The 72,089-nt window shown below is 40.4% G+C and overlaps 2 protein-coding genes across 3 annotated transcripts; both read right to left on the minus strand.

The window, feature by feature from the left end:
• Window positions 1-14,270: 14,270 nt before the first annotated feature.
• Window positions 14,271-28,705, minus strand: LOC124256905 (peroxisomal sarcosine oxidase-like). Its single transcript, XM_046690879.1, has 9 exons — window positions 28,457-28,705; window positions 27,136-27,268; window positions 24,720-24,868; window positions 24,310-24,523; window positions 23,557-23,739; window positions 21,254-21,400; window positions 20,651-20,800; window positions 15,959-16,034; window positions 14,271-14,800 (listed from the first exon to the last, which is right to left on the minus strand). Exons 2-9 carry the CDS (start codon window positions 27,241-27,243, stop codon window positions 14,676-14,678), a joined length of 1,152 nt encoding a protein of 383 aa, XP_046546835.1. The 5' UTR covers window positions 27,244-27,268; window positions 28,457-28,705; the 3' UTR covers window positions 14,271-14,675.
• Window positions 28,706-32,865: 4,160 nt separating this feature from the next.
• Window positions 32,866-44,649, minus strand: LOC124256892 (peroxisomal sarcosine oxidase-like). Of its 2 annotated transcripts, XR_006893123.1 has the most exons (10): window positions 44,511-44,649; window positions 42,896-43,040; window positions 41,588-41,736; window positions 40,951-41,164; window positions 39,770-39,952; window positions 38,458-38,604; window positions 37,737-37,886; window positions 37,022-37,097; window positions 33,424-34,449; window positions 32,866-33,144 (listed from the first exon to the last, which is right to left on the minus strand). XR_006893123.1 is itself a non-coding variant. In XM_046690865.1 (9 exons), the coding sequence occupies exons 2-9, from the start codon at window positions 43,001-43,003 to the stop codon at window positions 34,325-34,327; spliced, it is 1,152 nt and encodes a 383-aa protein (XP_046546821.1). In that variant the 5' UTR covers window positions 43,004-43,040; window positions 44,511-44,649; the 3' UTR covers window positions 32,866-34,324. The 2 variants fall into 2 exon arrangements, 1 of the variants encoding a protein (XP_046546821.1); XM_046690865.1 differs by having other exon boundaries at window positions 32,866-34,449.
• Between the last annotated feature and the right edge of the window lie 27,440 nt (window positions 44,650-72,089).

The raw sequence follows: 72,089 nt of genomic DNA on the forward strand, positions 1-72,089 counted from the left end.
CTAATAAACACTGTAATACAAATATATTATCAATGGTACCACTCAAAACCGTTAGCCTAGGACAGATGTGTAATAAACACTGTAGTACCAATATATTTCAATGGTAATCGAACCAGCTCTGAAGCTATCCTTCGATTCTAGAATGTTATCAAATACAATCCAACAATGCGTTATTTTTCTATTAAATATATTAGTAGTAAATGCTTATTGCAGAACAATATTTAAAGCAATACATATCTAGGTATTGTAAGTTGCCTCTGCTTTCTTGCCGTTCAAGTCGATGGTTTAAAACATTATTTCGCCCATTCCACAGGAAAATGTAGACTACTAAAACATTAAATCATATGAATCTTGGCTTAGGTTTAGAATACTTTGCATAATCTCTGTCGTCCATCAGGTCCTGGGGTTTTCCCTCTTATATTATCAATAGCTTCTATAAGTTCACAATTGTAAACAGTGTAGACATCATCAATCGAAATGGACTCAAAATACAATTCGATGGCTAATATACATTTTGCCCACATGCTTTAAGATTTAGTGAGCTAATTTTAGTACAGAATAGTTTTGAATCACAGTACGATAATGTATTTACCAACTCTTTCTCATCTATTTCTTTCTTACTTACGATTTCACAAATAACGATAAGAATTTCTAAAATGTCGGAATTTAGTTAATAAATTAAAATAGGCAAGTAAATCTCAAACGGCCTAGATCTGAATACCAGTATTTCGGATGCTTAATTTGCGGATAATGGAATGAAACACTCCCTAAACATAACGTTAGTCTGTCAACTATAGCATCCACACTTCCAATAACGTGATCTAAAAGGTTTCTATACCCTGAAAGAGCTTGTAGCAGCAGTTTCAAAACTTCCTTGGACCATTTTCTATTTCCATACATTTTCTATTAGAGACGTCAGATGTTTGATAGGCATTTAGAAGTTGGTAGGGTAATACAACACACTTTATATGGATGTGCAACTTCTTTATTATTTACACACGACGTTTCTGAGCTAATACTTGCCCCTTCATCAGGTGAATGATGACACGACGTTTCTGGGCTAATACTTGCCCCTTCATTAGGTAGAGACGTACATCCATTTAATACACTTCTGGTAAAGGAACTAAAATTAACACACCGAGTTGATCCAATTTCACCTTACTTCATAAGATGGGCTTTTTTTCTGCTATTTGCTTATTTGTATGTACTCATTTGTCAGCTTTCTTTATTGTAACTGAAATATGAATAGCTGGATGTAATCACAAGGACGATAAAAATTAGAAAGAAGACAACCAGAATGTCTAAATCTCATCGCCAGAGATGAATCATTTGCAATAGGATGGAAAGGAGAATCAAGTGATGGTATCATATGAATGGATCACTTAAAGGATAAACAAGTGATGATATCATATGAATGGATCACTTAAAGGAGAAACAAGAGTTGATATCATTTGAATGGATCACTTAAAGGAGAAACAAGTGATGGTATCATATGAGTGGATAACTTAAAGGAGAAACAAGAGATGATATCATATGAATGGATCACTTCAAGGAGAAACAAGAGATGATATCATATGAATGGATCACTTACTGGAGAAACAAGAGATGATATCATACGAGTGGATCACTTAAAGGAGAAACAAGAGATGATATCATATGAATGGATCACTTAAAGGAGAAACAATAGATGATATCATATGAATGGATCACTTAAAGGAGAAACAAGAGATGATATATGAATTGAGATACATATCAGGTAAGAGGGGAAGTTAGGATCGATTATAGTGCCTGCTACTTGTTCTATAAGTGTTGAATGTTCTATGAGTGTTGATTATACAATGGTATTTAAATGATATTGAAGAAACTTTATGGATAACAACTTCTTTTATTTCATAAATGCGACCTTTCGATACAGGTTCTTGTACCTTTGTCAAGCAGGAATGGTACAACAGTAGAAGAATCTGTATCGAAACGTCACACTCACGAAATAAAAGAAGTTGTTACCATAAAGTTTCTTCATTATTGTTGTTCCAAACATTAAAATGTCACTCGAAGACGGTATTTAAATGATAATTGCCTGGTTATGATGAGTTCAAATTAAGCTTTTTCGAGATGCAATCAGATGCAATAGGATGCAAGGGAGACACAAGTGATGATATTATAGGTGACAAACGACATCACGGATGAATTAAGCAATACATACATGTCCATTGTGAACCGAGTCCAGAGTGTGTGTTGTCTTCGTTAGACCAAATGTGATGTTTCATATATAGAAGCAGCAGCTTGTCAGTGTTGTGTGATGACAAATCGTAAAGAGGTATTTTATTGCGGTGGTGACATATGGTCCACCATTGATCTCCTGTGCACGGGGGTTCAAAATCAAACAAATTTAATGGTAGACATAAATGATCACATTTCCCATGCTTTAGACGTTAGATCTTTCAGCACCACATGCCATAACTGTTTGGTTGTGATTCAGACAGCTGCTCACGATGAGGTCGAAATCGGGCAGTCGACTCCGGCAGGATTGTCTTCGAGTTGTAGAAATGGTTTTGTCGCTTATCATGAAACATGTTATCAGTTTATATCATGTAATATCATATGCATGCCATTATTTCATTGTATTATCGTGGTGCAACCATGTCCAATCAATCAAAGGACATAGTGTTGTATGGTGTTGTTGTGTTGTGTTGTGCGGTTAGTGTGGTGTGGTGCGGTGCGGTGTAGCGTAGTTAGTGTGGTGTGGTGTGGTGTGGTGTGGTGTGGTGTGGTGTGGTGTGGTGTGGTGTGGTGTAGTGTTGTTTGGGGTGCTTTAGTGCCATGCCGTGTCGTGTCATCTCGTGGCGTGTCGTGTCGTGGCGTGTCGTGCCGTGTCGTGTCGTGCAGTGTCGTGTCGTGTCGTGTCGTGTCGTGTCGTGTCGTGTCGTGCCGTGTCGTGCAGTGCAGTGTAGTGTCATATGATTATCCCCGGAGCGGTGTAACCCAGTTGTGGAAACGTCCGCTCGACACGCAGAACACCCGGGTTCTGTTCTTCACATGGACACTCAGAAGAATGGCATGTGGGTAGGTACAGATATTAGACACGTTAATGGTTTACGTATGACGTAATGACTATCGTACTCGCACCTGCCAGGGGCGTAGCTACCTTATTAAAACATGCCCGGGCTTACACATGATTGTTGCTAAAAGGTTTGGCAAGCCCTCAATACTATCAAAATATAAGGCTTTCCAACCTAACGGGCTTACACGAAAAAATTGGCTTGTCAATGCTGGACCATATGTCACCACGCAATATAAGACGTCTTTACGATTTGTCATCAAACGACACTGACAAGCTGCTGCTTCCATATATGAAACATCACATTTGGTGTAACGAAGACACCACACACTCTGGGCTCGGTTCACAATGTGTTGTTTAATTCGTCCACGATTTCGTTTGTTTCCCATCTCGAAAAGCTGAATTTGAGCTCACGATAATCAAGAAATTACCGTTTAATTACCAATGGATCACTTAAAGGAGAAAGAAGAGGTGGTGCTATATGAATGGCTCACTTAAAGGACAAAGAAAAGATGATATCATATGAGTGGATCACTTAAAGGAGAAACAAGAGATGATATCATATGAATGGATCACTTAAAGGAGAAACAAGAGATGATATCATATGAATGGATCACTTAAAGGAGAAACAAGAGATGATAGCATATGAATGGATCACTTAAAGGAGAAACAAGTGATGATATCATATAAATGGATCACTTAAAGGAGAAACAAGAGATGATAGCATATGAATGGATCACTTAAAGGAGAAACAAGTGATGTTATCATATGAATGGATCACTTAAAGGAGAAACAAGAGATGATAGCATATGAATGGATCACTTAAAGGAGAAAAAGGTGATATGTTATGTGAATGGATCACATAAACGAGGAACAAGTGATGATATCATGAGTGGATCACTTAAAGAATAAACAAGAGATGATATTATATGAATGGATCATTAAAGGAGAAACAAGTGATGATATCATATGAATGGATCACTTAAAGGAGAAACAAGAGATGAGAGCATATGAATGGATCACTTAAAGGAGAAACAAGTGATATGTTATATGAATGGATCACTTAAAGGAGAAACAAGTGATGATATCATATGAATGGATCACTTAAAGGAGAAACAAGTGATATGTTATATGAATGAATCACTTAAAGGAGAAACAAGAGATGATAGCATATGAATGGATCACTTAAAGGAGAAACAAGAGATGATAGCATATGAATGGATCACTTAAAGGAGAAACAAGTGATATGTTATATGAATGGATCACCTAAAGGAGAAACAAGTGATGATATCATATGAATGGATCACTTAAAGGATAAGAAAGAGCTGATGCTATATGAATTGCATATGTATTACTGAATTCATCCACGATTTCGTTTGTTTCCCATCTCGAAAAGCTTAATTTGAACCCACAATAATCAAGAAATTACCGTTTAATTACCAATGTATAATTAACACTTATAGAACATGCACCACTTATAGAAGCAGTAGCAGGCATCGCGTACAGACCGTGAGTGTTTTGTTTTTAATGTTTCGTTTTATTTTGCAAGCACATGTCGCATAAACATTTCTTGATTGCGTTCTTGACGCTTACCTCACTCATCATAGAAAATGTTTATGTCTTTCCCTCTTTTGCATTCAAAGTTTGTGTTGGAATAAGATCATGCTTTCCCATGTCTGCCAAAGGAACTGGGATAATGAGGAACCGAAGAGAACAACTTCGTTATTCTTTTGAAGAACTAATATTTCAAAACTACATGTCTTATTCCCCAAAATTGAATACCTCATTCTTCAGCAATTTACTCCGGCATCCAATGATCTGAGGGTTCCAATTACCCGTGTGTTGTTCCATATCTGCTGTAATACTGCATTATTAACAGTCGAGTCCCTCAGATACTACCGTATCTATGCGAAATTACTGTACACAATATGCGTTCAATAATTCAACCCTGTGTAGGAGATAGTGTTTGGAATTGGTTGAAATATCACAATTGATGATTGCTTCATTACCAACGAACAATCATCGAAAAAAATTGGTTCGCGTCATTTTTCAGATTTTCCTATCCAGGTCGTTAGTGCAGATATGTATAACATGTTGCAACTTGCTACTTTAAAGTGATGACTAATATATCATGAACATAAACTTCCCGGAGTCTTCCAAAATTATATTCAGTCATGGCTTTTCAGTTAGTGAAGTGAGTTTTCTAAGAATTAAACACGTTTTCAGGCCCTAACAACTTCTACGATATGTGCCATTGTCAAGTATTTCAAAGACTAAAACAGTAGTTCCAAAATCGTTTATTTCCGATTATGAGAAAATATGATCGATTGCGACCAATCTTCGATTATTCCAATTAATCGGAACACCACTAGTAGGAGATCAGTGATGTAACGCTGTCCATTCAGATCTTGTCTGATCGTCACAAGGTCAAGCTTACAGTCATGTGAGAGACAGCCCAACACCATCAATCAGCCCACACCAAAAGGTATGTGCTCTAATATAATCCGTTGTGCGTGTGCAGTGTTTCACGAGTTTGGCTATCAGTCAAGAACAAGGAAATCCACTTTCTTCTGGCCCGTCGACCTTTCCCTATGACGTCGTCTTCCAGTGACGTCGTCTTCCAGTGACGTCGACCTTGACATCCAACTAGTCGTGCTGCTTTGTGCTGTGGGGATATTAACGGCTTTGTTTGATATGTCGTCGGGTTGTATACTTAGCCAATTTCGGACCGTTCTGTTGACTAATAGTCGATAGATGACAACTAACAACATCTCTTTTGACAAATTTATGGATAACAACTTCTGATATTTTGTGAATGCGACGTTTCGAAGCAGGTTCTTGTACCTTTGTCAAGCAGGAATGGTACAACAGTAGAAGAATCTGTATCGAAACGTCGCACTCACGAAATTAAAGAAGTTGTTACCATAAAGTTTCTTCATTATTGTTGTTCCAAACTTTAAAATGTCACTCGAAGACGGTCTTTAAATGATAATTGCCTGGTTATGATGAGTTCAAATTAAGCTTTTGTCGAGATGCAATCAGATGCATCCGATGCAATAGGATGCAAGGGAGACACATGAAGAGATATACATGAAGGAGTGTATATATTCTGAGTGTAATAAAGAAAACAACATAATTAACATAATATTGGCTTGGCAGTAAGTTTATAAATCCAGTGAAATAACAAAGGGATTAACTTTGGAAGTCAGAGATGTTCAAATCAAAGGGATAGTTTAGATTTCTTCCACATTAGACAAGAGCTGTTATACTGACTAAAACAGGGTTAGCCATTTAGTCATGTTTTGCATTCTATATATGTAGCCTTTCTTCGGCCATCGGCGTCGGAAAGATTAAACCTCGACTTATCTGAGTACAAAATGTGGTAAAACTGGTGACGTGATCAGGAGGACGTTGTTGACGGTGCCGAGTCAAAACCATCCGAGCATGGGCCAAAACAGGTCCAACGTAAGGGTGACGGTCGTTCAAACCTGTTGTTCACATGCGACATCATCGGACGGTATCGGCTGATATTTGATGGCGCGGTCCTCGCAATGCAATGGCAGTTCTAGTTTCTGCAAGCTGTAGGTTTGGCAGCTAAGTCACCCGGATGTGATTGTCGTCTGCTGGCGCTGTGACCCTCAGTCACCCAGAACGAGGCAGAGAATTTTTCATATTGCGATATATTGCAATGCCGAAACATATATTGCGATATGTATTGCAATATATTGCAAGGATTATTTTTAACAAAACTACTTATAATCGAGTTAATGCTTGATTATAAAGCAAAAACACAACAAAACCACTATGATTGATTAACCTTTTATAAAACTTTTTAATAATGACATAATAAAATGTAAAGTAACATTTGGCACTAATGAAACAGCGAAAAGAACAATTAAAAACGGAAATATCCGAAGATTTCCGACTGTTACGAAGTTTTCCGAATGCCTGTCAAAATACCGGTTTTCGATCAGCGTATCGCAATACGTATCGTTTTTCATGTCTGAACCGGTAAATACCGGTAAACCGGTTATATTGCGCAGCCCTACTTGTGACAAGCCTGGTGATAGTGGAAATGCGGCAGCCATATTTCGCGACCGCATTTGCTTTGTTTGTTTGTTGTTTAAAGCCGCACTCAGCAATAATATAGCTATATGGTAAATAATCGAGTCTGGGACGGAGACAATCCAGTGTTCAACAGAGTATGACCACCGTTTACACAAATGGGATACGATGACATGTGTCAACCAAGTCAGCGAGCCTGACCACTCAATTCCGTTAGTCTTCTCTCACTACATGCATGGGTTCTAACCCAGGTACTCATGTGTAGCTATCAGAGTTGGTCTAGAGCCGCCAGTAACATGCTAGTAACTATATCTTGCTCCTCTTCCCCCTTGTCGAACGCACACTCTTTTAATTTGTTCTTTGTTTGGGCTTAAAAAGGATACAATACGACACAAAATGCATTTCACCATGGTCGCATGTGTAAAACCTGAGAAATGCAATTCGACCACTACGTTTGTGAAAAAAAATTCAGAGTGAATTATTCAAACACACTTTTTGCCATGCGCATATCTATTATTTCATCATGTAATACATATTATTGTACTTAATGCAGTTACTTAAAAAATCCATCTTCTTGCGTTTATTTTCCTTTGAGTACATAGCATGTCAATGCTAACAATCTCGATTTTCAGAAGGGCGTGTAAAGCAAAATTAGGGAACTACTGATTAATTGGATCATGACACCAGGTGTTTATAATGAGGTGCCACGTGTCTTGAAGGTCTTGAAAAGAAAAACAACTCTGCAGAAATCGTTACCCCTTAGAATTAATGTATGCAAGCCGGCGCCATGTCAATATCCCATGCGTCAAATGCTTAAAAAAGAGGATTGATATTTGGAGCGGTTCCTTTACTTGAAGTATACATTAGGCATTTCCATTACGAACACGAGGTTGTTTCATTTTTTTCAAGTTTGCCTGTGTTTGTTTGAAGTTAACAGGCACTTTTACCGACTCTGTTTAAGGAAACATGTGCACGCGGAAAAAAGGGCTATGTCATAAAATCATTTTCAAGTAGACATGTATGTAAATAAAATAATAGATAACTATTCAAAAGACCCACCAAATCAGTTGGAGGTGTTATTGGTTTATAACTTTATAAGAACTGTTTTAGTATAATCAGGCATTGCTCATGAATATGAGGGAAACCGAATAACTTTAAATAATATAAATAAATAAATAAATAACAATAAATAAATAAATAAATAAATAAATAAATAAATAAATAAATAAATAAATAAATAAATAAATAAATAAATAAATAAATAAATGAAACTACCAAATCAAAAATAATAAATATACAAGAAAAGCCAAGAAAAACGCAACGTTGGAAGCACCTGAGTAAATTCAGAAATTTAGTCAGAAGGACATGACATGAGTTTGGGGGTGAAGCTGATTTCAAGAGCATCACGATGACCATACCTCCGTCTATTTTAGAGACTTGCTTCTGTTAGAGATCGGTACTCGCAAATACAGTACTCTCACCTCCAGTATATGACATTTCATATCAAAGGTTATGTTATGTGACGGACGGAGGAGACTTTGTTTTATATATCCGATTTTATGGCGGATGGTAACGAGGAGGGGATGTATATATACTGAGTGTACCAAAGAAAACAACATATTTAACACAATCGGCATGGCAGTAAGTTAACAAGGCCAGTGAATTAACAAAGGAATTAGAGGTGGAAGTCAGATACAAATCAAAGGGATAGTTTAGACTTCTTCCACATTATACTACTGACTGACTGAGTTTGGTTTTTGCAATATTCCAGCAACATCACGGCGGGGGACACCAGAAATGGGATTCACACATTGTATCCATGTGGGATTCGAACCCGGGTCTTCGGCGTGACGAGTCAACCCTTTGAACCGTGTTTGCGGCTACGATGCCTACGCGCCCCGACTTGACTTGTAGCATGTGTGTCCGTGTATTTTACAGACCAACGGCTGACTTTCCTTTATGCATGTGACTGAGTGAGCTTTACGCCGCATTTAGCAATATCACAGCAATATCACGCAAGTCAAAAACATTGATTACACAACAGTCTCGTTTCCTGCTGACGGGTTCCGTCCTATTGCGCAACTCAGTACAATAACCAGTACCGAATTTTGAGACCAATTCATTCAACTGGATACATGAATATTAATCAGTATTATTTGATACATCTAATCCTTGTATATTGCAACACTACGGTCCTTCTAATCCTTGCAAACACGTCGTGCAGCGTGCTCTGTCGTATAGCGTGCTCTTACAAACGGAAATCTGGAAATCGAGGAAATCTCAAAACGAGGCTCTGCCGCGAGAAAGGTTTGGCAGTCTGGTACGGACTTGATATTATATCAATCACATTGTGCGTTACAAACTTACACTGAATAAGCGCAAAGAACACATATCAGGTCAGGTGTAACCAGTGAGCCAGATGACTTGTGAATCATTTTTCGACCTCATCAAACAGGGCAGTCTGTGACGTCTTAGTTAAGGTCATGCTGCCTACACCTCGCCATAAAATATAGAAATACGATGTTATTAAAGTTTAAATTTAAAATTAACTTGTAAATACCATTTTCTTATGAAACAAGGAATTGAAATTCAGTGTAACCATAGTTGTTCGTGGTGTCTCTTTTCATTTTCACACGGGAAAATTCGGATCTGCTGAAAAGTAGGTCATTGTCTGAATAGGTTAATGAGACTCATGTTTAGGTTTGAGGGCGACACCAGAAATGGGCTTCACACATGTAGGGAATCGAACCCTCTTTCAGCGTGACGAGCGGACGCTTTAACCATTAGGCTACCCACCGCCCCTCCGTTCCATGTGTTAGAAGTATTAATGGTCAGGTAAAATGCGCAGTTTAGGTAAATTAGCCTATTCTATGTCAACGACAAAAATATACATTTTAAGAAATGATATTTGAAACTTGAATTTTAGAGTATTTTTAAAGTTGAAAAAAATATCACATTATAACGTATTACTTCATACGGTTTGAAACATGTAAATGCACGTCCAGTGCTTTTATCAACCTTGCAGCCTCTGATCAACGGTATTTCAACAATGTCAAGTGGCAGTTTGCTACCTTGTCTACAGACTATTCCAGGTTGTGTTTTGTACAGCGTGACTGCTGTGTTTGTCTATCTTTGAAAGTTAATGGATTTTAAAACGTTGGAGACAGAAAGTCGCCAAGAAGAAAACACAGGCTAGCGAAGAGATCGATGTGACACCTTTCACTGATCGAATCAAATGGTTACACAAAAGTGCATGCTTTCTGAATCAGAGTTTAGTCGCTTCCATTATGTGGCGAGGCATGCCGGTGGTGGAGGTCCAGCTGATTTTCCGGCTTAAATGATCCAAAAGTGGCCTTGACCTAGGCTGAGATCACTTCTTTGAGTGACGTTTTAGAAGATGGGAAGTACAATATAGAACGAAATTCACGGATAACAACTTGTTTTATGTCGTGAGTGCGTAGTTTCGATACATGCTTGACAACAGTACTCGAATTTGTATCGAAACGTTGCACTCACGAAATAAAAGAAGTTGTTATCCATAAAGTTTGTTCTATATCAGGCTGAGATCACTTTAGAGAAAGAAAAGAAGAAGAAGAAGAAATATAATTTATTGCTGTGTCACATGCTGAATTACAATAAAATGCAGTTTATTGTTCCTGGGATTTAAAATCAGCATCCGGCCATAAAGGTCTATGATACGCAAATACCATAGTTATATAAAAACATTGATAATAAAGTGACTTAGAGTGACTTGGACCAAGGATGAGATCACCCGAGAGTGACATGGACCAAGACTGAGATCACTCTAGAGCGACTTGGGCCAAGGATGAGATCACTCTAGAGTGACTTGGGCCGAGGCGGAGATCACCCGAGAGCGACATGGGCCGAGGCGGAGATCACCCGAGAGCGACATGGGCCGAGGCGGAGATCACTCTACAGTGACTTGGGCCGAGGCGGAGATCACTCTACAGTGACTTGGACCGAGGCGGAGATCACTCTACAGTGACTTGGGCCAACCCTGAGATCTCTTAATGTCACTTGGACTTGGCTGAGATCACTCTAGAGTGACTTTGACCTAGGATAAGAACACGTCAGTGTGATTTGGACCTAGGCGGAGATCACTGTAGGATGACTTGGTCCTAGGATGAGATCGCACTTGAGTGACTTGGAGTAAGGCTGAGATCACTCCAGAGTGACTTTGACCTAGGATAAGAACACGTCAGTGTGATTTGGACCTAGGCGGAGATCACTGTAGGATGACTTGGTCCTAGGATGAGATCGCACTTGAGTGACTTGGAGTAAGGCTGAGATCACTCTAGAGTGACTTGTACCAAGGTTGGGATCACTAGAGGATGAGTTGAAGCTGTGCTGAATCGACCCCAGGTGACTTGGGCCAACTGTAAATCTGAGAGCACTTTTGAGACACTTTGGCCAAGGCGGATGCTCAAGCAACTCATTAAAGTGTGGTTGCACTCCGTATGACAAAACATTGCAGCACTGTCAGCAAAGTCAGTGTAATAATGTTTGATAACGCATTGAAAGTGGATCCCACAGTATATTGTCTCCAAATGGCACCGGTAAGAGGAATGGCGCAAACACGTACTGCCCGTGCAAGATGGAAGAAGTCGTTATTGACCAACGAGGTGACTGATCAGCGGATGTGAAACAGCAGAGTTTTAAAGTGTAGGATTTCTTTCAGTGTGAAGAGGAAAGAGCAAAAAATAGGTTATGCCATAAGGAAATGCTTGACACGTACTTCTAAAGCTCTCAATATATCTCCTAACAAGCTGACGGAACTCGATCGGGGAAAGCAGGTGGGGAATATGTCAACACCAGGAGGGGGCCATATCAAAATCATGTAGGGTTGATAAACTTTTCAAAAACATCAAGCCAATCGATAAACTGCAATGGTTTGTAAGAGGCGACTAACGGGCTCGCGTGGTCAGGCTCACTAACTTGGTTGACACGTCATTGTATCCCATTTGTGTAGATCGATGCTCGTGCTGTTGATCACTGGATTGTCTTGTCCAGACTCGATTATTTACAGACCATATAGTACAAACGTACGGTGAAATATAAAAATGAAGGCACAGAGAAACTCTGAGAGAAATAATAGGATAGTATACGTTTCTTCCCTTAGCCAGCATATTTGTTCTTGTAATATTGTATTTGGACTACATGGTTGTAAGTTTGAAAGCAGATTATAATGTATTTTTCCGTTTTAATCTCTTTGATCGAGAATATCAGTTGCATAATCTGTGGTGGTTATCAGCAAGAGCATGAAGTTTACCAATAATTGTGTCTGATTGTCCTTTTTGCCTTTGCTTCTTTAGGGTTGTACATTGGATGGTGGGTGTGGGGGTTCGTGTTGAGAGCAAATAACAACACCTTCACCCAAATTGTGACGTGGGAAGAAATGGGGTTTAAGGCCAGGAGAAGAGTACTGCACTTTTGTAGGGATGTGCTTGCAACTGTCAACCTCCTTTTGTCATTTCCGTCTGGGGCATACATACATCCATTCATTAACATTCGCGTGCAAGTTGCACCTCCAGTTTCAGATGCAAGGATGGCCTCTTTTCTTAGAAAATTGCCAATATAAATTTTGACATGGAGGAAACGGACAGTCTAACAAATATGTTATAACGGCATATGTCATTGAAAACTGGAAATATCACAGACTAGTGACCACGTACATTCCACTATCGTAAACCTTTCAAGACAGACAGACAGACAGAATTTATTCAGTAATATTGGCCAACTGGCCCATGTTACAATTGTTATTACAACACTTTTGTTGTCACGTGGTATGGAAATAGATAACTATACTTAAACACTGTTTCAAACATTTTTGGAGAATAAACGTTTCAGAAATGTTGCTATTGCCTTAACGTTATGTCTACTTTGTGAATTAAATAAATTTATCATTTGGGATTTACATACATATTTGCCATCAAGAAATCTTAAATATTTTATTCTCAAATCATTAAAATCTTGACATTGTAGTAAAATATGAAAGTCATATTTTACTTGTCCGCTGTTAGTTACTATGGTTACATAAAGTGTTCTGTCTTTCAGCATCCTTATTTCGTCTGGTTGCATTCACATTCAAATTATGTAGAGAAATTCGGAATTTAGAAAATGCCTTCAGTAACGTCTTGTCATGAAACAGGTATGTAATATACGCTTCAGGGTCAAATCCTCATTTTACAAGACTATAATTATTCAAATAATGTAAAGCTTGTACATTGCCTTGCCAATTTTGGACATAAATATCCACTAATCTTCGCTTGAACACATACAAGAACAATTTTGCATATCAAGTGTCACGCTGATAACCAGCATCGGACATAATCCGGGACCAGTATCGCTAAAGCTTACAAGGTGCAGTACGTTTATCTGCATTGAATGTTATATCACATGATCAAATTCCTCGCGTGCTACATATACTAAGGTGGCATACTCAAACTGGTCATACATTGGACAAACTAAATGATATAATCTCAAGTTCCCAATAACAACGTTGTCGTAAGTTTTATCTGTAAATAGTATAGCTATGTAATACTGACGACTGTTACAAATCATTCAGTGGCTGTCTAGTCAGGTGTTGTGTTGTGTGGGGGTTGGTATAGTGGAACCTCTTGCCAAGAGAGCTAATTCCCCAAACGACCGCGTTGTTAATATAAATATGGATTTTTTGCCAGATTCACCGTCCAACTACAAGATCTGGAAATTTGTTCTAAGATTGTACAAGTGCAGGGAAAAAGAGGGATAATTGACACATGTCACTGTATCCCAATTGCGTACAACAATGGTCATGATGTTGATCACTGGATTGTCTGGTCCAGACTCGATTATTTACAGACCACCGCCATACAGATGGAATACTGCTGAGTGCTGCCTCAAACAACCAACCAACCAGCCAGCCAACCCTTCTGTGTCGAGCTGAAACTCATAGTGTCTAAATTTCTCAGTTGTGCATATACTTTAAGCATTACATTTTATCAAGTTTCAAATATTTTATTTAACAACGCGTTTCTATCCAAATAAAAGGCCTGATCATTCGACACATAATATGGTTACAAATCATATGCCTTACATCATTAAATCTAGTTGTCTTCATGGATTTACAATCATGCATATTGTTTCATAACAAATTTATTTCTCTTGAGGTTTATATGATCACGCTCACAGGCACACACACTTGCACGCATGCACACACACAAAATAATACCTGTTCGTGCATTCTGCTATTGCTGTATGGACGATGGGGTAGCCTAGTTGTTAAAACGCTCGCTCGTCACGCCAAAGACCAGGGTTCGATTCCCCACAAGGGCACAATGTGTGAAGCCCATTTTTCTGGAGTCCCCTGCCGAGATATTGCTAGCTATAGACTATTGCTAAAAGAATGGCGTAAACTTAACTCACTCACTGACCTATTGCTGTATCTTAGCATCTACAAATGGACTGAACATTTCACATCGTGAGCCCAGAACGAACACATACAGTTAATTTATGATATCGCAGGACAATACTCCATCGAATGAGTCTTTGACTATTGGCTGGAAGCGTCTTGGAACCGAGCGATCTTGAAAGGCTTCATGTCATATTTTGGTACCTGGCCCATGGCCATGTCACTGAGAGCGTCTCCCACGACAAGTGCCAGTTTGAATCCATGGCCTGAAACACACCATATTACCATCATAATCAAAATGAGTGAGTAACAAAGATCTACTGCTTAAATTACAGTCCATATCCCAGACATAGTTCTCCAGTAATCTAAGGCAGAGTTGCCTCCCTTAGGCGTGCCAGACACAGGTGATCATGGGTTCCGAATCACAGTTTACCTGGTTGTATTGCTATGTTAGTGACCCATGAAGGGTTAGATCAATCTTCAGTAACCCATGCTTATCGTAGAGAGCATCAGGATCTGCGCTTGGTTTGTCATCGGTTCCCAGTTGTGCAGATCGATGCTTATGCTGTTGAACACTGGATTGTCTGGTCCAGACTCAATTATTTACAGACCGCCACCCCATTGCGGGAATATAGTTGTGTCCGGCGTTAAACAACAAACAAACAAAACATCTCTTGAGTCGGTAAACTGCATTTTGGGGGTAATCAAGCTACATGTATCTCCGTGGGTTAGCAATATGAAACCAGTGTTAGCCCAGACTAGTACGCACACGCACCCACGCACGTAAGCGCTCGTGGCCTTTGCTATATATTAGCGTAATAATCATAATCCTACCCATGTTTCTTGACGTTTTACCTGCATCACTCTGGGCTCCTTATTAAGACCGCCTGTAGTGGTTAGAGCGTCCGCTCGGGTTGCGGAAGGTAGCGGGTTCGATTCCCGACCGCGTCATACCAAAAGACGTTAAAATACGGTACTTGTTGGTCCCTGCCTGGCGCTCGGTATTAATGGGTACAACAAGGACTGGTCGGCTCGGAGTCAGTATAATGTGTCTGAGTGGGGTATTCATGCTTCACTGCGGCATGGTATCTCAGTGGGCTAGCACTATAAAACCAGCTTAAGTCTGGGCTAGTACAAGCAGCCGCACCTACACATACACACGCATGCACGTCGTCATATGAGCGAAATATTCTCCAGCGCGACGTTAAACCCAACTTCACCTCACCGCACCGCCATCATTAAGCTGACACACTGAAATTCGTCTACAGGGTCGTTAAACCAATCCTCTTTATCTCCATAATGGTAACCCAGCACTAACTCCGGATCCATTCCTGTAGTTCTCGCCATCTCATATAACCCACCTGGACTGCAATCGAGTCCTCGCAGCTAACAATATCTTTATAGCGAGACCCTGTTGAGACTACCTGAGAATCCGGCTGCAACGACGATGCTGTGATGCTGCGGGTGGTAGTCCATGATGAAGTCCTCATCAGGAGTCATCTGCCAGCGAAAGAGCTGATGTAATTGCATAAAAGAACACATTGGAGTCAAGTGATCGGTCTTGTCAAGACATTAAACACTGAACTGTTTGAGAGGCATTCCAGAAGTTGGTTAAGACATATTTTTTTTCATGAAACAATCTGGTTTAGTAAACAAGCGAAGCTTTGCTTTTGTGAATACCTCACCTGTACAAATACTAGTATAACACAAATAGAACACCCAAAAACTAGACAAAAGAGACAGTATGAAATAGACAAAATGAAATAAACTAAAATCATAACATTGTAAGTTTCATTAACAACATGCTTGCAATTACTTTTCAGTACTTTTCGTTAAGGTAATTGTTATTTATTATTTGGTTTAGACTGTTTTAACAATTCGTTAAGTCCAAATGAATTGGTGTTGGGACTCTATAATTTTCTTATTTTTCATTATTGGTATTTGGCGGTGTTCCGTATAACACAGTTTGGAGGCTGTGGCCATTCACATAACAGTATACATTATTTCTAACAGCAGTGTGTAATTACATGCAAAGAGATGATGAATAGCATTTTCATTGTGGTATCCACAAGCGCATTCAACATTAGTTGATATATATATATGTTGACTTTATCCTGGTTTAAATCACCGAAATCTAGAAGTTGTTAGTAATAGGAATGACAAGTGTTTATGGATGATCAATTCTTTATTGTACAATAGCGACATTTCGGTATAGATGCTTATACCGCTTACAAGCACGAAGAAACTGCTTGAAAACGGTATAAGTATCTATACCGAAACGTTTTTACAATAAAGACGTTGATCATCCATAAACACTTGTCATTCCTATGAATCACTGATACTGTGATCAGCTTGTTCTATTCATATTAGAAAGCTATAATATTTATTCAGACTTAAGATATGACCTGGTGAAAGAAGCAGCTCTATTTGAGCCATTATTTGTGAATATGGCCCTTACTGACCAGACTATATTCCTGGTGTGGAATGAGAAGTTTGTTTAACCCCTAACCGCACTGGTGTCACTAATGTTTAGGATCCGAAAAGAAAAAAAATAATTCTGTAATACTACGATATATGTTTACATGGTGTGGGTATGAATATGATCTTATCTTTTATCTTTGTATATGTGTTGTGTCATTTTACCTGTTTAAACGTTATACTTAGTCTTTTGTTGTCTCATAGACCTTTACACGTGAAGATCCGGGTTTGTAAAGTTAAAAAAGAACAATATCATGAACACAAACTTCGCTTATTAGAAGAGTCACTTGAAAATCCTAAACGTTTTTGGGAAGTAATAAAAAGTTTAAAATCCAACTTCACAGAAAATACTATTCCAAGTCATGAGTGGTACGACCACTTCAAAACCTTATTTAATGTTTCAGACCCTGAGAAAGAAGATAATGGTAACGTGTTCAGGCCTTTCTTTGATTTTATTATGAACAAAGATGTTGAAGATGAAATTACAACTGATATCCTAGATGCACCAATTTCAGAGTTTGAAATTAGAGAAAGTATACGACATCTGAAGAATGACAAATCCGCAGGAATAGACAATATTATACCAGAGTTTTTCAAGAACGCGGAAGATGTGCTTACGCCTTACCTACTAGTAATATTTAACATTATGCTCGAAAATGGAGCCTTCCCAGAAGCATGGGATACCGGTATTATAATTCCACTGTTTAAGGGTGGGGATCCAAAATTAGCAAATAATTACCGCGGTATCACATTACTCAGTATTTTTAGTAAAGTTTTCTTGTATATCATTAATAAAAGACTCGTTTTCTCGGCTGATTCGAAAGATAAAATTCACGAATCACAAGCGGGCTTTAGAGAGGGCTACTCCACCACTGACAATATGTTTATTCTTCAAAGCCTTGTACAGCGTTATATCTCACGTAAAGGTGGTACATTTTATGTTTTATTTGTAGATTTTGCTAAGGCATTCGACTCAGTTAATAGGAACAAATTATGGAAACTACTCACCCAGAACGGCTTGAGTAGCAAAATGGGAAAACTATTATGTAATATATATAACAATGTGAAAGCATGCGTGCGTAACAATGGTGTTATGTCATCAACATTTGATTGCAATATTGGTGTACGCCAAGGCTGTATACTAAGCCCATTTCTTTTCATTTTCTTTATATATGAATTAGCGTCAGTTGTGTATCAAAATTGTACAGATGGTATTCAGTTGCACCCGGACATTGTTAAGGTATTTTTGTTATTGTTTGCTGATGATGTCATCATGTTCTCAAGTACAGTGAAGGGTCTACAAAACAAATTACCTTGCTGGAAAGCCATTGCCTTGAATTTAAGCTTAATGTAAATGCAAATAAAACAAAGGTTGTTGTCTTTAAGAAAGGCGATCAATTGTCCAAATCAGAAAAATGGCTTTATAACGGAGACTACTTAGAAGTTGTTAAAGGATATAAATATCTAGGGTCCATTTTGCCAATACGTTATCATTGTATCATCATGGAAATAGTGCTGCTTTACAGGACGGAAGGTTTTTATGGGCATTTACAGTAATTTACAGAAATTGGGCAATGTAAATTTCAAAACATATTTCAAAATATTTGATACAAAAAGATAAACCAATTTTTTGCTATATGGGGCAGAGGTTTGGGGGTTTCTCGGTTGGAAGCATTGGAAAAGGTTCACTTGTACGCGTGTAAAAAGTCTTAGGAGTTAAATTAAATACCCCAAATGTGATGATCTATGGTGAATGCGGTCGCTTCCACTTTATCTAGAAGCACAGATAAAAGTGATCAAATACTGGGTAAAGCTCTTGAATATGCCTGCATCAAGATTTCCTAAGAAATGTTATAACATGATGTATTTGTTTGATACCAACGGAAAATCAAATTGGGTAACGAATGTTAGAAATTTACTAAATCATTGTGGTTTTAGTGATGTATTTTTGTCACAAAAGATTACCTGCCCAAAGTCATTTTATAATGCTTTATCGCAAAGATTAAAAGATATGTACATTCAGACCTGGAACTCATCTTTAATACAGTCGCCCAAATCCACTGTTTACAGTACTTTTAAATCTTTTTTCCACACAGAGCAATACCTACACGATATCAATCTTAGAAAATTCCACGTTTCATTATCCAGATTTATATGCTCTTCACATGATCTTATGATCGAGAAGGGCAGATATTATAATATTCCAAGAGATAACAGATTGTGCAAATTTTGTGCACTAAATGTAATTGAAGGTGAATTCCACTTTTTGCTGGTATGTCCTTACTATGCTGATTTAAGGACAAAATATCTACCACAATATTACTATTCACATCCTACCATGTTTAAATTTAATTTGATAATGAACTCTAATAATACAACTTATATTCGTAAACTTGTGATGTATATCAACCATGCTTTTGAACAAAGAAAATAACGTTTGCAAACATTGTGATTGTATGCCATTATTGTTTTTATATTTTGTACTGTAGGCCTGTGGCCTCTTCAGTAATGGAATAAAGAGATTTACAGGAATATGGCCCTTACTGACCAGACTATATTCCTGGTGTGGAATGAGAAGTTTGTTTAACCCCTAACCGCACTGGTGTCACTAATGTTTAGGATCCGAGAAGAAAAACAAATAATTCTGTAATAGTACGATATATGTTCACATGGTGTGGGTATGAATATGATCTTATCTTTTATCTTTGTATATGTGTTGTGTCATTTTACCTTTTTAAACGTTATACTTAGTCTTTTGTTGTCTCATAGACCTTTACACGTGAAGATCCGGGTTAGAATATCGATCTTCAGTAACCCATGCTTGTCGTAAGAGGTGACTAACAGGATCGGGTGGTCAGGCTCGCTGACTTGGTTGACACATGTCATCGGTTCCCAGTTGCGTAGATCGATGCTCATGCTGTTTATCACTGGATTGTCTGGTCCAGACTCGATTACTTACAGACCGCCGCCATATAGCTGGAATATTGCTGAGTGCGGCGTAAAACTAAACTCACTCACTCATAGACCTTTAGGATGGGTGCCTGTAGAATGTACACCAACTATGTTTCCATGAGCAGTATATAGGGCTCACATGACAGCCAAATAGAATAATCTTCTTCTTCATATCAATGACCATGTTCAGGGCCCTCTTCAAGGTTCGGTCTGAGGTCAATGAGCATTAGTAATTACACCTCAATAATAAGATTAAATTTGATATAGCTCCCTTGAATGCTTGGACGATTGAGCAATCCTCCAACAATTTTACACACAGAACCATCTTCTTGAGGCAAGGGAGATTACTGACTACTGGGTGGTTGGGGGTCATCTAAAAAAAGGACTGCATCTCAGACACTTCAGAGGTCTGCGTGAAAGCTGAACAACAGAACAAAAGAAATAAAAAAAACCCAAACAATGAAAATTAGTAAAATAATTTGGGCACGTTCATTGAAAACTCTGAACCATTCCAAAATATTTGTTTTAACGTGATTTACATCTGGAGTAAAGGCGATGGCCATGGCAGCAACCACACTCCAGAACACAGATCTTGATTTTGTAAAACGTTGAAGCTTTCAAAGAATTATTGGAAATGGTGGATGCAATAGAAACTCTAACCACGATACTCCAGTAGGTCTTCTTACCGTGTAGATACACTGTTCTGTGATAGATGGTGTCGGCTCCAGGCCAGGGAAATGTTCCTTTACATATGCCGTGACTCGATCGGTGACCCACTTCCCGTCTGGCTGGTCTCGTGTGTCGGGCGAGATCTCGGGGCCAGAGTGTAGTCCAAACTACATGGTTAAGAGAAGGTATTACTAGATGCCTATCTGTTTAATGAATTGGCGGATGGGATGGGATGGACCGTTGGATGAAGGGGATTGAAGGATTGGGATGGATGGATGATGGAAGGATGGGAATGCGATGGGATGTATTGATGGATGGACAGAGAGATGAAAGGATGGACGGATGAATGAATGGATGGAAGGATGGGAATGGGAAGGCATTGTGTGGGATTGATTGGATGGATGGATGGATGGGATGATGGACGAATGAAAGTACTGGGTGGGTCAAGACAAAAACAGTATTTTCTGTTACAAAACCAAAATATATTGAAGGTCTGCATCAAAGACAAAATGGATTTGTTAGAACACAAGGCCCTTGGAATAAAGACACATTACATTCTACTCCAGACTCAGGACAAACATATGCTCTAGTATTTGATTGCATATTGAAGAGTAGTCTACCTTGGCAAAACCAGGATATTCATAGCTAGGCAGCCCCCACATTTCATAAGGAGGACTGCCATAGAGTTCAGCGAAGCAGGGAAGATGGTCGGGGGAGTGGCTACCTGGATTTAGTTCCCTGCAGTAACACACTGTCACCCTCTGTATCTGAAACATATAATGCCCATATGCATCCTCTGTACTGAATATATATCCTGGGCCTACTAGCCATCACAGCTTTCATTTGAGTTGAGTTCCAATGACACGTTGTAAAGAAAGCCACACAATCAAATTAGACTGTTCCTTCCTGGAAAACAGGAATGTTACTAGTCAGTGTTACCTGTGAAGATCCGGGTCAGAATTGATCTTCGGGAACAGACAGGAGGTGATGCACAAGCCTTGAGCTATGCTGAACATATACTCAGCAGCAAAAAAACCCACGTCAGTACGAATTCAAAATTAGATAGGCACTGTAATCAAATCATTACAGAAATGGACTTAATAAGCGGATCAAAAACAATTTTTGTGTACAATATCCTGACACATCAATGAATAACTCCGCACAATTCCAAGACATTACGTGAACGTTGCAGATTACATTCAGACTCTTGACTTTAGTATCCCGTGTGACCACCACGAGCGGCAATAACTGCAGCACAACGTCTATGCATGGAGTGCACCAATCGATAAATGAAGGCCATTGACACCTGGAACCACACTCTGAGAAAGGCCTGGCGCAATAAATCGGCTGTGTTCGGCCTTGGTATGACATTATTCAGTCTCCTTTGAATTTCATCCCAAATGTGTTTAATTGGGTTTAAATGAGGACTAAGGGCTGGCCACTGCATAATGTTGACACCGTTCTGCTGTAGGAAGTCCCGCGAAGCTCTGGCAGTATGGCCCTGGGCGTTATCGTGCTGGAAAATATTGTTCCAGTGAGGTGCGAAATGTGGTATGACGTGGGATCTGAGAGCTTGGTCGATGTAGCGCACCGCTGTCTCCCTGGACCAAGGTTCTGGAACACCACAGGACCCACTCTCTGGTTCAGGCCTATTCCACCTCATACCATGATGCTTGCACCTCCTCATGAGTCTCTTTCCATAACGCATTGGTTTGAGTAACGCTGGCCAAGTCGTCGCCATATTCTTGTTCAGCCATCTGCAGTTGATATGCAGTACCGACTCTCATCTGTGAACAGAACAGTTCTCCATTGCCTATACAGCCAGTTTTGGTGTTGTAGGGCAAACCGTAAACATTCACGTCGATGACTGGGGGATGAGGAAAGGTCCGCGGTAAGGTCTTCGGCAATGGACGTTCCCGCTGTTAAGACGTCGGCGTACTGTATCAGTATTGATTGGTCTTCCGTGTGTTCCCACTGTCTGGCGTGCTGTTTCGGATGCCTGCATGAAGGGATTCTGTACATGCTGTCGCACAACATGGCGGTCCTGTCGTCTTGTGGTCACCCTCGGTCTGCCAGTACGGGGGCGGTCATTTGTGGTGTTGGGGCCCGGAAACGTTGCTGCAGCCTGTAGATGGTCCGAACGTTGACCTGGAAGTGATTTCTAGCGCCTGGTTCCTCTGAGCTGTCGTGAGTCGCGGCGTCCTGCTGACGTTGTGATGTGAATGTTTCAACCAGGTTTGGGGGTGCATTTTACAGGGCTGGTCCGTGTGAACAGCACGTGCAGCATGCGTTGCATGGAAAACATGGAGAACACCGAGTTAGGGAAGGCATGTCTTTGCTCAGATAGAGTTGGAGATGTTGTCAAAAAACATACAATCAAAACATTAAATGAGTTTACAGTTATGTGTCTCTGCGAAGGAAAATTCCAAACTGACATTTCTTTTACTGCTTAGTATATTTCCCTCTATATGGGTCCAAATAATAATGAACTCCATTCACTTGGTGAATGCTCATAGCGCTAACAAATATAACCTGATTATTATTACCCAGGATAACCCCAAGCTGTCCATGAGGCGTTTGAAGGTAATAGTCACATGACTTATCCAACCGGGTACCCATTTTCAGCTGGGTGAACAGACGCAATTTTGAGCAAACAGACTTGCCTAAGGTAAGACCACATTGTGTCATGTGTGCTTAGTTGCGGGGAAGGACTGATGTCTTAGAAACTTTAGGAGTCAAGCTGCCAACCATGGTCATCCATACAAGACTCTCCACACCCAACGTTGCTTAACTTTACCTGACTTGTGACCTGACCTCTATGCACAGGATCACGCACCACTACGTCCATGGCAATACTGTGTCCCCTTCTCATCCAATGAAAATACTGGTATAATATGTAAATGTAGTATTAACTATTACTGACTGTGAGAGGCAGACTGAGTCCAAGTGGGCCGAGAATCTTGTCTGCCCAGGAACCTGCAGCAATGACAACACTAGCAGCCTCGTACGTCCCCTTGGACGTCGTCACCGTCACTGTTGCCCCGGGGTGGATGGCCATCACAGGCTCACAGTCACGTATTTCACCGCCTCGCTGGCGGAACACCGTCTGAATACAAACAAAATGGAAGTTATTGCTAATCTTTAGATCTGTTGTGTCCAAGATTCGCTAGAGGAAGACAAGCATGTGCAGTGTGATCTTATGTATCTGATGACAGACAGGAAAACTAGTATAGAGTGAGGTACCAGGATCCAATCAATTTCAGTCATACCAATGGGTAGATTAAGTTGGTTTAGTTTGGTTTGTAATGCCCTAACAAAGTGACTCACTTGGTATGCCCTGACAAAGTGGCTCACTAGGTATGCCCTGACAGAGAGACTCACTAGGTATGCCCTGACAGAGAGACTCACTAGGTATGCCCTGACAGAGAGACTCACTAGGTATGCCCTGACAAAGTGACTCACTAGGTATGCCCTGACAGAGAGACTCACTAGGTATGCCCTGACAGAGAGACTCACTAGGTATGCCCTGACAGAGAGACTCACTAGGTATGCTCTGACAAAGTGACTCACTAGGTATTCCCTGACAGAGCGACTCACTAGGTATGCCCTGACAGAGACTCACTAGGTATGCCCTGACAGAGCGACTCACCAGTAATGCCCTGACAAACAGACTGACCTGCAAACCTCTCAGAATACAGTCGGCCTTGAGGAGTCCCCCTTTGTGATCTAACAACCCGACATGGTCTTGTGGGTAGGACAACATGGGGTACCTCTTCTTCAGCTCCTCATCGGCAAGGACATCCACAGCACCACCCACATTGGTCAGAGCCTTCTTGACATCACACAAGTAATCATCATTCTCAGGACCAATACCAAGAGCTCCACAGTTTCTGAAGAATTGGCAGTGCCAAGGTTATCGTACATTCCCATTTTCTGTCACAAGTTACTCATTTTGTACTCTCATTAAGTGAACTTATGTCAATGAAAGTGAAACATATTTTCACTATGTCGAAATTTACATGTTTCTTGCCCCATTTCCATTGGACACACCCCTCTCCCTATCCAACCCCCTTTCCCCTCTCTTACATCCACAATTCTGTTCCCGTCTCTCTCTCCAGCTCGGCCAACATCTTGAAGGAGTTAACCATCATGTGGGTGTAGTACTGTTCCCTGTAGCCGAGTTTGGTCATCCGACTGAGGCCATGGGAACTCCCTCTGGAGTGTAGGATGGGGAACTGCAGCAGAGACACAACATGGTGCAGACTCTCCTCTCACTTGTATACTGGACATGTTCTTGGTGGATGAGGGGCGGTGGGGTAGCCTAATGGTTAAAGCGTCCGCTCGTCACGCCTAAGGCCCGGGTTCGAATCCCCACATGGACACAATTTGTGAAGCCCCTTTCTGGTGTCCCCCGCCGTGATGTTGCGGGAATATTGCTAAAAGCGGCGTAAAACCAAACTCAGTCAGTCAGTCAGTCTTGGTGGATGCATGTATGGTTATCTGATGAACATATGTTATCGTGAAACGTTCTGAAAAAATATACCACTCAAAGCTGGCCAAGGATAAAATTTGGATGTTATCTTACTTTCATGTAAAATACCTAAATTTCATTGGTCAAGGACGCTTTTACAAGTTTCTGTGTCACCCCTCCTGGGAGGGTGACAAATGGAAAAAGAAAATTACCTGCTGCCACGGTAACCGCCAAACTCTCAGCCGCAAAGCGGTATCGCTAACAATCGTATGACGTCATAATATGACGAATGCAGTGCATGGAGTTCGAAACCTGTTCGATTAGCTGTTTTTGAGTTCACTATGTACACATATATTTTACCGACTTTCACTGCTTTATTTTAACTATTTTATACATTTGCACACTCAGTTTAAACATAATTAACCATTTTATAACAGTCCTAAGCTTGTCAGAATATGTTTCACTGATTTTAAAAATCCAGTCGAGAAACAGACGCCATTTTGTTTACATGTCATATAGACGGTAGCAGTGTTCATAATAAAATAAAATGATACTTTGTACATTTATCATGGCGGTAAGACAATACGTTGCATGCTTCTCCCTCGGGTAATACGGTTTGATGTACGCCTTTTTGTAGCAGTGTCATCCCTTGCCTACAAGCTCTGGTGGCACTGCTACCAGGAGGCGTACATCAGACCGTATTACCGGCTCGGGTAACACTGCTACCAAAGAGGGGTACATCCGAACGTATTACCCTCAACGGAAGCATACAAATTATAATATCATTTAACTCTGAGATTGAATATCTCTGTTACAGTGTTGAGGTAGAATCATTAAAGGTCACATGCAACCAAAAAATCAAACACAATTATCACTTATTCATGACACATAATATACATTGCTGGTTATGAAAAAACACATAAACAAAATTATAAGCGTACGATCGCAAATCAAAAGTGTAATATAGTGTACTTGGGTTTACTTCCCAAGAAACGAAGCAGCCGGGATACCGAACCCAGTCAGAGCGGGTGGGTGTGCACTCAAGTTTAACGGCTGGTTCATTTGCAGATGCCCTCACGGCTCATTGTGTGTGTATATATAGAGATGTTGGGTTTTGTAAATACATGCTCATTTTTGTGTATAACATTTTGCAATCAACAGACATCATAACATGTCATGTGTTCAAGTATCACACCTGCCTGTCTGTGTAATCACATAATGTGACAGAGACCGAACTCGGGCCATAAATCAAAGAGTTTTGTTTATGGTGTATAGCCTGATTGGTGTTAAGTTCAAATTGCATGTGGTCAGTGATCGCAGTTGTGTATTGAATATTGTCATTAGCAGACAGGCAGGCAGACACACAGGTGTCAATAAAACAAGACATTGAGTTTTGTCTGTGACAACGACATATCTATATCACAGTTAGAAATTCTGTCAACGCTAAATAATGACATTGCTTTTAAGTATCGAACTGAGAAAGTGACTCTGTAAGAAGAACGTGTGGTGAAATAGACAAATGAAATTATATACAGCTTATTTACTGTCATAACATATAAAAAGCTCGCGCCTGTGAGATATCAACAAAACATTAGGAAAATAGCTAACACCAAAGCCTTCACCGAGTATTCACCGGACAGCCCGCTTCCAAGTTGCGCGAACCTATTTCACTGCGCACGTTCTATGAGCGCAGCCCAGCTGTTGAAACCAGTTTTCCCCCGAAAAGTCGGGGGAAAATTAGTGAATCGTTTGAACTCCGATTTCGCGCGGTTTTTTTCATCGCGTTATTTTTCAACTTTATAAGTTGAATTTGCAGTTTTGATGATTTGTTTCGGTAAGTCCATACCGAAAGGTATCAGAATCTGCAAAGTTGTGTTTTACGTTGCATGTGACCTTTAAGAAACTTGATTGGTATACACATAATAAATATAGTTGTGATTAGGCTGTACAGGAGTCAAAATGGACAAAATGGAGGACACTGTACAAACAATGTAGGACTCCTGTACAGGATTAACACTGATACTGACATACCTGCTCCAGGATAAGGGTCTTCCTTCCCTTCTTCGCGAGACTGTAAGCCGTGGAAGACCCCATCACTCCCGAACCTATCACGATGACGTCATACACTTGCTCGGCCATTTTGGATGCACAGACTTCTAAGTTTCTTAAAGACAGATATTTTAATTTTCAGGAAGTATGAATGTCAACACAAAGAATTTGTCATAACAGTCGAAATGACACTATACTATATTGAAATCCCTGATTCATAAATGAATAACTGACACAACTTAAGAAATTCAGTTTTTTAATTCAAATAATAATATTACAGTTTTAGGGCAGAGAAGGGTGAACATTATAAACAGTTGGGGGTTGTATCTTCAGCTGGTTTTGACCTTGATCTTGACCTACAAAGGACCCTCATTACCAAAATATAAGGTCCTCATTGGAAGGATGAAGGTACACTATCCATGATTATCAGACATCGGGTTAGAATTGGTTTTCAGCAACCCATCAATGTAAGATGCAACTCACTGAATGGGTGGTCAGACTAGCAGAGCTGGTTGACACATGTCATCGTATCCCACTTGCACAGATTGATGTTCATGCTGTCACAAGTCTTTCACAAGTCTGACAGATGCCATATATAATTTGTTCTGCACCCATTCTGTATATATTTCTGCTTCACGTCAATAATACAGTCTGGACTAAACAATCCAGTGATTGACATCATGAGCACTGATCGACGCAATTGGGATACATGAACCAAGTCAGCGAACATGACCACACGATTCTGGGTTGGAACTCTGCTGTTGTTGATGTCTACGTATCCTGAATATGTGCACATATATATACGTTTTGAAAACATCAGATGTCATTGCGCAGAACGATGCTCATGCTGTTGATCACTGGAATGGTCTGGCACAGGCTTGATTATTTATAGACCGCCGCCATGTTGTTGTAATACTGCTGCGTGCAGTGTTAATCAACAAACAAACAAACATAATCCAAAACAACATAAATGTATTTTCCCGAACAAGTCAAAATGTCAGATTTTACTGCACCTTCAACCGGTCCATGATTACATGGATGGGCTGCTTGCTGCCTTATCTTTTAAAAACCAATATTCCCTTGCTAAAGACTTACAAGAGGAAACATATGTCGAGTAACCTCGAACTAAAATAGTATACTTGACATAAAGTGCCACATACGAGAAGGTCCACGAAATGCTACAATGTCATGATGACATGTGGGGTTGATGCACATTGAAAGTGGCCTGTCTGGTCTGACAATAGACTGGGAACGAGACACGATCACAGCCCACTTGAAAAGCATCTTAAAACTATGCCCCTACCTTCAACGACAGGGATCAACCCAGCTGTGGTCTCCTCCGTCTGCCACACAGTGAGAAGCACTGTTTACAGGCCGATCGACTGAAAGGTCAAGGCTCTTCTCTCGATGACATACCGATGGCAAATTAAACGGGATTTTGATATGTAGGTCAGCTGTTGTTATGACGGGATGACAAAAACAGCGATTTTGTTTCAAACTGTTTGCATTTCTCGCAAAGTCGGTCATCGCTAGTCTTGTCATCCCTGCTGTTTTCTCGGTGGAACACATGACGACAGAGTTACTTCCCTTAGAGCTGTCCGGTTGTCTTGAACATCGTTCCGCGGCGCTTCAGAACTTAAGTAAATCATGGGCTTCACCAAATAACAAACACAACCTGAATCGTATATGCTGTCGCAGCCCTAAATGTGGCAAACTGCTTGTCAGTCAAAACACTCGAACATAATTAGACACAATTAATCACTGATTGGTATTCGCTCCGTTTGATATGCAAAATTCCGAGTGATATTTCCAAACGTCGTCGGGTGATATTCCGAATGTCTTGGGGCAGTGGGCTACGCTGGATTCCAAGGAATCAACATCTGGTATGTAGGTACCAGTACTTCAGCGTTGAAACTTATTTACCGTCTTTTTATCATAAGGTGAGGTGAAGTGAGGCGAGGTGAGTTTAACGTCGCACTTAAGAATATTTCGCTCATATGACGACGTGCAAGCGTGTACATTGTGGCTGCTTATACTAGCCCATACTTAGGGACCGTTCATAATTTATGGCCCGTATGTGTGTGTGCGTGTGCCTGATGATGATGATTTTAAGGGGGTTCCCCATTTTGTTCTGGGGAGGTAAGGGGGGTTCAGTAATTTTGTGCATAAAAATATTAAAATATTATGCTTAAAAATTATGGGAAGGAGGAGGGGGGCATTGATTTTGTACATGATATGCAAGGGGGTTCACTTACTTTGTACGTAAATTTTAGGGTGGTGGTGGTGTCATTCGCATTGTAAATGCTTCTGCCGGCTGACTGAGATACCATGACGCAGTGAAGCATGAATACCTCACTCAGACACATTATACTGCCTCCGAGCCGACCATTCCTTGTTGTACCCATTAATGCCGAGCGCCAGGTGGAGACCAACAAGTACCATATTTTAACGTTTTTGGGTGTGACGCAGCCGCGGATCGAACCCGCGACCTTCCGCTCTCCTAGCGGACGCTCTACCCACTACACTACACTAACCGTCTGTGCCTTATAAGGACTTACATATCAAATCAATGAAATAGTTAGTCCTTGATAAAAGGTTGCGTACCCCCCTAGAGTTGTAGAGTATGACTCGAGTATTCTTTTCTATTTTAACAAACCCATGAAGAACCCGATTAGAATTGGTCTTCTGTAACCCATGCGTGTCGTAAGAGGCGACTTACGGGCGGGAGGTCAGGTTCGCTGACTTGATTGACACATGTCATCGTAACCCAGTTGCGTACATCCATGCTCATGTTTTTGATCACTGGATTGCCTAGTCCATACTCGACTTTTTAGACTGCCGCCAGGTAGAATATTGCTGAGTTCGGCGTAAAACTAAGCTCACCCAATTCTATTTTAATAAACATTTGTTCTTAAGGCTTATACACGATACGTAAAATTAATAATCATTCTTAAAAGCACGTGAGGGTCACCAACTGATCTGACATATACTGAGTCAAAAAAGAAACTTCACATTCTTTCTTCAGGGCACTATAAAAGAACAAGAGATGGTAAGATGGTTAAATTGTTATTATTTCATTGCTGAGATCTGTGTGATGTACTCGATACACTGACAGTGCCATAATCAGTTCCATTAGGCTACAGCGCCGTTCCAAAACATGGGTATGCAGAATGTCAAGTCACAAGAATAAAAATGCGAAATTTCTCAGTTCAATATCGTGTATGGCCGCCCCGCGCATTCACCACTGCCAAACACCGTCTCCTCATCGACTGCCTGATCCTTGTGAACACGTGGTTGGGGATTCTGCGCCATTGCTCTTGCAAGGCAGCGCCAAGTTCCTGCAAATTCTGAGGTTGGTTCCTAAGACCACGAAGCCTTCTCCCGAGTGCATCCCAAACGTGCTCTATTGGATTAAGGTCAGGGGACCTCGATGGCCAGTCCATGACGTTGATTCCAGCGTTTTGAAGGAAATTTCGTGTCAACATCGCGGTATGCGGCCGAGCATTATCATGCTGGAACTGTAGACCTGGGCCATGAGCTGCCATGAAAGGAGCGAGTTCAGGGGTGAGCACCTGGTCGCGGTAAGCAGCAGCTGTGAGGTTTCCACGGATGACCAGAAAGTCGGGAACGGTTGTTCCCACAGAAAGCACCCCACACCATGCAACTTCCGCCCCCGAATCTGTCGACTTCCTGTACACAACATTAGGGCATACCGTTCACGACGTCGTCTCCAGACTCTATGCCTGCCGTCCGCGAATCTGAGGGTAAACCTGGATTCATCGCTAAAGACGACTCGATTCCAGTCTCTCTGGGTCCATCGGAGGTGACGTTGGGCCCACAGCAGACGTTGACGTTGATGAAACGGCGTCAATATTGGCCCACGATATGGACGTCGAGAATGGAGATTGGCAGCCCGCAACCGATTTCGAATGGTCTGTGAGGACAGTCGACCTCTAAACATCTCAGCCCTGGTTCGTGTAGCTGGCAGAAATCTGTCACGTAGGTGACGTAGGACGATTTGACGGTCTTCTGCTCGTGACGTCACACGTGGACGACCCGGCCTTGGGCGATCAGAAGTGGTGCCAGTTTGTTGTAGACGACCTCACAAGTCATACACAGTACGACGGTTGCATCCCATTGCTCTTGCGACGTCAATAACTGATCTTCCCGCTTGCAACATGCCAACGGCACGTTCACGTTGCACATTTGACAATCGTGGCATTTCAAGTACCGTTAGAACTGTGGTTTAAAAGTGTTTTTTCAATTCTTGAGGCTAATGCAAACACGTGCATATGAAGAAAACATCGATGCGAAGATCACGTGATCGACTGCACGTGCAAAACCTGATTTGGCACTAACGTCATCTGCACGCCGAATGGATGGGTTTGAGTGGGTTTTGCTAACGTTTTTCTAGAGTCGAAAGATAGGGATCCCATTTCGGAGACATAGATGTATCATCAGAGAAAATTATTCATTATTTTTCAAATTACATTTTGTGAAGTTTCTTTTTTGACTCAGTATGCAAGGAAGTACACATCGGGTGCTTTGGTGTAATTGATATTTTTAAAAAATATGACCAAAAACGATGTTAGTTTTTTTATTGTCACGTATAAGTTATAAACATTGTGTACGTGTTGCCAAACAACATATATATGAGATATAGTATTGAAAAATGTATTTTCTTTAACAAAAGCTGTATCGCCGAATTTTATTCGAAATGGCTCTTATATCATGGCTTATTCAAAGACGACTGAATTAATTATATTATTAATGTTTGATAATTTAAAATAATCTTGTACTTGTGTGAATGGTGAGTGAATGGATTGTCTTGTTTCGAAAAATATTCCACCTGTATCCCATCACATTACTGTATATCTTCAGACTGAGCTGTCCCCTGGCTGCTTAGTTTTGACTGTAACAGGGATTCAGAAATAAAATTTAAATTACAAAAAATAAATAATATATATATATAATATATTCGTCCTATTTGAACGTTTCGCAGCAATGATCCTGGGTTCGAATCTGGTTGGTCCTGAATGGGGTTTGTCAGCACCATGCCTTAACCTCCTAATAGAACGCTATTCGGCTTGTCCCGAAATAGCACGAGTGCTTCACAAATGAGCCGTTGTGGTTCGTGAAAGTGGTAAACGTCTCCATTTCTGGAGTTCCTATCCCATCAGACAAGCTCTGAAATAATGTTCCAGGTTGCCTTGAACCGAATTCACTCACTCACTCACTTTCATGAAAGAGTGGTTAAGGTTTAATGTATAACTTGATCTATGTCCTGATGGTTCGGTGTAATGTTTAATATTTATGATATTATAATTACCATCAATGGTATAACTATAATTATTATAGGCAGGATTAATATTTCCGTTGATATCATAGAGGCCGTTTTATGGCACCCAGTAACATTTTTGAATATGAACAGTGTCACACTAGTCCGCGTACACTAGTGCCTTTAAAGGTTACTAAAGCTTACAGAGCTATCAGATGTACTCTCAACCCGTCAACATCCGGGTTACTATTGGTCTTCAGCAACTCATGCGTGTGCATGAAGCGTTTGTTTGCTTGCTTGTTTTGTTGTTTAACCCGACACTGAATATCTCGAATATCCGTACATTATCTAGTCTGGACCAAACAATCATCGTTTCCCGGTTGCATAGATCTTCAGTGCTCATGATGTCAATCATACGATCAAAATCAAACAAATTTAGTAGAGATTATTTAATATCCATCGCTAGTAGCTGTGATGGCAAAGTGAAGACATTGTTCTCCCTCCAGCTGTCATTGAACATAAACAAGGTCAAGTTCTTAATTCCTCCTTTAGGTCATAAAAATGTTGACAGCTTGAATTATAATGTATCTGAATAAGCGTATTTGTGCCTTAATCAACGTAGAAGACACTTTCATCTACGTAGATTATACTTACATCGACGTAGCTGATACTAATATCTACTTGAAAGATACATACATCTACAAAGGCGATACCTTCATCTACGAAGGCGATACCTTCATCTACGTAGCTGATACTTACATCTACGTAGCTGATACTAATATTTACTTGAAGTGAGTGATTCATGTTTTACGCCGCATTTAGCAATATTCCAGCTGTATCACGGCGGGGGACATCAGAAATGGGCTTCATACATTGCACCCATGTGGGGAATCGAACCCGTTTCTTCGGTGCGACGAGCGAACGCTTTAACCAATGGGCTACCCAACCGCCCATATCTATTTGAAAGATATTTACATCTACGAAGGCGATACCTTCATCTACGAAGATTATACGTACATCAACGTAGCTGATACTAATATTTAGTAACTAATACGCGTCCATGCATGTATGTATCAACCGAGAAATTTAAAACTTAAACTTAAATTTAAAATTTAAAGTCATCTATGATTCCAAAGGGTTCTCATAATACTCTGAAATAATGAAAGCATGGCGGCCGTCTTAGAATGGTTAAGCTGTAACCGTTGATGCGATGGACAGAATGAAAGTTTGAGTCAGTGGTACAATACATGGAAAATCTTTGTTAATCAGTTGAAATAATCTACCATCCCCCAAGGCCTAATGGTGCCACTTTGGTAGCATAAATTATATTTTTACTTTGGTGGTATAAACTATATTTTTTATCCCACAATTTCTCGTTATTTCAATTACATGTACTTGAATTTCAAAAACAATATTACAGGACTATGTTTTTCGTAATTCCGATAATTTATTGACATAGACCTGAATATGTGTGAAAGTAATCGAAAAAACGAGAAAGTAATTAAGGAAACGCAAAAAAACCCGGCATTTCGAAATAACAATTAAAATGACGAGACAAAAGTGAAAGCAATAAGAAAAACATTGAAATCCTAAGTTCTTGTAATAAACTTGAAATAACAAAAAAAAAATCGATTTTCGAAAATGTAATCAAAGTAACGAGATTAAACTCGAAAGATCGAAACAAATAAACAAAATATTGAAATGAGAAATTTGGTTTGAAATAAAATAATTTAAACTGCCAATGGTTAAGCTTTCGCACCCATTGTGGTGTCATTGCATCTACTCATGTACTGAATATTGTAACGCTATGCATATGTATTGCATAACGCGACTCGATGAAATACGATATAGCGGTCTACAGTTGGTCGGTACTTAATGCATACACGCATAGTGCTATAGTCTCGCAGCCGTCTTGAACCGGGCTATCTTGAATGGCTTCATGTCGTATTTCGGAACCCGGCCGACAGCCATGTCGCTGAGAGCGTCTCCTACGACTGGCGCCAGTTTGAAGCCATGGCCTGTAATGAAACACATCATAATTACAAATCACAAGATGATATGACCCTTAATGATCCGAGTTGGAATTGGTCTTCAGTAACACATGCTTGTCGTAAGAGGCGACTAACGGGGTCGGGTGGTCAGGCTGCTGACTGGGTTGATGCATGTCATCGTATACCAACTCCGTAGATCGATGCTCATGCCATTGATCACTGGATTGTCTGGTCCAGACTCGATTATTTACAGAACACAGTCATACTTTAAGTTGCTGTTTAACGCCGCACTCAGCAATATGACAGCTATATGACGGCAGTCTAAATATTCGAGTCTGGACCAGGCAATCCCGTGATTGACTCATCATGAGCCTCTATCCATTTAACTGGCCATGGAACTCAACCAGATCAGCGAGCCAAAACACCTCATATCTTTAGTCGCATGTAGTGCATAGTGCCTCTCACAGTGCCTCTGTAAAATATGTTTATTTCAGAGACTTAATGTTAGTCTAGGTTTTCTATATATTTAATGCTATAAATAAGTTGGTCAGTTCATGCAGCTGCTAGTTCCAACGATGTGGAAAGAAAAAGATAGTAGTATTTGGTGCGTTCAGTTTTAATAATTTCCTAGGACAACAAGCTTCTTTGTCATTTAGCACATCGGGGCTCAATTCGTGTACAGCTTGTCAAACTTTCCAGTCTACATCGGTATCACAGCTTCAATGGCCGCCGCACCTGTGTACAGTCTGTCCAAGTTTATAACCTGGCTAAGGCCGCTTCATCATCGGCTTCTAGTCCGCCGTAAGTCGGAGCGACGGTAGTGCACATGCTTGGCGAAATTCGCCTGGTTGAAACTGACACAACACATTGCGAGACACGAAAGGACCACAGACGTTTGCTCAATCTCACGAAGTGTCTTCATATTACAACCAGCCAGTGAAATGGATAAAAGTACGTTCTGTTGATCTTAACTGTTCAGTAAAATAAATAATTCACACTGGGGCCAAATATATGTCAAACTTGTAATACCTACAAATCACCGAGTTTTTAGATTTCATTGTATGTTCAAAATACCTTATCAATTTATAGAATTTTCTAATTTACATACAAAATCAATCGCACTTGCCCAAACTTGAAACAAAATTAGTCATCCCTCATCAATATTCCAAAAGTACGGAAGCCTATTATGGCCATCTGTTTTATTATTATTAACTTGAAATTTCAAGATTGTAAGTTGGAATTTCAAGATGTCGATCTTGAAATTTCAAGTTAATAAGTTGAAATTTCAAGATATTTTATTTGAAATTTCAACTAAATGATAGCGTAAAAAATCTTGAAAATGCTATGTTGAATTTTCAAGTTAATAAGTTGAAATTTTAACATACCACTCACGTAAGATATTGAATTTCACGATTTTTACACGATCATTAAGTTGAAATTTCAAGTAAAATATCTTGAAATTTCAAGTTATTAACTTTTTACAATAGAAAACCCAAAACAGATGGCCCAATTATGCCACCGTACAAAAGTCCATAAAAAATAAAATAAAATAAAATCACTCCAGGACCAGACAATCCAGTGATTGATAGTACGAGTAACCACCCACGCCATGAGCGGAAAACGTTTAACATATTTTTCGTATTTTTTTTCACCTGGCCCGCTCTCTTGCTGGTTGAGGTTAGAGATGAGAAACACACAAAAAATACGGCTGGCCTTATCATCGTTCTTTTTATCAGCGTGGGCGATGATAGGTAACTGTTTATCACTAATGGTGGATAGCGTCACGGTAAACCGATCCGACATATGCAAATGAGCTATAAAGCAGGCACTACTTTTCGGTCCTCTTTATAAATATCATGTATTCTTAATCAATAGATATGCAAATGAGGTAATCGAGCAGGGACTTTTAGGTCCCATACATCGATAGCCTGGTTGATTAATCAACAATCAATAAATTATTGACTAACGTTCCAATACGTTCAATAAAGGTTTACTGATGGTGGCGTTTCTGCACACAACCATGGGTGCTAATAGTTTGGTACCATATGATCAATCGGTTCACACCAACATTGTATTCATACACGCCTTCTAACGCTACTTTGATTGAAAATACATCTAAAATACCATGTATTATCATAATGACGTGATATCATAAAGACATTGTTACCCTCCTGAGTTACCATATAATTAATACGTCGTCTTATGGGATCGCATTAAAAAAATTTCTTACCTCACACATAAATGTCGCTTTCTGATTGGCTGAGCGCTCTTCTATTATTTTCAATGTACCCCGCTTACAAGCAGTAACATTTCAATTTAACCCGCTGTCCAGTGAACAACTTATAGTGTATCCCTGACAGATGATATTCACGGTATGGAAACACATTCGGGAAATAGTGAGTATTGTTTTACGCGCCTTAAGTAATATTCCAGCAATATCACGGCGGAGACACCAGAAATGGGCTTCACACATTGTACCTATGTGGGGAATCGAATCCATGTCTTCGGCGTGACGAGCGAACGCTTTAACCACCAGGCTACCCCATCGCCCCAATTCGGGAAATGATATCTTTATAATGATAATTATTGCTTTGACTACCTGAGAATCCGGCTGCAACGATGATGTTGTGGTGCTGGGGGTGTTGGTCAATGATGAAGTCTTCATCAGGAGTCACCTGCCAGAGAAATGGTACTACTGGACGAAATGCTGCGATCCCCACATTGAATCACGTGGTCAGCCATAATTATTACGCTTGTTTGTTTGCAGTTTAACGACGCACTAAGGCGATGGTCCAGGAATATTCCAGCTATACGACAATCCAGTGATCACCACCACGAGCAATATTCAAGCTATACGACAATCCAGTGATCACAGCCACGGGCAATATTCAAGCTATGGCGGAGGTCTGTAAATAGTCGACTCTTGACCAGACAATTCAGTGATCAAATCAACATCATGAGCATTGATCTACGCAATTGGGATACGATGGCATGTGTCAACCAAGTCAGCGATCCTGACCACTCGATCCGCTGACGTGCTTGACACATGTTATCGTACCTCAATTGCGTAGTTCGATCCTCATGCTGTTGATCACTGGATTGTCTGGTCCAAAACTCGACTATTTACAGACCGCCGTTAAATAGCTGGAATAGTGCTGAGAGAGTTAAACAGCAACGGTGCGGTTCTTTGTTCATTATATCGATCACTAGATTGTCTGGTACACACTTAATCCTTCATCAGACAATCAATATTAGAAATGGTGGACGCTTGGCCAGGATAACTCCAGCAAAGATATTACAGTAGGGCTTCTCACCGTGTATATACACTGTTCTGTGATAGATGGCGTGGGCTCCAGGCCTGGGAAATGTTCCTTTACATATGCCGTGACTCGATCGGTGACCCACTTCCCGTCTGGCTGGTCTCGTGTTTCGGGCGAGATCTCGGGGCCCGTGTGCAATGCTATCTAGATCCCGGGGCAAAGGTATTATTTTGGTTACAAGTTATTGTTTAATGCGATATTGGTACCAATTTATTGTTTAATGCGATATTGTATTAAAATTTGCATATGTGTACCAATGATTAGGGAGGCGTGTATTTGATATTGTAGGGGACATGGTGAGAGTGTTGCTGGCATAGAACATACTTGAGTGAGTGAGTGGTTTAGTTCGTGAGTGAGTGAATGAGAGTGGGTAAGTGAATGAGAGTGAGTGAGTGGGCGGTTGCGTCAGTGACTGAGTGAACGAAAAAGTGAGTGGGTGATAATTAATTAGTTGGTGGGTGGTTACGTGAGTGAGTGAATGAATGAGTAGGTGGGTAAGTTAGTTAGTGAGTGAGTGAGTGAGTGAATGTGTTAATATGCGGGTGCGTAAATTGATAAATATATTTCGTAGTAAGGATTTGTGGGTCGTTGCGTCAAATTTTATATATGATACCACCCGCAAGAACATCGGAGGGTAAACATGTCAGAATAGGCACTTACTTCACTAACTATTTTCCTGTGATGAGTAAACTCATATTAAAGAAGAGTGGTGTACCTTTGCATAACCAGGATATTCGTAGCTTGGCAGCCCCCACATGTCGTAAGGGGGACTCCCGTTGTGCTCAATGTAGCAGGGAAGATGCTGGGCGGAGTGGCTATCTGGATGCAGTTCCTTGCAGTAACACACTGTCACTCTCTGTATCTGAAACATCAAACATCACGTACATCCTCAGTTCCACAGTAAAGTGCGTTTATAAGGAACACGCGCATAACGAACTGACGGATATATCGAACTGTATTTCTGCCCTGACCACTTGCTGTTACATTATTGTTACATTATACTTTAATGGGAGTGTATCAAGAACCATGGTTATAACGAACTAGCGGATATATCGAACTGTATTTCTGTCCTGAGCACTTTCTGTTACATTATACTTTAATGGGAGTGTATCAAGAACCATGGTTAAAGTTAGGGGTTCCTCTGAGTCCGAAGTTAACTGTATTCTGATAAATACCCTCGTCACCATAGCTTAGATTCCATCAGTACACGCGTAGTATCCTGAAGTCTCAAATATCGCCATGGACAGCAGATGAGGGCGCGTGACACGTGAAGACCTATCTAGCCATCTTTAAACTAAAGAATACACGGTTTCCAGATAAAATTTGATAAAAAGTAGTGTTCTGATGGGATTCAACGTGTCCAGGGTTCTTTCGTCAGACGGCCCAGTTCTGGTAATAGAGCCATGGTTCGGGAATGATTTTGATTGGTTGTCGTATTTTAAGGCCATTAGGTGCTAAGTTGCCGATAAGAGACAGTGTGGGTGGGTAGGGTGCAGCGCCGCATTTAACAGCGTTCAAGGTTTATCAGGGCGTGTCGGCTTAATGCTGGAGGTGATGCAGAAAATGATGCAGCCCTTAAACTTTTAGCACTTTGGTGAAACCCACAAGCATGGGTTGGTGCTGGCAAACCAAGAAACATATTCGGTGCAAACAGGGATTCGAACCAACAGGTTTATTGCTGACCCAAGGGATATTGTATTCGGACTTGTGCACTGTGACAACTTGAAATTGATGAGCAGCATCAGACTCACACCTGACCTTCGCATGGCCCACATCCGACTCATACATGACCTACATGTGACCCGCATCCGACTCAGACACTACATGTGACCCACATCCGACCACACCTGACCCACATCCGACTCACACCTGACCCACACCTAACCTACATCTGACTCGCATCCGACTCACACTGACCTACATGTGACCCTCATCCGACCAACACTTGACACACATCAGACACACACAAACACACAGGCACACCCTCACACACGCACTAGCTCAACATGACGTCTAAACGCTAATACCGTGACGGGCAGATTGAGTCCAAGTGGGCGGAGAATCTTGTCTGCCCAGGAACCTGCAGCAACGACAACACTAGCAGCCCGGTACGTCCCTTTGGACGTCGTCACCGTCACTGTTGCCCCGGGGTGGATGGCCATCACAGGCTCACAGTCACGTATTTCACCGCCTCGCTGGCGGAACACCGTCTGAATGCAAAAAACATAGATATTTGGTGTAATGAAATACCGACCCAGAGACAAGCATAAGGTACTGGGGACAGTGTTTGCCCTTAACCCTGAAAAGCTGCGCGCCCTGAGGACCCAGAACCATAAACAGAATGATCAGAATGTGTAGGCACTGTATTTTAGCTACAAAATAAGTAATTCCCAGCAAACACAAAATGTGACAAAATTAACAAACTGTGTGACTGACTAGTCTTCATTTAGAACAAAATCAACATCCATGTCAAGATCCAAGTCTTCTGAAAGGTCTGAATCAGAATGTTCAGACAGGGATATTTCAGAGCAGTCACAGTGAGTGTCATTGGGTATGAATGAGCTGTCGGCCATAAGGACCTGCAAAAAACAAAAGCTGTGGGTCCCAGTGGTGTTAAGTCGGCTTTGGGCTAAAGGACCGACGTTAATTTCGAACGCTGACTGGGGACCAACTGTTCCCGGAGATATGAATGTGAGACAATGTATGAGGTATCGGGGACCTACTGTATCCTGGGATAGAAATTGGTGACAATACATGAAGTACTCAGGGGTGGAAATAACCCATTGCCCGACGTCCGAGTCCAGTGTTTTTTTCTGTCGGGCAAGCAAATTTGTATATCACACTGTACCGGTGTCCAGTTGACTTTCCAATGTTTATTATGTTGTTTATTTAAAAAATCAGCAAGAAAACGGTTGGTATAGTGGGACAATAATCAGGGCAAGTGACTTTACATGTGCCACTGTACCGGAGTACACTAGCAATTTTAAACTTATTTCCACCCCTGAGTACTGGGGACCAGCAGATATTATTTGAGATCATTTAAGAAAAAAAGAAGGAGACAGGTTTTCACCCTGTCGTACACCATCTTGAGAGATGATATCATCAGAGAACTGATTATTTCTTAATAGTAATGTTGGACCATGTTTGAAAGAGTTCTTAAATATGGGACAAATGTATTGATAAAATGACTCATAACACTCAGACTGACCTGCAAAGCCCTCAGTATGCAGTCCGCCTTCAGAAGTCCCCCTTTCCGATCCAACAACCCGACATAGTTCTGTGGGTACGACAACATGGGGTACCTCTTCCTCATCTGATCGTTGGTGAGGGCATCGACCGCAGCACCCACCCTGTTCAGAGCCTTCTCGACGTCACGTAGGTAATCATCGTTCTCAGGACCAATACTTAGAGTACCACAGTTTCTGAAGAATTGTGAATGAAGGTTATTGTATGGCGATTCTCATTTTACCCATATCTGTTCAGTAAATTGAATAACAAATATGTAAGTATAATGTGACTAAAACTATTTCCATGATCATAATCCATTTTTATTTATTTTTTGTATGTCAGCATAATAATTATGCATCTGACTATGAATCAGTATCTGACTATGAATTTCTATGAATTCATTAGGTTTCTATGAATTCATTAGGTTTCTATGAATTCATTAGGTTTCTATGAATTCATTAGGTTTCTATGAATTCATTAAGTTTCTATGAATTCATTAGGTTTCTATGAATTCATTAGGTTTCTATGAATTCATTAGGTTTACTGTGCTACCGCTACTGTATTGACAACCGTCACTGACACATGCAAATTCGAACACGCCTCTCTCTCCTTCTTACATCAACAGTTCTGTTCCTGTCTCTCTCTCCAGCTCCGCCACCATCTTAAAGGCGTCCACCATCATGTCGGTGTAGTACTGTTCCCTGTAGGCGAGTCTGGTGATGCGACTGAGGCCATGGGAACTACCACGGGAGTGGAGGACGGGGAACTGCAACAAATCGGATGTGATTAGAATGTATGGACGTGATGAGAATGTACGGGCGTGATGAGAATGTACGGACGTGATGAGAATGTACGAAAGTGATGAGAATGTACGGAAGTGATGAGGATGTACGCACGTGATGAGAATGTACGGACGTGATGAGAATGTACGGGCGTGATGAGAATGTACGGGCGTGATGAGAATGTACGGAAGTGATGAGGATGTACGCACGTGATGAGAATGTACGGACGTGATGAGAATGTACGGGCGTGATGAGAATGTACGCACGTGATGAGAATGTACGGAAGTGATGAGAATGTACGGAAGTGATGAGGATGTACGCACGTGATGAGAATGTACGGAAGTGATGAGAATGTACGGAAATGATGAGAATGTACGGAAGTGATGAGGATGTACGCACGTGATGAGAATGTACTGACGTGATGAGAATGTACGGAAGTGATGAGAATGTACGGAAGTAATGAGAATGTACGGACACAATGAGCATGTACACAAGTGATGAGAATGTACGGACACGATGATAATGTACGGACGTGACGAGAATGTACGGACGTGATGAGAAGGTACGGAAGTGATGAGAATGTACGGACGTGAACATAATGTACGGAAGTGATGAGAATGTACGGACGTGAACATAATGTACGGAAGTGATGAGAATGTACGGACGTGAACATAATGTACGGAAGTGATGAGAATGTACGGACGTGAAGAGAATGTACGTAAGTGATGAGAATGTACTGACGTGAAGAGAATGTACGGTCTGATTAGAATGTCCGGACGTGTAAAGAGAGTACACACGTGGCCACATGGCGATGTGATGAGAATGCACGGCGTGATCACAATGCATGGACGTGGTGAGAAGGCACAGCGTGATTAGAATGTACGGGTAAAGACAGTACGGATGTGATGAGAGTGCAAGTACGTGATGAGAATGCATGGGCGTGATGAGAGTGTACGGACGTACTGAGAGCGGTCACATGCTATGAGATGCGTGGATGTGATAGAGTACAAGTCACGATAATACAGTACAGACGGTGGTAGGCTGTGCGGGGATCAAGGGTGCATGGGTGATATGAATGCGACAACAGGAGACGAGACAACAGCTGTGGTTAGCTGTACAGAATCAACAGTGATACAGACATACCTGCTCCAGGATGAGGGTCTTCTTTCCCTTCTTGGCGAGACTGTAAGCCGTGGAAGACCCCATCACTCCCGAACCTATCACAATGACGTCATACGCTTGCTCGGCCATTTTGGATTTGGAGTGTACACAGCCTTTTCTTTTTTCTCTAGAAAACAGTTGTTATAAGATTTCAGAAATCACATACATAACCGCAAAGCATTTGTTATACTAGCCTAAGTGAGTCTAGTACTGTATAAACATCCTGATTAATTAATAATAGGTTAAGCATTTGAGGTATTGGAGAAACAACTGATCGATTAATCAGTCAGTTGATCGATCACGCTTGCGTCAGCGATTATCGATGAGCTCGTGAAACTAATGGATATTCATAAGAAATGGACCATTAAATTCAACTTTAGAAAGTATGTTTCTTTTTGTTGTTTTTTAAATTAAGACATAAACAACTGATGCCGTTTTCCGACTCGTAAAACTGTAATGTAAACATCATATTCAAAGGCGTGTGTCGCGACTCTCAACAGTAAGTCTCCTAGTATGTCTCACAGTCCCTGAACCACATTACTTTCCCTACTGCCTAGCCCACCTTGCAATGCTAAAGCCCTAAATTAAGCAAGTCTAGATTTCCCCAGGTTATCTCTGGTCTCCCTGGGGCTCCTTTTCAATTTAAATGGGTTTATTTTTACAATCAAAATTATGTATATTCAGAGACTAAGCGTTAGTCTATAAGTCTATATCCTCAATCGTCATGATCTCGGCGTCTGTTTTGTTTGTACAGTGTTATGATTGTGTTCCGCCATTGCCTTCATGAGTTTTGTGGTAGGGTTTACAATTACAGTCAATTATTGTTCTTCTAATGAGTTCCGATTATCGATCTGCATATTCTGAGCGATAACCATCACTATGAGCGGGTAATGAAGGTTACGTATGTTGATTGTGTCCACTGATATTTAAATATACGTGACATCTGGTGCTGTGTGGTTAGCTTCCAGTTGGGTAAACCATTCTCTTCACAATTTGCGATTTTATCACGTTTTAATCAGGCTATAACTAAACGTCCATGGATTGTCGGTTGACTGACTGACTGACTGACTGAGTTCGGTTTTACGCCGCTTTTAGCAATATTCCAGCAACATCACGGCGAGGGACACCAGAAATGGGCTTCACACATTGTACCCATGTGGGGATTCGAACCCGGGTCTTCGGCGTGACGAGCCAACGCTTTAACCACTAGGCTACCCCACCGCCCCGATTGTCGGTTGAATGCATTGTGATTTAAAAACAAATGTACAGGCTACAATAGAAGTCTGTGTTCGGAATCGATTTGTTTACAAACAACATCATACAGCTGTAATACTGCTGAAACAAATATCTGCTCATGATATAGTCACGACTGTACAATCGACTCTGCTTTTGGCAGAGATTTCTTATGAATGTGGAAAGGGTTTTGTCGCTTCTATCTATTGACACATTCGGTAGTGAGCACCCTCAATCTGGACTTTGGGTGCAGTAAAGATTTTGGTGTCTATGCACTGGACAGCAGGCGGACGGTCCGCGATCGATCTTATTGCCGACACATTCAAACAAAACGTTTGATATACATCATGGCTGTGACCCCTACCTTTCGCAGCAGGATTTGACCAGCTGTGTAGTCTCGGATGTCCACGAGCCCTGCGAGAAGTGTCATGCAGTGTCGCTGTGGAAACTGCCCCGATCGTCTGACGCCGGGTCAAGGCTGTTTTCTCAATGACATACTTATGACATTTACAAGCGGACCTTCATAACTAGGTCAGCTGGTGGGGTGATTGTAAGCTACAGACATGAGGACAAATAAAGTTTTCTTTCATTTCGCGGCATTAACAAATGTCGGCCAGTGACCCAAATTGGATGAAATAGTAATGCTACTGACGGCAGCTAGTTGAACAGAGTTACGCCCCTTAGTTTCCAGGTGTGTCTGAACAACAATGCTTGGTCCGCCTCACGACAACAGGTGATATCTTTAGACTCTTATCACTAACGTCTGCTGAAGTGCTCTGGTACTACAGATGTGTACCCCGGGTACGTTTCTGTATACAGAAATGTACCATAAACAAAACAGGGGCGTAGCTACCATTATGAAAAAAGCCTGGGCTTACACATGATTTTGCTATGAAAGTTGGACAAGCCCTCAATGCTATCAAAATAAATATAAAGCTTTGCAAGCCATCGGGCTTACACGAAAAAACATGGCCTGCAAAATCAAAATATACAAACGTAACCGGTGCGCTAAACGGGAGGCGAGTCCATACTCTGCAATCCAAAATCGGAACCGTATGTAGTTGTTCCCGGTTTAACATAGACTAACATCTAGTCTCTGAAATGAACATATTTTACAGAGAAAAAGTTCATAGTAAAAAATATAAAATGTAATGAAAAGGAGCCCTGAGACTTTCTTCATTTTCAGACTTGCTTCATTTTCTAAACTTGTGTGGGCATTCTTGGATATATTTGCTTCAGGGTCTGTATCACAGACTAGTTTAACATACTGCAAGTGGTATTATGCTTCGCGAACTATTTGTTACCGTGTATGCTTGTTTTCTGTACAACGCAATTAAATGCATCTAGTATAACAGTATGACGGTTCCGATCAATAAAAGGACACAGTATGGACTGTACTCGTCCTAGGGTACGCTTCTGTGAGTGAGTGAGTTTATTTTACGTCGCACTCAGCAATATTCCAACTATATGGTGGCGGTCTGTAAATAATCGAGTCTGGACCAGACAATCCAGTGATCAACAGCATGAGCATCGATCGGCGCAATTGGGAAGCGATGGCATGTGTTAACCAAGCCAGCGAGCCTGACCACCCGATCCCGTTAGTCGCCATTTACAACAAGCATGGGTTACTGCACATTCTAACCCGGACCTTCACGGGTTGGTACGCTTCTGTATTCAGGTGAGGTGAGGTGAAATGGGGTTTAACGTCGTATTTAAGAATATTTTCGCTTATATGACAACGTGCATGCGAGTGTATGCGTGGCTGCTTGTACCAGCCCAGACATAAGTTGTTTTATAGTGCTAGCTCACTGAGATACCATGCCGCAGTTAAGCATGAATACACCACTCAGACTCCGAGCTGACCAGTCCTTGTTGTACCCATTTATGCCGAGCGCCAGACAGGGACCTACAAGACCATATTTTAACGTCTTTTCGTATGACACGGCCGGGGATCGAACCCGCGACCTTCTGCTGTCCGGACGGACGCTCTAACCACTACACCACGAAGGCGGTCTCCGTATTCATAGTGTTGCTCGGGTCTGATTATCAGGCCCAGACAAGTTTATTTACAGACCACCGTTATAATAGCTGGAAAATTGATAAATTGCAAACAAACAAACCGTTGCCAACGACTAGGACTATTTTCTCTCAAATAAAGCAGTGATGTAACGGAAATCAACGCAGAGAAAGGTTACAGTCTAAAAAAAATAAAATAAAATAAAATGAACGTTAAGAATTTATGAAAATGAAAACTAAATATCAAAATATGTAACCATTATTCGTGCCAAACCCATGTATCCAATATTATCTTTATCTGTAATTATGCTTTTGATATCAATAACAGTGTAACTGTCATTATTATCATCAGGAGCAATATTATCGTCCTTATCATAATGAACTCTTTTCAGTGCTGTTTCCTTGTGACACAGTCATTTGTGAATAAATGATAATCTCGTACTCTGGTACGAGTACACTCAACGTTCTTTTAACGCTACGCTTACGATAATCTATCAGTAAGGACAGCGAATTTCAGTGTTGCTTCAGAATGAGAAATACTTGCGACATGCGTGAGTTCTACCGCCATGCGTCGTGAGTTCTCTCCCCTGCATTGCAAAGGTAAAACACAGTGATCAGGTGTCACTATTCAGTCCTAAACACATTCCAGGAAATGTACATGGCACTATTCAGTCCTAAATACATTTTAGAAAATGTACATATGTCACTATTCAGTCCTAAATACTTTCCAGGAAATGTACATGACACTATTCAGTCCTAAATACATTTTAGAAAATGTACATATGTCACCATTTAGTCATAAAGACTTTCCAGAAAATGTACATATGTCACTATTCAGTCCTAAATACATTCCAGAAAATGTACATATGTCACTATTCAGTCATAAACACATTCCAGAAAATGTACATATGTCACTATTCAGTCCTAAATACATTCCAGGAAATGTACATGGCACTATTCAGTCCTAAATACATTCCAGGAAATGTACATGGCACTATTCAGTCCTAAATACATTCCAGGAAATGTACATATGTCTTTATTCAGTCCTAAAACCAATCCAGGAAATGTACAGGGCACTATTCAGTCCTAAATACATTCCAGAAAATGTACATATGTCATTATTCAGTCATAAATATATTTCAGAAAATGTACATGTACACCGGTCAATTCCTGAGTGGAGCGGTGAGGTAGCCTAGTGGCTAAAGCGTTCGCTCGTCACGCCGAAGACCCGGGTTCGATTCCCTACATGGGTACAATGTGTGAAGCCTTTATCTGGTTCCCCCACCCTCCGTAATTTTGCTGGAATATTGCTAAAAGAGGGATAAAACTAAACTCACTCACTTCATTTCATGGGTTACCACACCTTCAAGGTACTGGTGATTCTGGCGTCCTGGCATTCGAGATTTGAGCCCAACAGTCTATTCCCGAAAACTGCACTGTGCACTGCTAAGTCAGGGGCGAGGATATCTTTCACGCTCCACAAAGCAATATGTTTTTAATGTATTATTCCCCATCTCCCATCCGCCCTGAATTTTCATTCCGACGCAAAATTATCAAAAAAGTTGTCTTATCTCAGTTTTCCCAGGCGTTGTGACCGTTTATGCCCTGATCCCATAGAAATAGTCAGGCAGGTCAGCTTGATCTTTCTTCATTTGCATCCCTCTAAAATCTTTCCGAAGCAAAGCGACTCGATCTACATAGTACATAAATTAACAGAGTACTAAGATATCTAAATTTTAGTGAAAAGTAATTGCTGAAAAAAGCCATTAATTAATTTTCATATTTATATCTATATGTTTCGCCCGCCCAATCTTTTGTCGGTTGTTTAGGGGCGAAGAGTAGCTTGTTGGTTGAAGCGTTGTTACCTCAAACCGAAGGGTTCGATTCCCAACACTCTCACATACCCCACATACACCCCACCCCCACACGCCAGCACACACTACATACCAAAGCAGATACACATATCACCACCACCCCCACACACACACACACATATTTACACACACTATATACACATCAACAAACACACATCAACATGCACCAGGACACACATCAAAACACACTCACACACGCACGCACGCACGCACGCACGCACACACACACACACCAATATTTTACATCAACCTGCATACACGAACACACACCTCTTAAATTACCGCTCACTGTGAAATTATGTTTTGCGCATCGTTTTGGCAAGTTTTGGCTTGGCCGATAGGCAGGCCTATATGCCAGTATCAGAGTGACAGCTGCTGTTGGACCGTAACTACCGCAGCGCTCCAAGCGGGCAAGGGGACACAACTCCAGGAATGTTCCCCATTGTGTTTGTTCTTATCTTCATCAGCAACGTTTGCTGCGATATTTATTATCAAACCGTAACACGCACTTGCTCGTTCCATCGAGAGACAGCTCGCGATGCTTCACCCATCGATTGCATTTACATATCCGTCATTATTGATTTAATCCTACAACATGGACTCTGTGCTAAGACATCATTATATCATATATTGTATGTCTGATACTTCAAATACTACATCAGATTATGATATATGATGTATCCGTTACGTCAAGAACGACTGAGTCAGTGCATTTCGGTCAAAGCAAACAGACACGATGTACATGTATATGGTCTCTGACGTAACATATCAACTATATTAAGGATCAACTAATCAATGGTATGACAAAGTCAGGCCACATATTTGATCAGAAGGTGAGACAGAATGAAGCAGTGGCGAACACATGGGATCAAACATCATGGCTTAAGTGGAGAACACGTGGGATAAAGCTAGGATGACAACATGAAGCAGTGGAGAACACGTGGGATAAAACTAGGATGACAACATAAGGCAGTGGAGAACACGTGGGATAAAACTAGGATGACAACATGAGGCAGTGGCGAACACGTGTGATCAATCATCATGAAGCAGCGGAGAACTCATAGGATCAACCATCATGAAGCAGTAAGGAATACATGGTATCAAACAACACGTAACAGTGGGGAACACGTGGGATGAAACTATGACGGCAACATGAGGAAGTGGGGAACACTTGTAATCAACCATCATGAAACATCGGGGAACGCGTGGGATCAACCATCGTGAAAAGTTGGGAACACGTGGGGTCACACAAAATGAAATAGTGGGGAACACGTGGGATCAACCATCATGAAGCAGTTGGGAACACGTGGGATCAACAAAATGAAATAGTGGGGAACACGTGGGATCAATCAACATGAAATCTTGGGGAACACGTGGGATCAATCAAAATGAAATCTTGGGAACACGTGGGATCAATCAAAATGAAATCTTGAGGGAACACGTGGGATCAATCAACATGTGAAATCAATCAAAATGAAATCGTGGGGAACATGGATCAATCAACATGAAATCATGGGGAACACATGGGATCAATCAAAATGAAATCATGGGGAACACGTGGGATCAATCAACATGAAATCATGGGGAACACGTGGGATCAATCAAAATGAAATCATGGGGAACACGTGGGATCAATCAAAATGAAATAGTGGGGAACACGTGGGATCAATTAAAAAGAAATCGTGGGGAACACGTGGGATCAATAAACATGAAGAAGTGGGGAACACGTGGGATCAATCAAAATGAAATCATGGGGAACACGTGGGATCAACCGTTATGAAATTATAGGGTTGGGAACACGTGGGATCAACCATCATGAAATAGTGGGGAACATGGGATCAAGCATTATGAAACACGTGGGGAACACGTGGGATCAACCATCATGAAATAGTGGGGAACACGTGGGATCACAGCATTATGAAATTGTGGGAACACATGGGATCAATCAACATGAAGTCATGGGGAACACGTGGGGAACACGTGGGATCAAACTAGGATGACAATTTGAAGGAGTTGAGAACACGATCAATCATCATGAAACAGTGGGGAACACGTGGTATCAATCAACATGAAACAGTGGGGAACACGTGGTATCAATCAACATGAAACAGTGGGGAACACGTGGTATCAATCAACATGAAACAGTGGGAACTCGTGGGATCAAACTAGGATGACAATTTGAAGGAGTTGATAACACGTGGGATCAACCGTCATGAAACAGTGGGGAACGCGTAGGACCAAACAACATGAAATCATGGGGAACACGTGGGATCAAACAATATGAAGCAGTGGGGAACGTGTGGGGTCGGACTAGACTGCCCATGCCCACGGACAAGAATATGAACTTTGCCACTTTATGAGAAGTATATCGACCATGACCAAACAAGCCATTTAACGGCCATGAGCGATTTCCATGCTGTTACCAACCCTTTGTGATGAATCTAAAACTTCCTGTCTTGTGCAAGGACATATTACCCAATCCGGTATGTTAATGGCATAGAATTAATACAGCAACCATTTAGAATACACTTATGTAGACAGGCTAATGCATTTTGGATGCGTAACTCGTGCGTGTGACCGGTGGTGTCAATATCAGTGTTAAAGGGCAGCAGAGTTCTAGACCATACCTTCATTGTTCTGTTTAATTCAATCCCTATTCCACAATAGAACATTATGATCGTAGCTCCAGGCCATACCTTCATTGTTCTGTTTAATTCAGTACCTATTAAATAAGAGAAAACACTATAATCGTCACCGACCATAAAATGTTTCCCGAGGCAGGTTAAATAAATGTCCATTTACATGGCCTTGAAAGATTGCCCGTGTTTTTATGATGGTTTTTATACAGTAATGAAATTATGCCACTACATTAGCGAGCTTCTGTCAGCTGTTTATCACTGAGGTCACACTGGTGTGTCACTCTTAGAAACAGACTCGCTACACCGAGTTACCAAAAGCAGACAGAAACAGGCACAATGACCATATCCTAGCATATCACACGCACACAAATACGCGCGCGCACGCACGCACGCACACACACACACGCACATGTTAAACGAGGCGCTAGATCACATTTAAGGTCACTTTACTGCACGCATTTATACTACAAACAAACAGTATGGGAATACCCTAATATTTGATAGTCATATATAAACTTAAACGTGGTGAGGTCATTTATACGCTAAGGTAAATGCATTTTTTGTGTGCTCAATGGGCACTTTAAACGACATGTTGAAACATGCAGTGAAGCAACTGATTCAATATTCGTTGAGTTTGAGTGGAAAGAAACATTGTCAAATACAGCTGAAAACATGGGTGGTGAAACACACCAGCATCATGTTTGATTCAAACGTTGCCACAAGCTGCAGCCGTTGTCACAAACTGCATGGAAAGTCTGTCTTCCACATGCATCTAGGCTGTTGTGTTTGGGTGTTAGTAGAAGTGGTCAATGTCATCGTGATGTCTTCTTTAGGAACAGTTTGTATAGACTCTGTCGACAAATAGTGTGGGCACTGTTATCATGGCCTTCCATGTTATTTCAGATGAGCAAATATTTTTCCATAGTGTTATATGGAACACGAATAAACCAACTGTGGCATTCCCAACTTTCTCAATTTCAATGTTTTGGATTCAAATGAAAATTCAACTGGTTGTCGGCAGAACACGAGCAATTCTTTTTACCGTGTCGTAATGTCATCATTGCTCTTAAATACATTTACCCGTTAATTGTTTCTTGCAATAAAGTTAACATCTAAAAATGCTTTAATGAAACTGTTATGGATTTTCTGACGCTAAATATGTAAATATATATTTATTTATAGAAAGGATGGCTAATGGATGTTTTGCTGTACTCAGATACCCATGGAATGGATGAATGTTTGTTTGTTGTTTAACGCCGCACTCAGCAATATCAGCAACAACCAGAGTAAATAGATTGAAACATTTGCATTCAAATTTACCGTTCAAAACAATACAATGTACAAACGGACTGTAGATCACCAACAGCGGAAAGCAGATCGCCATACTGCCGCAATGGAAACTAACAGTAATTTTGCCATCTGCATGGGAACCATGAAGATCCGGGTTGTAATTGGTCTTCAGCAACCCAAGCTTATCATAAAAGGCGACAAACGTAATCCGGTGCCCAGGCTCGCTGACTTTGTTGACACATGCCATCGTATCCCAATTGCGTAGATCTCGATGCTCATGCTGTTTGTCTGGTCCAGGCTCGATTATTTACAGACCGACGCCATATAGCTTGAATATTGCTGAGTGCGGCGTTAAAACAACCAACCAACCAACCAACACCAGACCAATCAACCAACCAGACCAATCAACCAACTAACCAACGAACAAACCAACCAACCAACCAACAACCAGACCGATCAACCAACGAACCAACCAACAACCAGACCAATCAACCAACTAACCAACTAACCAACCAACCAACCAACCAACCAGACCAACCAACCAATTACCCAGCCAACTATCTGCACGGACCCTGGCTGGATGTCCCTATCCCTTCCATCCCTGACGAAAGTAAGCAGTTTTTAAAAATGACAAATATTCTTGGTTCAAAAACAGTATTAGATATATTTTTCTTTGAATGCTCCTCGAACTAACAATATCCTCTCAGAGCTAAATGCCGATGGCAGTCAATGGGAATCGCACTAGGTCGACAAACGTGTGGCACGTGGAAGCAGAGCCTGGTCGAAGCCTGACCTGTGGCAAGACTGACCCAGGGAAACAGGAGGACAAGCAACAACACGGCAAGATGTCGTCCTGATGGCGTCCTATTGGTGTATCAGTGAAGTGATTAACCCCAAGCATTACTGCTAACAGTGCATTGTTAACCAGTTTACAGTAAGGACGAATATACATCTCACCATAACCTACGGCGATATTGTTACAGCATAACATCTGTTCCCTGAAGCTACTACTGCTTATTTGATCAGTTGTGACGTGGAGCGGCCAGCTCAACTGAGAAGTAATTAGTCGGTATACACACTCAGGAGAAAGTTGTGATCCGGTGTAAGACTGGATTTCGACCCCATGATCAAAGTTCCCGGAATGTACTCCCAGTCATATGAAATACGTTCCTTCATTGTACAGTCTTTAATGTGAAGGAGTTGAACTCGTCTGTACAAATAGTCCTGAAACGTTTCCCGGTATATTCATGAAGTAAAACCAAGGGAGCTGGGAGAGTACCGTAGGAGTCATGAAAGTACCGGAGAGCGTTGACAATAAGCGCGGCGTGGACGCATGATGGTAAACTGGGAATAGTGATAGTGAGAGAGTGAGTTTAGTTTTACACCGCACTCAGCTATATTCCAGCTATATGGCGGCGGTCTGTAAATAATCGAGTCTGGGCCAGACAATCCAGTGATAAACAGCATGAGCATCGACCTACGCAATTGGGAACCGATGACATGTGTCAACCAAGTCAGCGAGCCTGACCACCCGATCTCGTTAGTCGCCTCTTACGACAAGCATAGGTTACTGAAGATCAATATTCTAACCCGGATCTTCACGGGTCGGAATCGTGATAGTACTGTTGGAGATATAATAGAACCCTGGAAACCATGGTAGCCACGTGGGAGCTATGATTGTGCCTTGGGGGCCACGATAGCACTGGTGAGCATTGCTAGTACCCTTGGATCCGAGTGAATGACTGAGTGAGTTTGGTTTTACGCCGCCTTTAGCAATATTCCAGCAATATCACGGTTGGTGATACCAGAAGTGGGCTTCACATAGTGTACCCATGTGGAGAATCGAACACGGGTCTTTGGCTTGACGATCGAACGCTTTAACCACTAGGCTACCTTACCGCTCCCTTTGGACCCGAGACTATACCTTTGTAACAGTGATGATATCATTTGAGTTGTGATGAAATCATTTGAGCCGTTGCAATACTTAGGAAGCAGTGATGATATCATTTCAGCCGTGGTGATACTTTCTGAATCGTGATGATACCAAGCTAGCCATGGTGATACCATGTGAGCTGTGAGCCATGATGATACCATTTGAGCCGTGAAGATACCATGTGAGCCGTGGTGATATCATGTGAACCGTGATAATATCGTGGGAGCCGTTGTGGTACCATTTGAGCCGTGAAGATACCATGTGAGCCGTGGTGATATCAGGTAAACCGTAATAATATCGTGGGAGCCGTGGTGGTACCATTTGAGGGTGGTGATACTACGAGAGCCGTGGTAATCATTGGGGAGGTGATAGTACCTGTTGGGCAGTTATAGTACATCGGGAGCTGTGATAACGCCCAAGGAACGACTGTAGTGGACTGGGAGCTATGACAGTAGCCCTACAGACAGGATACCATGACAACAGGCTTTGAAAGTATCAATCAGTAAACCATCCTTGACAGTCGCTGGTCACCGTTATGGCGTATCAAACGTGAAACCGTCCACCATGCTGAGGGCTCCTGCCATCTTGATTCAAAATAAACGGTGCAGAAATAATTGTCTTGTGATATATTTTCACTGCATTGTACAACTGTCATTGTGCCTTTGGTACGTATTATGTCTGTCATGTTTCGATGAAGAACGCCACATTGGAATTGACATATCAGCCCATCTACTGCAACTCACCTTCCCTTTAATCTGTTAAAGAGCTCCCTCGTCACGCCGACAGCCTATATTCGGTGTAATAAAAACCAAATGTGTATTACAGTTCTGAAAGCATATGTAATAATCCCTAAACATTGCTAAATGCAGCGTAAAACTAGACTGGTGCCACTAGGGAAGTGCGAGTTCGCCAAGCTCAGCACCAAATCACACGGATACTGGAACCACAATGCCATATACAGGTTACACAAAAACCAAATGTTTTCCAATAGACTTCTATAGTAACCTTATATTTTTTTGAAAATTATCCAGGCTATCAACAGCCATGCCATGTACACATTGATACAGTCTGGCCTTTAAACTACAATAAAACACAATTTCTGGCAAAATTGTCCGGCTCATTTTCCCAGCACAGGAAGCGGAACACGTCAACTCCAGTTCCGCACCAAATGTCACCTACTGGAAAATATCTGTACACACAATAAGCATAAATCTTGATGATAAAAATGACAGCACTAAATACTAGAAATTGTGGTCAGTTTAAATTACTGGATGGATGTGCTTTTAGAAAACATAAACATCCTACACTATTTCATCCAATCACAGCTGTCACATGTCTCTGTCTCTTCAGTTGTTTACATACGGTGATCTCTCAGGAAGAATGTGATTCTGATTTAGTGCAGTGGAACCTATATATGACCATGATTGAAGGACGGTTACTCCACACGCAAATATGTATACAACACACTGCAGTGTTTAATATGAATATAAATGGAGACCTGCATTCAAGACAAGACATATATCTGTGGGTCCAAGATCAGATGTTTTTTGCGAGTTCTTATTGTTACAGGAAGCCAGCGATCAATAAATGTTCTGCACTGGGATACAGTGAAAAGAAAACCTCATCTTTGCCAATATTCAAGGATTCAGGGAGTTTATTGTATATGGCGCCAAAGGACACAGCATAAAAATTCACATTGTATTGATCTGGGCATGTATATTGGATTCAAAGCTCATTGATCATTAGAAACAAAATCATTGATCATTAGAAAAAATATGATTCTACACATAATAAAGGAAAAACGTCTTGGTAAAGGAAAGCACCTCATGATCATTTCCCAACCAGTACATGTTTATGGCAAAGGGTAGCAGCCGGTTTTGAAATCGATAGGTGCTTAGTGAAGGTTTAGTACATGCCAGGATGTTAACCGTGTTTATTGTCGATTTATGCAGTGATCGTGTTTACAGTCGGGTTATACACCAGTTTGGAAGTCACCTATTTGTGTTTTCAAATGAGCAAAAGCACATAGGCCATAGATGTGCATCGTTGAATGCACTTTGTTGGTTAATGACCAATATGGAGGCAACGGTACAAGGTAATAATGTGCTCTAAACTTGTCATATTAAGTTGGTGATGACATAGAAATAAAACAGTCACAGGTGAGAGTCACAGGGAAAGGTAACAGAGAAAAGGTCACAGTTACAAATCACGGGAAAGGGATATATAGACAAAAGTCACATGAAAAGGATAGAGGGAAAGGTAACAGGAAAAGTTCACAGAGAAAGGTCACAGAGAAAAGGTCACAGTTACAAATCACAGGAAAGGGATATAGACAAAAGTCACATGAAAAGGATAGAGGGAAAAGTCACAGGAAAAGATCACAGAGAAAGGTCACAGGGAAAAATCACAGAGAAAAATCACAGGAAAGGGATATAGACAAAAGTCACAGGAAAAGGTCACAGGGAGAATTCCCTCAGAAAAGTTTGCCAGGAAAAAAGAAAATGCACATAATGGATTTGTTTCGAAATGGAATATATATATCTAAGGACTTTCGACTTAAAAGGATTAACATCTGATTAAAAGATGATGATATTCTTTCAAACTCAAATAGTATGAAAAACAAAGAAATGAAGTCTAATCGAAGTTTTCTAAACCAGTTCGTCGGTTTTTGACTGTGGTCGTACAATCATTAAATTGAGACATCCCAAGTGTTTTACCTTCCTTGAATTCGAAACTAACGGGATCGGGTGGTCAGGCTCGCTGAATTGGATGACACATGTCATCGGTTCCCAATTGCGCAGATCGATGCTCATGCTGTTGATCACTGGAATGTCTGGTCCAGACTCGATTATTTACAGACCGCCGCCATATAGCTGGAATAATGCTGAGTGCGGCGTAAAACTAAACTCACTCACTCTTTGAATTCCATTACACAGCGAGGAGCTATACGATTCTGGCAGCTATAATGCCATTACATCTTGCCTCGCTAATGACGCCTTGGGTGACGGCGTTATCACACACGTGACACCACATCATGTGAATATAACCTTCAACGACGTGAACGTCATCAGCTGTGACGAGACAGCAGAGACCATCACGTCTTTGATGATTCCGCTTAATGGTTTTAAGGAGGACAGCAATATTTACCTGTATTCGAAGATTAAAGAAGAGTTGAGTCTTCGTGGTCTTTTGTCAGCCAGAATAAAATGTCAAACAGATACTTTAATTGGGTTATGTTACGCGACTGGATATGTCTTTTGTTTGATGAAAGAAAATTACTTCTCCCTTTGGATGTGTGCACGTAAGGGCAGACAAATAAAGCCTCTTCAGACAGCTCAGTTTACAAAGCTAACGCAGTTTAAAAACCTATTTGTTAAACCAAACTGTGTGATATATTTCCTTGTTATTATCAGCTTGATTTGATTGTATAGAATATAATAAGTTATTTTTGTATCCACTTTAGTCTGAGTCATGGCTGTCTGTCAGGGGCGGGGGGCGGTGGGGTAACCTAGTGGTTAAAGCGTTGGCTCGACACGCCTAAGACCCGGGTTCGAATCCCCACATGGGTACAACTTGTGAAGCCCATTTCTGGTGTCCCCCCGCCGTGACGTTGCTGGAATATGGCTAAAAGCGGCGTAAAAACCAAATTCAGTCAGTCAGTCAGTCAGGGGCGGTGGGGTAGCCTAGTGGTTAAAGCTTTCCCCACATGCGTAGGGTGTGCGAAGCCGATTTCAGGTGTCCCCCATGCGATATTGCTAGAATATTGCTGAAAGTTGCGTAAAACTAAACTCACTCACTCACCCGTGTAAGTCAACCCAGTGTTACCCTGCCATACTTATAAAGCAAAAGGTCAAGGTCGAAAGGACCCTTTCTGGAATTTGGTTTCCCAGACCAAATTACTTATAAACTGCACTCACTCAATGGTGTATGAGTACGTATCTATCTAAACTGGACACAAATAGTTAGGGATATACGTAAAGTTTGAAATTATGAATAATGATCTATTTATTCATTGACACACTGCAATCAATCTTTATTTTCTTTGTAGTGGAGGCCATAGGCCCAGGCTACACTTCAGGATTTCAGAGCGGTTCATATGTGCATATATAGTTCAGAAGACAATAAGTTAATTTACAAAGTATACAAAAGGAAATATGATATTATTGGCATAGAAGTGAATCTCTAAGTTTCATTGCATTGTGTATATAAAAAGCTAGTTTTTTTACAATATATGGATTGCCAGTTGACATGAGCATATTAAACTTATGAATAGTGGGATTTGAATAAAAGTTATGTGGTAAATACAAACATCTCAGATTTTGATAACATTTACATACCAAAATAAAATGAAATTCATTTTCAATAAAGTTATCTTTACATACAAAACATAATCTATTTGATCTGAGTTGATTAATATATCGACCGGTTTCAATTTGGAGGCGGTGTGAAGAACATCTGAATTTAGCAAGGGCCGATCGGAATTTTGAAATTGATAAATCTTTTATGTAAAATTCAACATTAAATGAGATTTTAAAACAAGAATAAAGTGAAAATTTAGGACTATTTACAAGCGATGTGTGCCATTGTTGTTCATAACTTGCTCTTAATCTAAAAACAAATTCTGATATGAATTTATCGACATTACATAAATTTTGCTGCTGTTCCCATATAAAGCCAAATCCAAAAGAGTAAAGAATATGCTTAATTTTTTATGTCCAGTTTGTTTTACCATTTACAGAGTCTAAAACTAACATGTAATAACATTTCTTTACAAATCTGGAATCGGACATTTTGCATATTTTACACCAATATTTAACAACTTTTTTATATATACGTATATACATTGGATAACGGCCACATTCTCCCCTAACTACATGGGTCGAAGTCGACCGTTTGACATTTAAAAAACGTTTACAACAAAACATATGTACAACTTTGACTTCTTTAAAGTTATCAACTCCCCATATTTCAGCTCCATATAAAAGAATCGGACTAATTATTGTATCAAATATCTTAAAAAATAAATCATAAGGAAGTGGATTAAACGTATAAAGAGATTTTAGAATGCCATATGCAATTTTCTTAGCTTGCAAAGCAGCGTTATTCACATGGGGAGACCAAGATAGAGAACGTGCAAATAAAATACCCAAATATTTGTAAGATGAAGCAGTTTCCAAAAGAATTCCATTAAAAAGGCATTTTTCATATTTTGATAATTTACAACCATTTTTAAATATAACAATCTTGGTTTTTTCCAAGTTAACAGTTAGTTGATGACTTTTACAGAAACTTTCTAAAATATTTATACGTTTTTGTAAACCAAATACAGAGTCTGCAAAAAGTACAATATCATCAGCAAAAAGTAGTAGGAACATTTGTACAACATCAGGGTGAAGCTGTACACCCTGGTAACATGTGGATTCAATTTCTAGAGCTAATTCATTGATAAAGAATGAGAACAATAGCGGGCTTAAAACACACCCTTGTCGCAAACCCTGTGGCAATCAAACAACTGAGAGAGAGAAATATTGTTTGACACACTGATAAAATATCAATCATTGTTTTGAATGAACAATGACTAAATGCAGAGTCTTCCAATATTCTTTTAATGCCATTCAAGGTATATTCTGAAGAGTGATTTCTCTCTCTCTCTCTCTCTGACCGTTGCATGTTGCTCTAACTGACATGTGCTCTGTGAGCGCATCGCCAGTTGCCTAAAAAGCTAGTTTATAAGGGGAGATAATTTGCAATCAATAATGTCTAATGATGCAAACCACTAAGCAAATAAAAGAAGTTTCTACGGTTCTAGAAAATACACAGCATATTTTGTTACTAGTTTCAAATGAAAGTGCCACCAAGCAAATCTGTACTAGTTTACACCTCTGGCATACATTTATAACAAACACGTCACAATTTAATTCTGGACTCACAAAAGTCCAGAAACTCTCCGCACTATGGGCACTTTCTGACAAGGGATTTGACCAAATTAAACATGCAGTTGTTATGAATATATGCCAAGGATGAAAAAATGAAAAAATAAATTATCGAAAACTTGAAATTTAAACTCGCTCGAACAGTGGCACATGGGCCGGCCCATGGGCTAGAATGTTTAATTTCGATCAGAATTCATGTTTTGGAGGTTGTAAATGAATGAGTGTATGTTTATAAGCATCATGACACAAATTTCAACTCATTTTGACTTAATTCAACTAACTTAGAGCGATATTTAAAAATCTCGCCCATGGGCGAAAAACATTTTGGTCCATGGGCGAGAATATTTACTTTTACTCAATATTTATGTTTTGGAGGTTGTAAATGAATGAGTGTATGTTTATAAGCATCATGACACAAATTTCAACTCATATTGACTTAATTCGACTAATTTAGAGCGATATTAAAAAATCTGCATTATTTACGGTAACAAGGATTAGCTAATAGCGCTTTGCCGGGAGACCCACATTCACACGATCACTCAACCATACCCATTGCCGGTTGAGCCACACCATTTTCAACTCTTGTTTTCTTAAAAGTGGCTTTCCCGGGCTATAACTATCAGCACACCCCAATCCGACCATCTGTCATTAATTACCTGTCATGAGCTATCAGTTGTATTGAAAGCTCTCGCCTAATGTTTCATTACTTAATTGTTTCACGGATAGGTATGTAGTCACTCCAAATTCACCATATGTGCGTGACTGTCCTTTCCGACGTCCGCGCCCACCTCTCAACCTCGCTCAGCCTGCCTTGCCCCCCTCAATGCTCCCATACCACCCCTTCACCCCACCCACCCTAGAAGGACTTACATGGTCCCTTCATACGTTGGCGATTGTGCCCAAATTTAGACATCACTTACAAACACAAGTATCCTACTATTATAAACCTGGTATATCTAAATTTACTTCAAATGTTTTGAGACTTACGTACCCTCTCAAGAAGACACAACTGTGAAACCCGTGAAAGTCCGGGTTACAATTGGCCTTCAGTAACCCATGCTTATCGTAAGAGGCGACTAACGGGATCGGGTGGTCAGGCTCGCTGGCTTGGTTGACATATGTCATCGGTTCCCAATTGCGCCGATCGATGCTCATGCTGTTGATCACTGGATTGTCTGGTCCAGGCTCGATTATTTACAGACCGCTGCCATATATTTGGAATATTGCTGAGTGTGGCGTAAAACTAAACTCACTCATCCAACTGCTCAGATCGATGCTCATGCTGTTGATCACTTGATCGTCTGGTCCAGACTCGATTATTTACAGACCGCCGCCATATAGCTAGAATATTGCTGAGTGCAGCCTAAAACTAAACTCACTCGCTCACTCACTCCAAACTGTGAAAATTAGGAACACCTCTAGCTACCAACAATGTCAACAAGAGCATAATGGAGTCCCTGCATCAATACATCTTCAAGACTAAACGAATTGATAAATTATTCTAGACCAATATCTGTACACAAATAATGAAATGTAACTGCAAGTTCAAGGTTCCTAAGAACGTACAATGCACATTTATCCTACCTCATGTAATAATGTCTATCTCTGATTGATTCACGTGACCTTGAACAAATGGTGGACGGAAAAAAGTCATGGAAAAAAAGTCATAGAAAAAATAACTATTATAAAACATCATGTTCTCCAGTTATTTACTTTGTTTATACTATTTCACTTTCAAGTTAATTATTCCTTTAGTGTGACGCTGTAAGCAATTGGATCTTATCAAAACAGGAGAAATGAACAGATTATTATTTGTTTAGTTCTTAACGGATTGTGGGATTAAAAGTCACAAGTCACATGATTGTTTGTTTAACTAGCTTTGAGCTTGACGATATCACACCAATTAATGAACTCATGGGATTATCAGTTAATGCTTTTTACTCAAATGGCTTCCTTCTAGCAGCTAATATAAGACACGCTGGCCGTAAGACTGTGATCCAAACTCTTGACGGCATTAGCTGGAACATTCGGTTAAATAAAATGTGCTAGGACAACTGACTGATGTAGTGCTGTTGCAGATGAAAGTGTTATGATGATAGTGCATTTTCTGATGTCATGTATTTTACTTGAATGATTACATTAATTTTATAAGTTAGGTTCAAATGTGGTAGTGCTGTTGATGATAATATTGTTATGACTTGTTACAATCCTGACCTTTTTTGAGTTTATGACTTTTTTCCTATGACTTTATTCCTACCCAAATCTATGACTTCTTTTCCTATGACTTTTTTTCTACAAACGAAAAAATTACAATGTATGCCGGGTGCACGGTTGTGCACTGCTTGGGTGGTGTTGTACAAATCATCAGGCAGAATAAATCATTTATATCCCGCCCCATGGAAAAAAACGATATCTTCCCATAAGATAGACCTCCCAAAAGGGTTTATACCCGGACTGTCGACAACAACAAATAATCCGTCCAAATTACTTGCCGACAGTCCGGGGAAAGGGAGATGATGTTCTACATGAGTGACTTCACGCCCAGTATTCTCGAAATTAACAAACCAATTAAAACAGAGTGATATATATATAGAAGACAATATATTTATTTAGTCAATATAACAACATGTATGTATCATATGTCACACAATATAACATATTTGTATATATATTTCAGAAATCTAACACAATATATATTTGTGTGTGTGTGTTATAGAAATAAGTGATTTCAGCATGTGTATAAGCAATAACTATAAAAAAGATGAGTCCAGATATTTCTTCTTGCCAAAACTCCTTTATATCTGCACTAAAGTAATCTGTAATGTTCAGCCAAGATGAAGCAACTCTGACACATGGTCTGTGTAGTTCAAGTCAGTAAGTCTGTTGGCAAGGATCTAATCCTAGCGTCGATGATTCGGTAGAGACGTCTACGGACGGGATCTCTCTGCTGTCCTCAGATCTGCTGAATTTTAACTTCAGTAGCTGGCTGTTCTTTTAGCAGCATTCGCACAACCTCAAACACATTCGGATGTGTCTTTACGGCGTACTTGTTGATTTTGTTGTGCCAACCTTCCAAATTATTGTTAGTTCTGTGTCCATCATTTTCAAAATAATTCCAGTTTGGCAGAGTCCATGGACCTTCTACCCAGGTGGTAGTAACGGAATCCAAATGTATCCAAATATATGTTTTTAACAGCATTTCAATATTCCTTTTACTCCCAATATCACAAAATAATTTGTAAGCTCTCTGTTTCTTTCCGGTATTTTTTTTAAATATTGAACTCCAAAATGGTAATCCTTCCAGTCGCATAACGTATTTTAAAAATAATAGTTTGTTTGCAACCTTAATTCTCTTACAAATTGTTAAAAAGACATTCTCTATAATTAACGTAATATACTTACTGATGAACGAACATGGTCACTTGCAAATCAATAAGCAAACATTCTAATGATAGAACTCTGGATCATTCGCAGATTGTTGCGAAGCGGCATTTTTGACATTTTCAGTCATCACTCGATCCTGAACTGGGTCACTAGTGTTATGCCCTTGGTGGTAAAAAACGATGCTTTTTCAGTGCTTCTGTATTCTCAATACAATATCACGTCATACTGTAGTTAGATAACTTGTTCCATGGCATTACTTCTAATGTTTTAAGTGCCTAGTGACTACATATGATGATGATTATAAGTTTAACGAAAAGAAGTGAGAAAGTTATCTTAGCCATTATGTGTGTAGAAGGAGTAGGAGTATAGCTTATGAATTTGGTAGTACACTTAAGCTGCAGCTGATAAAAATACAGGGTCCTAATAACCAAATTAAATTGGGTTACACTTTAACTGTAAGCATACACGTTGACCTATGCGGCTTAAAGAGTCGAGGTAGGACGGCTGGCGAGTTTGAGCACAGACAATCACTTTGGACTTATGGGTGGTCTCTGTTTTGTCATCACGTGGACTACTTTATATGCTGATAACGTACACTGAAGTATACATGCATGCCACTCTCAAACGTCATGATACTTGACAGCCCTGGCAATCACACGACACAAGCCAGAAGTGCATGATACAGAATGATACGGGCATGTTGGAGTAGTTACAGATATAATATACAGTTAGAGATAAAATTATGTAATCTGCTTTGAATGTATCTGGACGTCTGTGGTGAGTCTATCAGCAGTGTCTGGTTCGTGCAACTTGATTACTTGCCTGTAAGATAGATAAAAGTACTCGTGAGAGACCTTTATCATCTTTGTTCGCACTTTGTTCCTGTAACAATACGTTAAAATCTTGATAGTGTTCTGACACTCGTCCTCTATCTATGACTTGGCAGATTATGTGGTATTTCCAGGCTGCAGTGTGCACACATATCTTAGCTCAGCTATCTCAGCTCACTTACAAATAGCAGGTTATTATGACATAACTTTGTGTCGTTCCACATCAGGCTGCGCATTTATGTTGATGGGCGTCGTACACCCATTTAATCTGTGATGCTACAATATTAATGTTACACTATAAAACCCATGATACACAAACAGTGTATACAACTTAAAGCTCAGTAACCATAATAATATTCAGATTTCTTATGTTTCAGAACACCTGTTTAAACAGTATCTACAAAATAATATATGTTACATGAAGACATCTCTCTGGGAAATAGAAAGATATATATCTCAGCTACAAATTACTGATTCCATACAATTTCACCATACTCACTCACAGTGATTTTCCTAATAATAATAAACGCAAAAATTATGGGTGAATGCATTTCTAACATACAGGTAAACATGATTGTCAATAATCCTCTGGTACACAGATTCCATAAAATTTCAGAACAATCATAAAAATACCAATATCCCTAACTTATTTTGTCCAGTATATATGTAACCGCATGTTCAACTTTTTGTTGCTCTTCAGGTAAAAGTTTACATCGGCCATACATTTCGAGTCAAACAACCAGTGAGGTGTTAGATGGATAAATGACGAATTGGCTTTTGAAATTTGAAAAAAATATATCTTAACATAAATATTTAATACAGTTATAATACAAAAAGTCATCGAGCACTTTACAATAACTAGTTGATAGCATTTCAAAGATTAGATCATTAACCAACAGCACAGTATATACATGGACTATAGAGCGCCAGTAGCTAACGGTAGATCACACTGGGACGATGCCAGAGGTAAAGGGAAAATTGTATCAGTGTTGTTGCTGAATCCATTACGATTCCAATCTCGTATAAAAAATATAACTCATGACTGGTCACAAAATGCCATTTTGCCCCATGCCACAACTAAACCTGAAATGTCATCCGAGATAGCTTCCAGGAGACTACCACTGAACAACGTGTACAAGGTGCCCGATATGATTAGCACCATTGGTAGACAGTTTAACCTTGAACTAGTCACGGTAGCATGTCCACACTTCATCGTGTTTATGTGAGTCAATATTGGTAGCGTCATTAGTAGGATGCCAGCGTTGATTTTGAACCGCTATGTACCATTCGACCTTGCGAAGTCATTTTTCTCCCATTTGTTTAGATTTTGACCTATTACTGTGACAGTTATGGGGCTCTGACATGATATAATTTATGCCCCGTGCCTATAAAGATATATTAATGTTGACAGCCAGACAACGATCATTTTAGATTATTAATTAGAAAATCATGTTTTCAGGCGCTGCTCCGGTGCTTCCATACTGAACTGATGGAGACAGTTGTTCTTCAAATCGGACAATGTGTCATCAAAGAACAGACACGTGCTTCTTTTACACAACGCCATCAGTGAAGATATTGATCGGTATGGAAAAAGAACGTGTAGATCATACATAACGCCGTTTTAGCAGTATCACGGCGGGAGACACAAGATATAGGCATCACATCTGTACCCATATGGAGAATCGAACCTTGGTTTTTGGCTTGACCAGCGAACACTTTAGCTATTTGCCTACCCATCGCCCCGTTACAAGATGACGAAGAAGAAGTGGAGAAGCATTGAATTGGATGACATCTGTTGGCTTCCAATAATACTCACGATGACAATGATATCAAAGAGAAGAAAATCGAAATACACTGCATGACATGAAGTGAACGAGTTTTCAAGTTACGCTTGACGTAACTGAAGAACATTTGTATCGCTGTCTGTGAGATGTCTTCTGACAGCTTGACAAAACACTATGAAGGTATCCCTTGTACATGATGTGACATACGTCAGGACATAGTTTCATGTATTTCAGCCATTTGTTTCATTCTGTGCTCTCGGACAGTTGCTGATAACTTATACAAGTAATGTGTGGGTAGATTTGCCATATTCTAACACTCTTTAGAGTTGTATCTCAACATGAACGTTGTCACAATAACGCCATGAACATTAATGTTGATGATGGTGGTGATGATGATGATGATGATGATGACGAGGACGACGACGATGATGATGGTGACGACGATGGTTTCATTACAGCTCTTCATGGCAGAACGTTATGGTGTACTTTTGCACATGTTTATTGCTGTGAGGATCCGTTTCAGAAGCATGTCAAGAATCATGATAATGCAACAGATTTCTTAGCACGAGCCAATAACGTAGGCCATAATCACAATGTCAATATTGATTTTGTGTGTGGTTCTGTACATTTTGGCAGTACAGGAGCGAGTGCCAACCAAGGCAAGTGTCATAACAAATCGGTTCTGTTTTTGAAGGAAAGGCCCTCTGAACGACCAGTGTAAACTATTTACGGTGTTTGGGGAAGTTGACTGGCCTGTAAAGTGAAACAGATGGCTTTGTGTCCTTTTCAGGACGGGCCACTCCAAACTCCTAATCACCAGCTTATGACTGTGGATGTAGATTATACAATGAATTTAATGAAGTGTCACAAACATTGTACATAGATGCAAAACACAGTGTCGGTAAATTAATCTCTGAAAAACATGTTTTTGAATAACAAATAAGATCAATATCAAGAAGATCAAAATTAAATATATCCACAAAAAATATTGTGTGCATCCAACTATATATTATTATTTACTAATATATTTTAATATCATTATACTCGTTAGACATTTACCAATGTTCGTATTTCATTCCATGCATTATAGAAACAAAAGCGTTGATGTCCAATTTAAAGATGGCTGGTTTGCTGTATCGTAGCTGAAGCCGAATGAACCGATGAACCGATGGCCAAAGGACTCTGAAGGAATACCTATCGACAAAGGACAGCAAAACAGGTAGGTGTCCCTGTTAGCTATAAAACCAACCATATCAATGCTAAAACAAGTCATGTTTCAGTAAATTATTTAGTATATATTAAAACTAGGCCAAAGACCACCATCAACCAATGCAAGGCCATCTCATCGGGGATCATGGGGACTTACAGTGCTTCCTGCATAATTCCCAGCAAGACGTACGCCGTCATTTTGGACACCAGTACATGTAGTTGAGGGCACTGCATGCTAATATTAAAGAAACAGCATGCTATCTGGGAATTAAAACACCAGCTGATGGCATATATTTTGATCTAGAAGAACTTACGAGTCATTTTCAGGGGGACAATAATTTACATGATGATGGAAAAAGGTTAACACCACCAAGTTGAGTTTTTAACCCAATGACGCCATTGTATACCACCTCAGATATATCTCCGATGTGTGAGTGACGAGGCTTCAGAAACGTGATCATTGATCTTGTGGCAATAGCTGTAAAGGAGGTTTGTATACGGCCTCTTTCGGTGCAGGGAGAACGAGGTAATGAGTGTGAGGCCAACTGGGCGGCAGATGCTGTCACAAGCTGACAACTCGCTACATGGCTAGATCTCAGTTCTTTTCATCGTGTTCGTAATGCGATCCGTGTTCGGGATAGAACAGACATTATTGTCAGCGATTGTCATCACTGTCACCACAGCTACAGAGGCAGCACATACGTATATATTCACTGACATCCCATGCCTAAGGACCATCCACATCGATACTATCTGGAACCACACCATCGGATACAGGGATATATTTGACTCGTCAATATGGACTTTGTTCTTTGAGTTCAAACATTACACTTATAAATGTGGAACTTGAAAGGCTTGAGAAGAGTATATACATCGATCTAGACATAAAGAACTTACAAAGACCAGTTGCAAATTTCACTACCTTGGCTTCTCTAAGGCAGGAAAAGCCTTTAACTTGATTTCCTGAGTAATCCCATATCTTATCTCTTGGCTTATCTCATTCGTAAATGGCTTATACTAATCATTGTGTTTTCTGAACCCGAAGCACTGCAACCAAACTGACCTGTTTGTACTTTCTTAAGAACGCATCTAAAATCTACGATCAGGGTCTTGTGAATGAATGTACAGACATGCCTTTCTTCAAAAAGCTAAAAATATTTTGTTTCTCCACATTATCTATCAGTTATCATGTGTGTCTCCAGACATTCGCTAAGTAGAATGTCGGTGTTTTTGGCTCATATTCTTGTGTTGGTTGTGTTGTGGACAATTACGTCCCTTGAAAATGTCGGTCAGAATGTGATGTTGTTCAATTGTCCATTTTTCATACAAATAGATTCAACGCTGTAATAAGTCACAGAATCAAATAATATAAAGTATATTCTGCTTTTCTCTTCCTATTTTCTGCCAATTGTAATCACCATAATGTGAAGGCATATAAAATTTGGAGATGGTCTAAACTGGACAACTTGAGTCCAACATCTACCAAAATGTAGTTAAAACTATCGACGATCCGACGTCACAAACTGACAGTATTGCGTCATCTGAAAAATGACGTACAGTCCACTTGCAAATGAAGACACCAAAGAATTTACTCAAATTGCTGCAAATGTTATCAAACAATTACGAATGCGAATATATATAGTGATGGACATTGTATTAGATGTCCCTTTGACCTAGCTGCTGTTCCCCTCGTTGTTACTGAGTATAGATTCGTTTGTTTGTTGTTTCATGTCGCACTCAGCTATGTCTGTAAATAGTCGAGTCTGAATCAGACAATCTAGTGATCAACAGCATGGGCTTCGATCTACGTAGCTGAGATAAGATCGATAACGTGTCAGTAAAGTCAGCCAGCCTGACAACCCGATCCCGTTGGTCGGATGTTCACTGTGTATCGAATACAAACATTGACATGATGATGTGTTAGTGCCAAACTGCAGGTACGTGAGGCTTCTTAGTCGGATTGATACTTTAAACGAGTTTCTTCATTTTCAGCACTGGGATTTCAGAACCGACAGGACTGGTGCTGTGCTGTGCTGTGCTTTTACACTTTTACATTTAGTGACCTCACTGACTGGCAATGATCCATTTTTATATCCTTCCTGCTGTTTCGTTCAGTACGCCCAATGCTACCTGGTCAGTACCTAATTGCCGCTCAAAATATCGAGCTCTGTAGACTCTCTCAATCGATATTCCGACAATCGAAGTTTCAACAGAAATCATATATTTAATGTCGGAGTTGTTCTGTTCTTCAGCTCAGAGCTGCCAAACGTGAATGTTAATAAGAGAAAGCCGTTTTTCCATAAAACGACATTTCAGGAAATAACTTCTATTTTGATGCTGGTCACGTCAGTCGTACACATCAAGGTGTAGAATACAATACGATCTTTCTCTCCTTCATCAGTGCCAGCGGAGACACATTTCAGGTAATGTCATCGTTAAGGCTTCAACTACACCGCACGATGGTGTTCCAGAAGAAGCCACAACGTTGATGCATGTACACCAACGTCAATATCGACGTCAATATCAATATATAGGTCATCTATCTCAAACGACTCTTGTCAACCTTGATCGTTAATTTGCCCCATTCAAAAGAAATCATTTCCGTTTTTCCACACCACCTGCTCGTGATTTAGTGTTTGCCTGCCAGGGTCACTTGGCCAGTAGGGCCCGTTGGGTCTTTGATCAGTGTCGTGTGCGATGAAGCAGACTATTTAATTATTGCGCTTGCTATTGTATCCCAGGAACATCAGTTTGTCACACTGTCAATCTGGGAAGGGTCTTGAAATGACTGATGAACTGTAAAATATTAATCCATTAAACTAGGGTAAGGTAATGTATCACACAGGCAGACACAGGGATTGATTAAGTAGTGACTTCTTTCTTTGTTTGGTGTTGGTGTAATTTGTATTAATAATTATTTTCAGCGATAACAGAATTGTTTAAGAAAACAATACCAAACGATTTATGAGCTACGTCCAGAAAGTATCAACTTTTGATAAGCACGTTATTGAAGCTTTTTAATTTTAATTTAATTTCTCTTTAAGCATATTATCAAGTTGATGTTATACTTGTAAACATGCCCCTTCAAACTTGTGCGTAATAAGAAAATACGAAAGCAAAGTACAATAAGAACATAGGAAAGCAGAGGATGAAAGACAACTAGGAAAGTAAAGTATGATAAGAAAATAAGAAAGCTGAGTATAATAGAAAATAGGAAAGCACACTATAATAGGAACATAGGAAAACCAAAGATTGAGTCACCTCATCTATTGAAGACCGAGGCCTGAGATCTTCACTGACACAAATGATGTAAAAACGCTGGAAATAGACAGGGCATTGATGCAGACCTATAACTGACTTCTCAAAAACAGATATTCAAAAATAGATACAAATTAATTACATTCTCTATCAGCGAGATTACAGCTATTTGTGGTCTGGAGTTAGTCTTTCACACTTTTGTCCTTGGTGTCAGACTTTATTTTTAGTATATGATGATATTTTGTTCACCATTTTATTTTGTGTAAACCACATTATTGCTTTTCAAAGGAATTCATATATCGTGCTAGATTCAACTATTGCATCAAGTATCAAATGAAAATCGTCCACGTTTATTGCTGGAATAGACGTAAGGCGTTAGTTTGGACTATCTTAGTTTCATATTTGTTTCATATTGCGTCATGTTTCATGTGTAACATAGTTAAAGAGAATGATTGTTTTCACAACCATTCCGATATAACGTAAAAGCAGTTACCTCTTAGACATTTTTCTTAAATATCTAATTCATAGCATAACATCATATAAGAATCTATAAGAATTAACCATGACAACACTTTAACTGGTCCAGGGCCCCGTTCCTCAAAGCGATCGTAGCGCTACGACAGTCGTAAGTCTATGTTAAAGTATGGGAGTTACGACTGTTGTAGCGCTACGGTCGCTTTGAGGAACGGGGCCCTGTAGGTGATACCTGTATGCAGGTTTTGAGACACAACCAGGTCAACAACGCAGATCACAGGCTCACAATGGTCCAGAAATATATCAAAACCCTTCAGAATTGATGTTTTCAATCGTCAGGTCTGAGCTGCAATTCTAGAAATAATCATCTGCATCCATACAAGCGAGGCAAATGTTCTCTAAACAAGTACTGGCGTCTGAGACCAGATTATATGTGCGTCAACGTAGACATGAAATACACAGAGAAGCCATTCGAGCACAGAAAACAAATGTCATAAAACAATGGTCAAAGCCGAGCTGACGCGCATGCGGGTCGTGAGTGTCTAATCAAGACGTCATTGGAACAATTGTACAAAGTCTATAATGAAACATAATTAACATGTTTCGGAGTCACTATGTTCTCAGAAACGTTCTTGATGTTCGGCTAGGCAGCGTGTCCTGGGAGAAGTCCCATTCTCTGTCTGGGCTGCGTGTAGAGGGAGCAAGGGCCCTGAGCTGATGATGAGCCTCACCGGCCTGACTGTTCCAAGATCTCCCGAAACCTCTTTGATGCATACTATTTGGTAATCTGCAAAACATAGCAATCAAGGGTGTCGGCTTTATTCAGGGTGTGTGCCAACTCAGTACGTAATCCTGTACAATCTCTGTACAATCTCTGTACAAATCTCCAGTTATTTCCAATATGCGTCAAGACTATGCTTAATGAAAATTGTTATCAGTTTGATGATGAGCCTTGGACAAGGGTGCTCTTCTGTGGTTGTTGTTCTGTGCAAGGTTCTTGCTCACCCTTTGCTCGGAGTCCAGGTTCGCCCAGCGGTCACGTCAGAGAAATCCCATTATCATTCAACCGTTGAAGATATCACTGTTTAATAAATCTACAATGCTTTTACATAATGTTATTACAGATTGTGTAATAACATCGCGTGCTGCCGCAATTTTTTGCACTCGGTCACATGACCAAGTATAAGCATGACCCAGTTGTGCGGGCGTAATGCACTCGGACAAAAAGCCTCAACTGTTCTTTTCTCCGTTGCATGTAATAGCATTTATATAAAAAATAATATGTTGGTTGAAGTCATTTGCTCCCTTCTTCATCAAAT

Source organism: Haliotis rubra, unplaced genomic scaffold, assembly GCF_003918875.1.
Source record: "Haliotis rubra isolate DU_JTF1 unplaced genomic scaffold, ASM391887v1 Scf1166, whole genome shotgun sequence".
Taxonomy (NCBI): domain Eukaryota; kingdom Metazoa; phylum Mollusca; class Gastropoda; order Lepetellida; family Haliotidae; genus Haliotis; species Haliotis rubra.

Excerpts from the sequence above, each read along its gene's own strand:
- LOC124256892 (XM_046690865.1), bottom strand. The coding sequence starts at position 43,003 with ATGGCCGAGCAAGCGTATGACGTCATTGTGATAGGTTCGGGAGTGATG. Across the intron at positions 37,098-37,736 it reads CAGAACAGTGTATATACACG|GTGACTCCTGATGAAGACTT; the intron begins GTGAGAAGCCCT and ends TTTCTCTGGCAG. Across the intron at positions 34,450-37,021 it reads CGTTGCAGCCGGATTCTCAG|GCCATGGCTTCAAACTGGCG; the intron begins GTAGTCAAAGCA and ends GTTTCATTACAG.
- LOC124256905 (XM_046690879.1), bottom strand. The coding sequence starts at position 27,243 with ATGGCCGAGCAAGTGTATGACGTCATCGTGATAGGTTCGGGAGTGATG. Across the intron at positions 21,401-23,556 it reads GACTCAGTCTGCCTCTCACA|ATACAGAGGGTGACAGTGTG; the intron begins GTCAGTAATAGT and ends TATATGTTTCAG. Across the intron at positions 16,035-20,650 it reads CAGAACAGTGTATCTACACG|ATGACTCCTGATGAGGACTT; the intron begins GTAAGAAGACCT and ends TTTCGCTGGCAG.